Source organism: Lolium perenne, chromosome 7 (genome assembly GCF_019359855.2).
Source record: "Lolium perenne isolate Kyuss_39 chromosome 7, Kyuss_2.0, whole genome shotgun sequence".
Taxonomy (NCBI): domain Eukaryota; kingdom Viridiplantae; phylum Streptophyta; class Magnoliopsida; order Poales; family Poaceae; genus Lolium; species Lolium perenne.
The window spans coordinates 109066222-109136492 of record NC_067250.2 but is presented as its reverse complement, the minus strand read 5'-3'; the positions used below and the strand labels follow the sequence as shown (position 1 = coordinate 109136492).

General features: G+C 46.8%; 6 protein-coding genes across 18 annotated transcripts in view; 4 read left to right on the top strand and 2 right to left on the bottom strand.

The window, feature by feature from the left end:
• Positions 1–531, top strand: part of LOC127316225 (histidine-containing phosphotransfer protein 1) — a 12203-nt gene extending 11672 nt beyond the window's left edge. For all 3 annotated transcript variants that reach the window (XM_071823057.1, XM_071823056.1, XM_071823055.1), the window contains one exon: positions 144–531. In XM_071823057.1, the coding sequence (XP_071679158.1) occupies positions 144–176 (33 nt within the window). In that variant the 3' untranslated portion in view covers positions 177–531. The remainder of the gene's footprint in view (positions 1–143) is intronic.
• Positions 532–22092: 21561 nt separating this feature from the next.
• LOC127316242 (uncharacterized) lies at positions 22093–25957 on the top strand. Of its 11 annotated transcripts, none has more exons than XR_007860239.2 (8): positions 22101–22272; positions 22361–22431; positions 22513–22593; positions 23248–23569; positions 23675–23757; positions 23894–23959; positions 24173–24510; positions 25663–25957. XR_007860239.2 is itself a non-coding variant. In XM_071823554.1 (7 exons), exons 4-7 carry the CDS (start codon positions 23358–23360, stop codon positions 25780–25782), a joined length of 297 nt encoding a protein of 98 aa, XP_071679655.1. In that variant the 5' UTR covers positions 22093–22272; positions 22361–22431; positions 22513–22593; positions 23248–23357; the 3' UTR covers positions 25783–25957. The 11 variants fall into 11 exon arrangements, 2 of the variants coding, with proteins under 2 accessions (XP_071679655.1, XP_071679656.1); XR_007860242.2 differs by having other exon boundaries at positions 22102–22272; positions 23724–23757; XR_007860243.2 differs by lacking the exon at positions 23894–23959 and having other exon boundaries at positions 22103–22272; positions 23248–23369; positions 23463–23569.
• Positions 25958–28529: 2572 nt separating this feature from the next.
• On the top strand, positions 28530–31551 carry LOC127315765 (histidine-containing phosphotransfer protein 1-like). Its single transcript, XM_071824005.1, has 5 exons — positions 28530–28586; positions 28708–28832; positions 28930–28998; positions 30918–30990; positions 31519–31551. The coding sequence occupies exons 1-5, from the start codon at positions 28530–28532 to the stop codon at positions 31549–31551; spliced, it is 357 nt and encodes a 118-aa protein (XP_071680106.1).
• A 684-nt stretch (positions 31552–32235) lies between these two features.
• On the bottom strand, positions 32236–59331 carry LOC139833667 (uncharacterized). Its single transcript, XM_071824004.1, has 9 exons — positions 59152–59331; positions 56505–58122; positions 56149–56242; positions 54881–55244; positions 54697–54786; positions 54397–54453; positions 33232–33288; positions 32896–33141; positions 32236–32835 (listed from the first exon to the last, which is right to left on the bottom strand). The coding sequence occupies exons 1-9, from the start codon at positions 59329–59331 to the stop codon at positions 32236–32238; spliced, it is 3306 nt and encodes a 1101-aa protein (XP_071680105.1).
• A 4190-nt stretch (positions 59332–63521) lies between these two features.
• LOC127316251 (cytochrome c1-2, heme protein, mitochondrial) lies at positions 63522–67054 on the bottom strand. The gene is made up of 8 exons (XM_051346657.2): positions 66922–67054; positions 66147–66214; positions 65526–65728; positions 65080–65359; positions 64913–64984; positions 64142–64258; positions 63997–64062; positions 63522–63908 (listed from the first exon to the last, which is right to left on the bottom strand). The coding sequence occupies exons 2-8, from the start codon at positions 66204–66206 to the stop codon at positions 63792–63794; spliced, it is 915 nt and encodes a 304-aa protein (XP_051202617.1). The 5' UTR covers positions 66207–66214; positions 66922–67054; the 3' UTR covers positions 63522–63791.
• A 2666-nt stretch (positions 67055–69720) lies between these two features.
• Positions 69721–70271, top strand: part of LOC127316255 (manganese-dependent ADP-ribose/CDP-alcohol diphosphatase) — a 1439-nt gene continuing 888 nt past the window's right edge. Inside the window, exons 1-2 of the mRNA XM_051346659.2 lie at positions 69721–69858; positions 69948–70271. The exon at positions 69948–70271 is cut by the window's right edge and continues 888 nt beyond it. Coding sequence (XP_051202619.1) covers positions 70000–70271 — 272 coding nt within the window. The 5' untranslated portion in view covers positions 69721–69858; positions 69948–69999. The remainder of the gene's footprint in view (positions 69859–69947) is intronic.

The following is a 70271-nucleotide window of genomic DNA, read 5'->3' as shown; positions in this document are numbered from 1 at the left end:
TGTTGACTGAACTGTTTTGGGTACATGTGTTATCTAAATCCTAGCTTCATGTTGCAGTACAGTTTACTAGAAATTTTGACCTCAATTTCTCACAGCATTGATAGACTTGATGCAACTGTCTTGATATTTGTTTTCCAATGCAGATGGAGCAGCAGCAAGCTGAAGCAACAAAGTGAGAGCAACATGTTGTGACTGGCACTACTGCCTTTGAAGTCGGAGAACAACATTTGCTTCTTTGAGGTCGCCTAAAGCTGCTTATCGGCAAACTGGTCATTTAGCGTCGCCGATATCTGTGTTACTATCGGCAGTGTCATTTTTAATTCTCAGTGGTCAAATAAAAATCATCCGCCGTTGTTTTGCGGATCGTCAGTGGTTAATCTGGCTGCTCAGTTCTGGCAAGCCAGTTTCGGTCGTAGGAGTGCAGAAGCAGTGTAATGTTGACAGTCATGCGTCGTCGGTCAGTGTATCGGTTGTGGTTGTTTGTTGTGGAGAACATTGTGGTGTTATTCTAATTTCAAGTTATGTTGTGTTTGGGAAAATGTTATAGCTGTAGAATTCCTCAGCACAAGTTACTTTATATTCAGTCTCAGGTGATTTTCGTGCCAAGGGATTCTTCTAGAGTGTACAAATATCATGCTAGTTTTTTGCTAGCTGGTATATGGAAACAGTTCAATACCCTGATGCTTTTTATGCATGTAAGTGATGGACTTACTGGAAGGCCGAGATCAACTTCTGGAAGCTTTTTATGCTACCAGACTGAGGAAAATCATCATGACGGAAGCATCGCTCAAGAACAATCATCCAATAGCCGCCATAAGACTGCAACCACTGCAATCTGAGCACGGAACTGAATTGTGCCATAAGACTACAACCACTGCAATCTGAGCACGGAACTGAATTGTGTGAGTGCAGACATTTTCCCATTTTTCCATTTGGCTGCACACGTGATTTTTGGCTGCCTCTTCTGGCCACACAAGCAAAGCTATCGATACTCCTCATGTCACTTTCAATTCATACTGAGAGGCAAACGGAGCGTACTCTGCCACTAATTCAAGAAGCCTGTGTATATGCAATAAGGTAGCAAAGAAAGCTACAGAGGATACTCTATACACTAGTGTGGGTGCATTTCTTTGATAAAGGAGAAAAACACGTCATTGTTGGCCGTTGCAGAAATCGGGCGAAGCGGTGGCCACCCCATCAAGCCAACTGATCATAGCTTCACCAACACATACCTATCTTTTTCTTAGATTTTAATAATTTTATTGACTACTTAATTCACTAATTCATTGCCATAATCCAGCACATCCTAGTTTCTACCTACTTGTTCAGGAAGTATATATGGACTAAAAGGGTAAAAGATCGAGCATAAATAAGTACTGACTGCCACAAGTAAGAACGAATTGTAATGGGAGGGCAGCCGATGGAAGTTCAGAGGATGAGTGCGAGGCGCTCCTGCGACGCGGTGGGCGGCGGCGCCCGCCCCCCCTCGAAGTCGAGCCCCCCGCCGTCGCTCCTCTGCTCCCGGCCGTCTCCGGTTGGGGGTGGGCTGGGCGGTCGGTTCTGGGCGCTCACGCCGGCGGAGGACGACGCGGAGGCGGTGAGCGAGGCCAGCGACGAATTCCCCTCCTCCCCAGGTACGGTCACAGGTAAACCTTCCCCCTCTCCTTCCCTTGGTCTTTTTCTTCGGGCGGCGGAGGCGCTTGGGGGCTCCCTCCGGTCGGCCCGGCGGTCGGCGTTCGCGCCTGGCGGCCGTCCCTCTAGGTTCCCCTCCGGTGGTGGAGGAGGGGCTGGCTCCGTCCCTGGTAGGAGCAGCTCTAATCGCGGTTTCGCGCGCGCGGAGGCACGCCGGCGGAGGAGGTTCCCGGCGCAGGACTGGGTGTCCGTCCGGAGCCCGTCGCCGGAGCCTGGTTCGCCGGCGGCGGCCGTCCCTGGTGCTGGCGAGGCTGCTGCGCCGGTGTCGCCGCTGGCGGCGGGGCGGGGTAGCGCTCGGGAGGTTGGGGACGAGCCGTTCCCCCCGCTGCTGTCTGGGCTGGGCCTGGACGTTGGGCCGGCCTGCTCCTTGTCCCTCTCCTCCGAGGCCCAGGAGAGCCAGAAGGCTTTGGAACTGTGGGCTGAGAAGGTTGTGGCGTCCCAGGCCCACAGTCGGAGTGTGCAAGGCCCGGGGGTGGCCGAGCCACTTACCTGGCTCTGGATTCGTCGTGGCTGCTCGAGTCTGGAGTTAGGTTTCCCTGCATCTGCACAAGACGTGCGCCGCCACCACCGCGCCGCGCGCAAAGTCCGTCGATCTGCGCCACCGCCGTTGCTCTCGCGCTCGTTCGCGCAGGTGACCATGGAGCGGGCGACGGGCAGCGGTCCGGGTGCGGGTGGAGGCACGGGGGCCGGCGGCCAGCGGGGACAGGCCGGTAACAAGCGGCGCCTGGACGACCGCTCTCGTGCGGCGGCGGCGGGCGGCAGCAGGGGCCATCGGGAGCGGGTCGCGCGCAGCAGCAGCCGCTGCAGTCTGAGGCGGCGCTCCGGGAGCGTGCCCTGGTGGAGCAAGGGCGGCGTCGGCAGGGGCAGGGAGGCTCCCGTGCCGGCGCAGGTGACAGCAAAGTCCCACCCGCCTGGTGGGTGGCACGGGAAAAGAAGAGGGAGGCCCGGAGGGCTCTCGAGGCGGCGCCGCCGCTCGTTCCCCCTTCCATCCCGGAGCTCGGCAGGGGCCGGGCTTCGGAGACCGCGGCGGGCAAGCAGCCCGTGGTGCAGGAGCGTCCTGCGACGGGCTCGGGTCCGAGCCGTGCCGCTGCTGTGGAGGAGGTGCCGACCCCGGCGTCCAACATGGAATGCTTTAAGTGCGGAAGGATGGGGCACTTCCAAGCGAGTTGCACCTTCCCGCCGGTGTGTCTTCTCTGTGGGGTGGAGGGGCACAACTCGAACGCCTGTCTGTCCAAGGGTAAGCAGCCGGAGCTGCGCATCCTCGGTCAGGCGGTGCCCGGGGAGAGCTTCTTCTACCTGGACTTCGACGAAGATGAGGATGAGGATGAGGAGGTGACCAATGGGGCGGTCATCTCCTTCCGCCAGGTGGTGTTCTCGGCGAGTGACCTCAACCGGGAACTGCAGCACCTGGTGGAGGCTGACTGGGACTGGCAGGTCCAGGAGGTGGGCCGCAACGAGTTCGCGGTGTTGTTCCCTTCGCGCGAGTCGCTGCAGTTCAGCACCCGCAGTGGACGCCTCTTCCTGCCTCTCAGTGGGACGGTGGCGGACATCAGGCTCGCGGACGCTGACCCGGCCCCGGTGGAGCTCCTTCAGGAGGTGTGGGTCAAGCTCACCGGTGTCCCCAAGCGGATGCGCCGGGCCAGCCGCCTGTTGGCAGGGATGAGGATGTTGGGCTGGCCGATGGAGGTGGACGAGGTCTCGCTTCGATGCCGCCAGCCCGTTCGGATGCGCATTGCTTGTCGCAACCCGGACAAACTCCAGGGTTGAAAGGACACGGATGTCGCCTAGAGGGGGGGGGGGGTGAATAGGCGATTTAAAACTTTTACGAGATGGGCTTAACAAATGCGGAATAAAACTAGCGTTTACTTTGTCAAGCCCAAAGCCTATATACTATGGTTCACCTATGTGCACCAACAACTTATTCTAAGCAAGAGTTCACCTATGTGCACCAACAACTTATGCTAAGCAATACAAGCAAGTATGTGATAGCAAGATATATATAACTTCAAGCACGATGGCTATCACAAGGTAAAGTGCATAAGTAAAGAGCTCGGGTATAGAGATAACCGAGGCACGCGGGAGACGATGATTTATCCCGGAGTTCACACTCTTGCGAGTGCTAATCTCCGGTGGAGAGGTGCGGTTGCTTAGTGCTCCCGAACGCCACAAGAGGCTCACCTTGAGGTGTGGTTGCTCGATGCACACCAACGCCACAAAGGCCTCACCCCAAGATGCGGTACTCACACCACACACCGAACGCCACGAAGGCGCCTCACCTAAATCTCCGGTGACCCTCGCCACAAAGGCCTAGGTCACGGTTCCACTAAGGGATTTCCTTCGAGGCGGAAACCGGGCCTTACACAAAGATTGGGGCACACATCCACAACTTAATTGGAGGCTCCCAACAAACCGCCACAAAGGCCTAGAGTCCGTCTAGGGTTCCAAGAACCCAAGAGTAACAACCTTCTTGCTTTCACCACCACGAATCACCGTGGAGAACTCAAACCGATGCACCAAATGCAATGGCAAGAACACCACAAAGATGCTCAAGTCCTTCTCTCTCAAATTCCAACAAAGCTACAAAAGCTATTGGGGGAATAAGAGAGGAAGAACAAAGGAATTCACAAAGAACACCAAGATCAAGATCTAGAGAGTTCCACTCACAAAGAGATGGATTTAATTGGTAGAAATGTAGATCTAGATCTCCTCTCTCTTTTCCCTCAAATGGGGGCAAGAATCATGGAGGGATTGAGAGATGGAGCAAGCTTCTCTAGTTCAACAATGGAGGGGAGAGAGAGTGAGAGAAGCACAGCCCAAGGAGGAAGAAGGGGGGTATTTATACCCCCAAGAAAATCGAGCCGTTTGGGCAAAAACAGGGCGGATATTCCGGCCCAAGTTGGGGCCGGATTATCCGGGGCCGGATAATCCGGCCTCGGGACAAAACCTGGACAAAATCCGGCCAAAAATCCGGCCCCTATCCAGAGCTGCTTTTCTTCCGGTCCTTAGACGATTTCGGGGCCGGATATTTCCGAAATATCCGGCCCGGATAATCCGGCCCGGATATTTCCAAAATATCCGGCCTAAGAAAACTGCAGAAACACCAAAACTAAAACGGGCATAACTTTTGCATCCGGACTCCGATTTCGATGATCTTGGGCTCGTTGAAATCACAACAACGAGCTCTACAACAATATGCATAGAAACATCATAGTCCAGCAAAGGAGGATAGAAACAAATGAAGAAAGGTTTGACCTATCTCAAAAAGACATACCGGTAAAACCTCCAATCTTGAAAATGCAACAAGTTGCCCATGGAAAAACCATTCTCAATGAACTAGAGCTTGTCATGAGAATAAGCACAAGCTCTAAAACATCACATGGATAAGATCCAAATAAAACCAAGAAAGATGATGAACCAAACTCGAAACGCAACAAGTGATCTATGCGAAATCCGATTTCGATGAACTAGAGCTTGTCATGAGAATAAGCACAAGCTCTAAAACATCACATGGATAAGGTCCAAATAACAACCAAGAAAGATGATGAACCAAACTCGAAAACGCAACAAGTGATCTATGCGAAATCCGTTTTCGATGAACTAGAGCTTGTCATGAGAATAAGCACAAGCTCTAAAACATCACATGGATAAGGTCCAAATAACAACCAAGAAAGATGATGAACCAAACTCGAAAACGCAACAAGTGATCTATGCGAAATCCGTTTTCGATGAACTAGAGCTTGTCATGAGAATAAGCACAAGCTCTAAAACATCACATGGATAAGGTCCAAATAACAACCAAGAAAGATGATGCAAGGATGCAAAGGTTTGAGCTCTCTCCGAACGATACGATCGAGTTACTCACTCGAGAGCCCTCTTGATAGTACGGCAACTAAACTATAAACCGGTCTCCAACTACACTATGAGACCGGTGAGAAACAAACCCTATCAAGAGCAAACCTTATACTTGCGCATTCCACTTGAGCTCGATGACGACGATCTTGACCTCAACAAGATGGAACGCCTTTCTTGCTTGTGCTTGCTTGACGAAGTCTTGTGGATTGCTCCCCCATAATCCACCATGGGAGAGCTTCTTCTTCGGCATCTTCACATATCCATGATCACCATATGGATGGCAAGACTCAAGCAAAGGATCTCTTCGAGATGGCTCATCTTGAACTTGCACTTCATTTCTTCATTCTTCATCATGTTGATGTCTTGAAGTAGCTTGAGGGCTCACTTCATCTTCATCTTCAAGACATACTTGACACTTGATATCCTTCATCAATTTCTTCTTATTGCAACCTTGAAGCCAACATATGGTTCAAGAATTGCCTATGGACAACTCCTACAAATATAACTCAATGCAAACATTAGTCCATAGGGATTGTCATTAATTACCAAAACCACACATGGGGGCTCCAAGCACTTTCAATCTCCCCCATTTTGGTAATTGATGACAATCTCTTTGAGAGGGTTTATATAAGGAATTTAAGTAACAAATAAGTTGGATCTATAGAGCAAACTCCCCCATAATATATGCATGTGTGAATGATCTTGACTTTCATTGCATATATTGGCATTCAAAGCCTAGTGGAGTTTCCTCTAAAGATTCAACTATGCAAAGCAACAAGATGCAATGCAATGAAGGCACATGCTTAAGCACAAAGCAAAGACATAACCAAATTCCCTTAAACCCTCCAAACTTCTCCCCCATTGGCACCAATTGCCGAAATGGGTGAAAAATTTAGAAGGCTAATATAGTGAGAGTTCCTCCATAGCGTGTGCATTTCTCATAATTTGAGTGGAATCAAATGCACATATCCAATTACGAATATTCGGAAGGAATCACACCATAGATAGGATCAACAATTGCAAAAAGATAACAAAGTCAAGACGCTTCAACAAATGAAGCAAGCAACCAAATGAACCACAAAGAAGATATCAAAAAGAAAGATAGATATTATGATAAGATCAAGAAGATTGCTCTAAATAATATGAGGAAGCTCCCCAAGGTTTGTGCACAAAACTATACAATTTGTATTGGAGTATAAAGTGCACAAACATGGAATCATCACTCCCATAATATCATTCAAAAACAAAATATACCAAGTGAATCAAACTCTAATGATCACCACAAGATAGTGCTCTAAATCAAATGAGGAAGCTCCCCAAGGTACATGCATAAATTAAAATGTTGTCTTTGAATACAATATGCATAACATGGAATCCTCACTCCCTCATTACCATTTAAAACACAAACATTTGGAATAGATCATAGATAGAGAAATAAGCTTAACACTTGCAACAAACAAATAGTTGAGCAAAAAGTAAGAGGCACCATAATAAAAGGCTCAACCAAGAAGATATGTGAAAGGCATGATAAAGCATATTATAAGACTATTATATGGATGAGCAAAAAGCATCATCATAGTCTTCAATGAATTATATTTCTTAGCATGACCAATCAACATGCAACAAATAAAAAAGATATCAAATGGAGATGTATCATCTCTTATGTGTATAAGTTTCTCTAAGTGGACAATATCACAAAGATATTTATCCACAAAGAAACATGCACACACCAAATAGATACACAAGAAAAATAGCATGATATCCAAGACGAAGTCATGCAATATACCAATAAGATTTTTGCTTAATAGCATGGCCAAAGGCTCAATATTATCTTATTGTACATTCATGAACTTCAACCACAAACAACTAAAATACATCACAAATATCAACAAGGGATAGAAGATAGTTGGGATGCATTTGAGAAAGGCAACAAGTATCACAAACGGGGATACCAAAAGAAGTAACTAAATTTGCACTTTCATCTATATTGCACATGTGAGAGCCTTGAGGAATTGATATGCAACAAAATTGCTAGATAGGCATAGTTGGGATGGATGAATCATGAGCATGATTTAAAATACTTCCCAACACATGCACTCATCTCAAATTACTCACATTCACAATAAAGAGGTTTCATTAAGACTTTTGCAAGAAGCACAACATTTGCAAATCAAGAGATTCATGCCAAGATGCAACCATAAGGTTGGATACAAGAAAAGTATGCATGAGAAGATACTTGTTACCAAGATAGCATTGGTGTGGATGTAGTAGATATGTGTTCGTTGATCATCCTAGCTTGCCTCACGTTACCATTGAGTCACCACTTCTTTCCAAGAGTGAGACAAGCATTCAATGCATATCCATTGTACCTAACACAAAGGTAAGTACAAAATGGTCCCCAAACTAATTGGGTCCGAAGTAGTTAGACACACTACAACATATAGGACAAACTCCACAATTCTATGTGCATATAGATATGAAATTGAATTTCATGCACATCTTAGCCAAATTAGGATTTGATGGAGTTTACCCTATATATTGGATCAAAGAAAGTGACACATGCCATAAGATATACATATATTAAATATGCATGCACAATACTTTCAAGAACCAAAGGAAGATACAATTTGGACAAAACACCAAATAAACCAAGAGACAATGGTTGTCCAAATTATATCAAAGAATCAAATCAACACAAGATTGACTCCAAAGACTTATCTCATTATAAGAAGCTAATTAAACCTAAGCACAAAGGAATGAGATAACCAACTCCCAAGAGAGCAAGGTTCCAACAAATAAACCAAACCCTCGACACTTTTTATGATGGCACACAGTACCAAAAAGAAAATTTATGACTCCCAAAACCAAATTTTTGATAAAGATCAAGAGAAGTTTATATAACAAATATAGGAGAGCTCCCCAAGATTAGTGCATTATCTAGGATTTAGAATATGGATACAAAATGCACACAACTAGGATCATCACACTACCTATATCTACTAAAAAAAGCTAAGAAAGTTTGAATAGAAAAAAGAACACATGGGAGTCAAAGCACAACAAATTCATGGCAATAAATAAGGCAATTTAAACACAAGATCCATAAGATGCAAGGAAGACACATGGGAGTCAAAGCACAACAAATTCATGGCAATAAATAAGGCAATTTAAACACAAGAGCCAATGTAGATATGATCAATAAATATCTACCTCATAATTGATTACCAATTGTCCTAGGACAAGAGGTATTAGGAAATATTTCCGGTGGTAGTTTGTAAGTATACATAAGATCATATTTACAACGAACAAAGCATATGGTAAAAGATAAGAGTTAACCATCATGCAAAGATAGTTTCTTGATAGCTTCATTTAGTCATACCAACATGCAAGGCAATTAATAGTATTCATACCAACATGCGAAGCAATTAATAGTATTCATACCAACATGCAAAGCAATTAATAGTATGACTTGAAGCACATGGTTTTCCAAAAATGTATTGATGGACACGTTGTGAAAAACCATGCCAAGAAAAACTTTCACAAATAAGATCCACAAAGATATTAGCAATGAAGCCATTTAAGCAAATTGGAGCTTGTTTGAGCAAACATGCCACATAGGAGAGAGATAAATTACGGTATCAATTCTATGTGACACAACCTCAAATGTTCACATTTTCTAGGCTTGTAATATGCACAAAGCTTATTACTCCCCCATAATGTGATAAGGAATTTATTTTCACAAGAGGCAAATAAGATCCAAGTAGAGATATTAATGGACATTAGAATTTGAATTTCTCATGAAGATGACATACCACATAGAGACTAGATAATCTTGCAATATCAATTCTAAGTGGTATTCCTCATGTACACACATTGTTAGGATCATGAAATTCCCAAAGGAATGTCACTCCCCCAAAATGGGATTGTCCATTAATCGCTCATAAGAGCCATATAGGATACAACAAGATGCAAAGAGGCTCCAACACACACACAAATACATGGTGTGCAACCTAACATACATAGACTTGATTTCTCAAGAAAAACTAGTAGGATGCACAACATATACAAACATATGTTAGGAACAAAACTAACACATGCAAAGGGGCGAGTAACTTTCAATATAAAAGAGTTGAGCACATGTTACCGCAAGGAGGAACATTGGGTGTATGATAGAAGTAAGATAACCAAAAGACTTGGCTTGAGATAAGATAAGTGATGAAGATCCCTTAATTCTTCATGATGTAACCAAGTCTCCAATGCCCACCAACAAGCACCTATTGATCAAGTTTTGGATTGTTGGTCCCCAACTAAGTTGGGTCCTAAGAGGTTAGTCACAATAGGCTTGGCAACCCAAATGGTTCTTTTCTTGACACCACTTTGAGTACCAACATATTTGGCAAACACATTGCCACCCTCATCCTTACGAAGAGAATAAACATCATCAATGGAGATAGAGTTGGATGAGGTACCAATAGTGCAAAAAGAGGAGATGTGGCCCTTCTCACGGCATATGTAGCAAGTTCTTTTCCTCTCCTTCTTCTCACTAGATTTCTCCACAATGGGAGCATTGGCTTGATTCTTCTTGGGAAGTGGAATTTCTTCAACTTGAGGTTGAATATGAGTTTGAGCTTGAGGCCGCTTCCCTTTTTGCTTCTTCTTCAAAGGGCAAGATCTAACATGGTGCCCTTCAATTTTGCACTTGAAGCAAACGATCTTGGCCGGGTCTTTGACTTGTACTTTGCCCTTCTTCTTCTTGTTGTTCTTGGACTTGATCTTGTTGTTGGAGTTGAATCCAAGTCCACTCTTGTCATTGGGGATTGTTGCACACTTAACATCTTATCAAGTTTGCATTTCCCTTCATGACCCTTTACCAAGTCGTTCTTCAAAGAAGAGACTTGGGCCTTGAGCTCTTTGATTTCCTCTACATGGTTAGTAACAACACAAGTACTAGAGGAAGTAGAACCTTCATTGTTAGAGCAACAAGGCAATGAAGATAATTCATCACAAGATTTAGCAATATTATGAGTGGATGAATTACTAGGACTAGCACATGGCAATATAACATTTTGAGTAGTAGTGCTAGTACCCACATGAGGCTCACAAGGTGTTGCCTTAGATATTATAGCCTCATGAGCTAACTTTAGCCTATCATGAGAGGCTAGAAGATCCTCATAGGAGCTAGAAAGCTTTCCATGAATTTCTCCCAATTTCCCATAATTGCTAGTTAGCAAATCAAGTTGAGCCCTTAGCTCAACATTCTCCTTCAAGGTAGATGCTTCACAAGAAGTAGAGTTAGTAGCACAAGCATCATTATCAATAGCAATAGGAGAAGGCAAGTTGGCATGCACTTTTAGATAAGAAGCTTTAAGTTGCTCATGCGACTCGGTGAGTTTGGTGAGCGCACTCTCAATGACCCTTGAGCCCTTTTTGAGTTGCTCAAAATCCTCAAGGAGTTTAGCATTAACAAACACAAGCTTATCATTTTTTAGCTTTAGTTCATTTGCCATCTCAAGAGCTCTATCATGGTTTTCCTTTTCTCTAGACAATTCTAGAGCAAAGGTCTCCTCAAGAGCTTCCTTGATGGTTTGTTCTTCTTCAAGTTCATTCTTTAAAGATGCTACATCATCGGCATACTCTCGTTCAAGAGCACCCTTTTTATCAATGGTGTTCTCATGCATCCAAATAAGTTTTTGGCTCTCAATAGCGGTAGTCAAGATTTCAAAGAAGTGAGTGCTAGCAATTTTATCTTTGCAAATAATCTTGAATACACTCTTACCCTTATCGCGTAGAGAGACAACCCAATCCTCTTCTTCATAAACATCCTCATCCTTATCACCACGAGAAGTATGAGGTTCCATGGTAGGAGATACCGTGGAACCCTTGGCCATAAGGCACATATGAGAACCGTGAGATAAAGATGAGGAGTTACTTGAGGCTCCTTTCAAGATCTTGTCTTGACCAATAGAATCTTTGGTTTCCTCTACAATGTTAGTCACACAACAACTAGAGGAAATAGAAGCATTTTTATCATGGCCACAAGACAAAGCAAGCATATCATCATTAGATTTATTCAAGCAACTTACACATGATATGCAAGGACTATCAACACAAGCATGTAAATCATTTCTAGTGCTAGATGTGTTTGAGTCCGTAGATGAAACATTGCATTGAGATAGAGATGAAGAATCATCAATAGAAAGCTTAATATCAACATTGCAATTTTCATCACCACTCACCATATCATTACCTTGTGTCTTGACACACTTTGGTGAAGTGGATGAAGATGAGAACTCATCACGGCCGGAAGTGGAAGCAATGCAATCATCCTTAATAATATTGGACACATCATATTTATCTTGAATTTTTGTCCATAACTCATGAGCGCTCCCAAAAGGCATGATTGAAGAAGTAACTACATTGCTCACAACAATGGAAAACACATGAGAAGCAAGAGCATCGAGGCAAGAGTTTTTCTCCTCCTCAAGAGATAAATTTTGAGGATCCTTAGGAGAAGAAAAACCCATGCCAAGAAATCGCTCCATGTCCGGAGACATACGCCGCAAAATATTAAGCACATAAATTTTCCATAGATCATAATTTGTGCCATCAAATATAACCAAGTTATTGTGCGCTAATCCCCTAACCGACATCTTTACTCTCAAGGCGGTGAAGCCTAAGAATGAGAGACCTTGCTCGATACCAATTGAAAGGACACGGATGTCGCCTAGAGGGGGGTGAATAGGCGATTTAAAACTTTTACGAGATGGGCTTAACAAATGCGGAATAAAACTAGCGTTTACTTTGTCAAGCCCAAAGCCTATATACTATGGTTCACCTATGTGCACCAACAACTTATTCTAAGCAAGAGTTCACCTATGTGCACCAACAACTTATGCTAAGCAATACAAGCAAGTATGTGATAGCAAGATATATATAACTTCAAGCACGATGGCTATCACAAGGTAAAGTGCATAAGTAAAGAGCTCGGGTATAGAGATAACCGAGGCACGCGGAGACGATGATTTATCCCGGAGTTCACACTCTTGCGAGTGCTAATCTCCGGTGGAGAGGTGCGGTTGCTTAGTGCTCCCGAACGCCACAAGAGGCTCACCTTGAGGTGTGGTTGCTCGATGCACACCAACGCCACAAAGGCCTCACCCCAAGATGCGGTACTCACACCACACACCGAACGCCACGAAGGCGCCTCACCTAAATCTCCGGTGACCCTCGCCACAAAGGCCTAGGTCACGGTTCCACTAAGGGATTTCCTTCGAGGCGGAAACCGGGCCTTACACAAAGATTGGGGCACACATCCACAACTTAATTGGAGGCTCCCAACAAACCGCCACAAAGGCCTAGAGTCCGTCTAGGGTTCCAAGAACCCAAGAGTAACAACCTTCTTGCTTTCACCACCACGAATCACCGTGGAGAACTCAAACCGATGCACCAAATGCAATGGCAAGAACACCACAAAGATGCTCAAGTCCTTCTCTCTCAAATTCCAACAAAGCTACAAAAGCTATTGGGGGAATAAGAGAGGAAGAACAAAGGAATTCACAAAGAACACCAAGATCAAGATCTAGAGAGTTCCACTCACAAAGAGATGGATTTAATTGGTAGAAATGTAGATCTAGATCTCCTCTCTCTTTTCCCTCAAATGGGGGCAAGAATCATGGAGGGATTGAGAGATGGAGCAAGCTTCTCTAGTTCAACAATGGAGGGGAGAGAGTGAGAGAAGCACAGCCCAAGGAGGAAGAAGGGGGTATTTATACCCCCAAGAAAATCGAGCCGTTTGGGCAAAAACAGGTCGGATATTCCGGCCCAAGTTGGGGCCGGATTATCCGGGGGCCGGATAATCCGGCCTCAGGGACAAAACCTGGACAAAATCCGGCCAAAAATCCGGCCCCTATCCAGAGCTGCTTTTCTTCCGGTCCTTAGACGATTTCGGGGGGGCCGGATATTTCCGAAATATCCGGCCCGGATAATCCGGCCCGGATATTTCCAAAATATCCGGCCTAAGAAAACTGCAGAAACACCAAAACTAAAACGGGCATAACTTTTGCATCCGGACTCCGATTTCGATGATCTTGGGCTCGTTGAAATCACAACAATGAGCTCTACAACAATATGCATAGAAACATCATAGTCCAGCAAAGGAGGATAGAAACAAATGAAGAAAGGTTTGACCTATCTCAAAAAGACATACCGGTAAAACCTCCAATCTTGAAAATGCAACAAGTTGCCCATGGAAAAACCATTCTCAATGAACTAGAGCTTGTCATGAGAATAAGCACAAGCTCTAAAACATCACATGGATAAGATCCAAATAAAACCAAGAAAGATGATGAACCAAACTCGAAACGCAACAAGTGATCTATGCGAAATCCGTTTTCGATGAACTAGAGCTTGTCATGAGAATAAGCACAAGCTCTAAAACATCACATGGATAAGGTCCAAATAACAACCAAGAAAGATGATGAACCAAACTCGAAAACGCAACAAGTGATCTATGCGAAATCCGTATTCGATGAACTAGAGCTTGTCATGAGAATAAGCACAAGCTCTAAAACATCACATGGATAAGGTCCAAATAACAACCAAGAAAGATGATGAACCAAACTCGAAAACGCAACAAGTGATCTATGCGAAATCCGTTTTCGATGAACTAGAGCTTGTCATGAGAATAAGCACAAGCTCTAAAACATCACATGGATAAGGTCCAAATAACAACCAAGAAAGATGATGCAAGGATGCAAAGGTTTGAGCTCTCTCCGAACGATACGATCGAGTTACTCACTCGAGAGCCCTCTTGATAGTACGGCAACTAAACTATAAACCGGTCTCCAACTACACTATGAGACCGGTGAGAAACAAACCCTATCAAGAGCAAACCTTATACTTGCGCATTCCACTTGAGCTCGATGACGACGATCTTGACCTCAACAAGATGGAACGCCTTTCTTGCTTGTGCTTGCTTGACGAAGTCTTGTGGATTGCTCCCCCATAATCCACCATGGGAGAGCTTCTTCTTCGGCGCATCTTCACATATCCATGATCACCATATGGATGGCAAGACTCAAGCAAAGGATCTCTTCGAGATGGCTCATCTTGAACTTGCACTTCATTTCTTCATTCTTCATCATGTTGATGTCTTGAAGTAGCTTGAGGGCTCACTTCATCTTCATCTTCAAGACATACTTGACACTTGATATCCTTCATCAATTTCTTCTTATTGCAACCTTGAAGCCAACATATGGTTCAAGAATTGCCTATGGACAACTCCTACAAATATAACTCAATGCAAACATTAGTCCATAGGGATTGTCATTAATTACCAAAACCACACATGGGGGCTCCAAGCACTTTCAAGGGTGTGGTGCAAGTTTTCCACAAGAAGCAGGGATTCAGCATTGGCGTCCATGTTGAGCCCTTGGCCGGCCCGTCCGGGTCGGCTCCACCACGCTCTCCACCGCGGCCTCCTCACCCTCGGGATGAGGAAGAGGAGGATGACGATGACGTGGATGATCTCTCCCCCTCGCGAAAGGGTTCGGAGGAGCGGGATGACCGTGCTGTGGAGCACGAGGGTGGCAGTCCCACCGGCAGGGGGGTCCCGAGCGGCTCCCATGGCCAGGCCACCTCTCCGGGTGGCGCGCAGCGCGCCCGCGCCCAGCCGGGTACGCCCGGGGCCGACGTGGCTCCCGTGTTGCCCGCGGTGGAGGAGCCGTTGGGGGCGGGTTTGGACCAGTACGGCAGCAACCTGCGCTCCCCCTGGCCGGCCCCCCTTGCGGTTCTTGAGCAGGCGCGCGCGAGGCGGTTGGTGCCGGAGGAGCCGGTCGGGTCGGGTCCCACGCTGGTCCGGCCAGCCTCCCCACCTTTCGATTCCTCCACCCTCATCACCGCGGACTCGGAGGATACCACTCCATCGGGCTCTCCGTCCAAGGACTTGGGTGGGGCGGAGTCGCTCGTGTCGATTGGGGTCCTCGACAGCGACGAGCTGATGCGGGAGGCGTCGGAGCTGGATGAGGCGACGGTGGCCCAGTCAGACGGCCCAGGGGCTGGCGTTCCGAGGAGGAGGCGCACGAGGACGGTCCCGGCAGAGCCGGCGCGCAAGAGCGCGCGCCTCACTGGGCCGGGTGCGGCGACCCCGGTCTTGCAGAGGGCGCAGGAGAGGACGGCTTCTAGGAACCTCGACCCGTCAGGTAAGCTCGATGACTTTGCCATTCTTCCTAGGGTTTCCGATGCTCACCTTCTTCGGGTTACACACGATTCGGGTCTTGCGTTTTCTTGCGAGACACACTCGCCCCAGGAAGCCCTCGCCCTGATTAGGGCTAAGGAGGAGGCGCAAGCTGCGCTGGCCCTTGCTGTTTTCCGCAAGGAGGTGGAGGCGGCACGTTCTGTGCCTCCTGCCCCGACGTTGTCTGTTGTAGCTGGGACTACGACAGCGATGGATCGGGAGTCGGAGTCCACGCTGGTGGATATCCCCGTGTTGGCTGCGCCCCAGCCCAACTTGAGGCGCGGTAAGGCCGTGTTGGCTTCCCGCCGGGGGCGGAGGAAAGGTGCCTGTGCGTGATGCGCGCGGGCTTCTACAACATCCGTGGGTTCGGGCGGCCGGGACGACGAACGCAGATTAAGGATTTCATTTCCCGAGAGAGACTTGACTTTGTTGGTCTGCAGGAAACCATCAAGGCCTCTTTCACCCCCGCGGAGCTGCTTAGCTTGGATCCGCACGGCCGTTTTGCCTGGAATTCCACCCCCGCGCAGGGGCGCTCGGGAGGCATGCTCCTTGGGGTTAACGAGGACGCCTTTGAGGTCTTGGAGTGGCATGGGGGTGCTTTCTTCATCCGGGCAGATGTTCTGCAGCTGGACAACTCTTCCCGGTGGTCGATCTTCGTGGTGTATGGTCCTGCGGACCACCGAAGATCCGCTGACTTCTTGGAGGAGCTCTCGGCGGCGGTTAATGCCCGCCCCTTTCCGCTGGTGGTGGGAGGGGACTTCAACCTGATCAGGGGATCAGAGGATAAGAACAATGACAACATTGACTGGCCGCGGGTTCAGAGGTTCAATGATTGCATTGCTTCGCTTGCGCTTAGGGAGATCCGTCGGACGGGGGCGAGATACACGTGGACTAACAAACAGCTCTCCCCCGTGCGTTGCGTCCTTGATAGGGTGTTGGTGTCCCCGGAGTGGGAGGGGCTCTTCCCCTTAAGCTCCCTGGTTGCGGGTACCATCATTGGCTCGGACCACTCCCCTCTTGTCCTCAGCTCTGGGGAGGAGTTAGGCAAGAGGAGTTCTCGGTTTTTCTTCCAAAAGGGTTGGCTAGAGAAACCAGATTTCCACGCGCTGGTGGCCCATCGTTGGCAGGAGCTGGCGCGTGAGGCGGCGTGGTGTCAGGACCCGATTGAGACCTGGCACCGTATTGCCGCAGGCCTTAGGCAGTTTCTCAGAGGTTGGGGGGCCAACCTTGGGAAGGAGGAACGGGACCTCAAAGCTGACATCTTGGCGCAAATCCGGGATCTTGATGGGATCGCGGACCATGCGGGCCTGGATGACGATGGCTGGGCGCTGCGTTATCATCTTGAGGGTCAACTTCTTCACCTCTCCAGGGTGGAGGAAGAGTACTGGAGGCAGCGTAGTCGGGCCAATTGGCTCATCCAGGGGGATGCGAACACGGCCTTCTTCCACGCTTTCGCCAATGGCCGGCGAAGAAAGTGTGCGATTTCGAGCCTCGTCAGTGACTCTGGGATCATTACTGATGAGAGGGAGCTGCAGGCTCACATCTATGACTTCTACAGAGGTCTGATGGGGGCGCAGGCGGCGCCGAGTTTCCTGTCTCTTTCCCCCTCCATCTGGCACTCCATTCGGCGGGTGTCGGAGGGCGATAATGACAGCTTGATGCTCACCTTCTATGGGGAGGAGATGGACACGGTCTTGGCTAGCATGAAGACGGATACCGCTCCGGGGCCGGACGGGTTCCCTGTGTTCTTCTTCAAAGAGTTCTGGCAACTGGCTAAACCGCTTATTTTGGCAATCGCCAACGGTTTTGCTCTGGGGAGGGTTGACATTGCCAGACTTAATATGGGGGTCTTATCTCTCATTCCCAAGGTTCCTGGGGCGAACGATATTAGACAGTTCAGGCCGATAGCGCTTATCAACGTTATTTTCAAGTTTGTGGCCAAAGCGTACGCGATTAGGTTATCTCCAATTGCGCATAGGACGATTAGCCCGACCCAATCGGCCTTTATTCGGGGTCGCCATATCCATGAAGGGATCCTGGCTCTGCAGGAGATCATTCATGAGACCAAGTCCAAGAAACTTCGGGGAGTCTTCTTAAAACTGGACTTTGAAAAGGCGTACGATAGGGTGAGTTGGGCCTTTCTGCGGGAGGTGCTTCTCCGCAAAGGCTTTGAGCCCGGGTGGGTTCACAGAGCGATTGGTCTGGTCTCGGGGGGCCAGACTGCGATCACTGTCAACGGGGAAGTAGGGAACTTCTTCCGTAATGGGCGCGGGGTGCGTCAGGGGGACCCTCTGTCCCCCCTCCTCTTTGACTTTGTGGTGGAAGCTCTGGCTTCCATACTGGACAAAGCCAGAGAGGCGGGCCACATTTCTGGGTTGATCCCACATTTGATACCTGGGGGGGTGTCTCACTTGCAGTATGCGGATGACACCATCATCATGCTTCAGCCAGATGACCTGGCCATCGCCAACCTCAAGTACATTCTTCTCTGCTTCGAGAATATGTCGGGCCTCAGGATTAACTTCCACAAGAGTGAGGTCATGGTTTTAGGCGGGGATGAGACCGAGGGGACAAGGATTGCCAATATGCTTAACTGCAAAAGAGGCACCTTCCCTTTTACTTACCTAGGTTTACCGGTGAGTGACCGAGCCCTTCTAGCCTCGGATTGGGGTCCGTTGACTAACAAAGTGGCCAAGCGCGCAGATCCCTGGATGGGAAAGCTGATGTCCTCGGCGGCGAGGCTGACGCTTATCAACGCTTGCTTATCTAGCTTGCCACTGCACGCGATGGCGGTTTGCCTCTTGGGGGAGGGAGTTCATGGCCTGTTTGACAAGGCCAGGTCCCGTTTCTACTGGGAAGCAAATGGGGCTAAACGCAAATACCATTGGGTCAGATGGTCGGCCATGTGCAAGCCTAAATGCCTGGGGGGGCTAGGTATTGTGGATACGAGACTTATGAACATTTGCCTCATGGCCAAATGGATCTGGAGGCTGTACGCTGGGGAGCAAGGCCTCTGGGCGGAGATCCTTAGGGCTAAGTATCTAGGGGAGAGGGACCTCCTTGCAGATAAGCATCGGCCTGGATCTCAATTTTGGAATGCTATCCAAAAGATCAAGCATGTCTTCGGCATGGGGGCCCGGCATGCTATCCGCAATGGACGCGCCACTAGATTCTGGGTGGACTGGTGGCATGAGAAGGGCCCCCTCAAGGACCAGTTCCCGGGTCTCTTTGCCATTGCGTCGGAACCCCTTGCCTCGGTGGCCACGCTCTTCCTGGGAAACCAGTGCAGGCTCACGTTCCGCCGTGAGCTGGGCTTTGGGGAGCGAGTGGAGCTGGCCAACGTCGCCCGGCTGGTGGAGACCATCCACCTGTCGGAACCCCAGGATCGGATTTCGTGGTCCTTGGAGCCAAATGGGAAGTTCTCCGTGCGTTCGTTGTATAAGAGCTTATGCCAAGGCATTCCCCACAAACACTATGGGATAGTGTGGGAGATCAAGGTGCCACTCAAAGTCCGCATCTTTCTTTGGCAATTATCGAAACATCGACTCCCCTCCAACGACAATATCCGGAAACGTAAGGGTCCATCCAATGGTACTTGCGCCCTTTGCTTGGAGGTGGAGGATAACAACCACATCTTCTTTAGATGTCCTCTGGCGCGCTTCATGTGGAGTGCGGTCAGAGACCTTCTTGGTTGCTCTTGGAACCCATCGTGCTTTGCCGACATTTTTCGGTACATGCGCGTCCATGTTGGCCAGACTCGGAGAGTTCTTTGGTTGGCGTGCGCTGCCCTTCTTTGGTCTCTTTGGAACGTTAGAAACAAATTCACCATTGAGGGTAGTTTCCCTACTAACCCGGCTAACGGCTTGTACAAAATGACTGTTTACCTGCAGGCGTGGAAGCTTCTGGCTAGGAGAGGAGACTGGCATGCGGTGGAGCTGGTGATTGGCAGGATCCGAGCTCTTCATGCTTCTATCAGAGATAGTGTCTAGTTCCTTGTGCTCCCCTCTGGGGCCAAGTGGAGTCAGGTGGTGTCCGGTGTATCTAGGTGGCAGGCTTTGGCGTTGGGGCGTCGCCTCGCCATCTGGTGAACTTGGTCGCTCACCTTGTATCTTGTGCTGTCCAGGTCTTGTAACCTGTGCTTGTGGTTGTGTGGAGCATCCCTCCATCTTGTCGTGTCGCGTCTTGTTCGTGTGGGTGGATGATGTATGAATGCTGCCGTTGGGGTTTTATTAATTTAAAGCCGGGCTCTGCTCGAGCCTTATGTTTAAAAAACGAATTGTAATGTCCGTTGTCACTGGTGTTAAGTTAGTGCTGACCGGCCTAGGCCCAACTGTGATCCATCAGTGGTATTGAGAATAAGCAAGTGCGTGTGGGTGGGGCGTCTTCCTAGCCTATCCACGATACCCGCTGCCGTGCGTGAACTGGGCGAGCGAGGAAAAAGACCGTGCGTGGATTGGGCGGACCAGGAAATAAGCCATGCGTGGATTCGGCGGGCGAGGAAAAAAGCGGTTCGTCACGGTCCATCATCCGGCAGATGTACCTTTTCCTCCTCTCCCCAGGCTTCCTCCCTCCCAAACCCTATTTCTCTCCAGTCTCGCTATCCTAGTGGCCGGCGGCGGCGGCGAGCGGGCAGCAGGCTGCAGGGGATGGCGAGGGGTGGTGAGTGCATCCTCTCCCCTCTTCTATCCTCTCTCGTTCTGTCCTCTCTCCTGTCTCAGGGCGAGGAACGACAAGAAGCGGCGGCAGGGAACTGGCATGTTCTCCTCTCTTGCTCTGTCTTCTCTCTCCTCTCTTGTGCGGCGGCGGGAAATAGTGAACACTGCTGCCTGGAATGGGTTCCCTCAGCTCAGGATGTAAGTGGCCCGTCCGCTGGTCAATTCTGAGACGCCGCTTCGGCCACGTGCTGCTTTCACGGATTTTGTGGTCGCCAGTTAATTAGTTTCGCGGCTTCATGCGGATCAGTGGCGCCGCAAAAGCCGCGACGGATGAAGCTCTCTTCGCTCGCTGGTGCCAGCTGGTGCCAGCTCTCTTCGTTCCGCTGGAGTAGTAGTAAAAAAGAGAATTGGAGAGCACGAGCTGGGCACAGAGCCTAGGGACGGCACACGGCAGGAGTGCAGGACACTGAGGACGCCCGCATTTGTTAAGCTGCCGTACCTGCTCCATATCTTGGCCGGCGACACCAACATCGGCATATTGCACAAAGAGACGCAACACCGTCGTTGTCCGCGACGACGACGCCGTTGAATGCGCCGCCGCCCCCGGCGTACGATGACGTGCCGCCGCAGTGTACGACGACGTGCCGACAACGACGGCTTAGGGCGCGTTCGTTTGCGTCCGAAAATGCTCGCGCGCGTCCGTTTCGTGAAGCCGGTGGCGTACCGGGGCAGCGGCGGCTGCACAGGTTGGTCGTTCTCGGAGACGAGGACGCCGAGCTTCGCGATCTCGACGTCCATCCATCGTGGTCCGAGCGGAGGTGTGGGCGATGGAGAAACGACACCGGTGGACTTTTAATGCCAGCCGCGCGCGGGAAACGATGCCATTGAAGACGGCGCAGAAGCCCAGCCGCCGCCCGCCAGTGCGCGCGCAGAAGAGGCAGCCATGACATTTATGGCGAATGCTGCAGCGCAGATGCGGAAGCGCTGACCGCGGAAGCGATGGCCGCGGAAGCGATGCCCTCGATACAGGCTCGCTGCCAGACAGGCCCGGTGGAGACGCGATCGGACACTTTGCGTGTCGACGCAGCGTCCGTCACGACGCATTCCGGGCGCAAATATACGCCGGGTTTGTGTCGGCCCGGTCACGATGCGTCACCGCTGGATGTGGTACCAGACGTATTTTTCGGCCCGACGGACGCAAACGGTTTGCTCAGCCTCCGTTTACGTCGCGGGAGATGGCATCATGATGGCGATCGTTGAATTCAAATTTATATTTATTTTTTGTTAGCTAAGCTGATTGCTATGGGCTCGCAAGCCACAAGAAAATCGATCAACCAACTCACTCCAGCGAGCCTGAGACCGTGCTTGTATGTAGGATTGTAGCTCCGCTCGGTGCTTGCAGTTGTTGCAGGTTCTCACCGCTACAGGCAAGCGATGCCCTCACTGCGGCCCTCGACTGACGAAAGAGTAAACTGCGGTATTTGTAGTTTTGTACATTGCAGCGGCGTTAAGTGCGCCGTACAGTGCGCAGTCAGCCGGTGCCCGCTGGCGCCGCTGGCGTTGGTGGCTCGGCCACATGGGCCGCATAAGTTAAGCAGAGATCCGCGTGCGCCATTTGAACAGTTTTTCGCGGGCGGCATATGTGGTCCCGCTAAACGCCGCTGCCATTTACATCCTGACCCTCAGCTGTTCCCTCTCTTATTTGCCCCCCATGTCTTTGTTCTGACCCCTCTTTATATCTGAAGGAGCACGGGATGGTTACAGAAGACTGAGCCGGTGTCCAAGAAGAAGCCCAACAACAACATTCTTCAGGTTTGGTGATTACCCCCTAAAAAATCAGAGGTATAATTCTCCCGAGTTTATCCTTATTTGTTTCATTGTTTGTTCATAAGATTTGGTGAAGTTGAGCCTTCTTGTGGATGTATCCAAGGTCGTGGGGGTGATGGCCATCAAGATAGAGATACATGACGAGTACAACATCCTGGGCAAATCTCTCTTTCGGTAAACATCCTTTTTGTTCCTTGGTAAATTGCATGAGGTTTTATGTCGCCTTTATAATTATTTGTAAATGTTTTATTGTAGGTGGACAAGCGAAGATATTATGCAACTTTCGTTGTGATGGGCGAGGTGTACACGCATGTCTCGTAGCTGGTTGATGATGAGGTACTACTGTACTAATCTGAATAGGCTGTGGTGACGGATCTGGGATTGGTCAATGTGTGTTGAAATATCAGGGATTCAATGAACTCTGTTATTATATCATATTGATGATATGATCATGTATTAAATATATTGTATTTAGAAAGAATTGTCATTGTAGATCCTAGGCAGGTAGCATGTCATAATGCATTTGTTTCTGTCATTTTGAAATATGCATTGTTTAACTGACAAGTATTGTGATACATTGAGGAAGACCAAGACCTATGCTAATCATGTAACCAGAATAATTACTGATTCTTTCATAGGAGTACTACTTTTTGTATTTACTACATTAATGAGTCGCACAATAGGAGTTCAAATATAGCATTGTTCTAATAATGCACATGTATTTATATGTGGGTGTGTGCCAGATAGTTTTGGCTTCAGGTTTGCAAAAAAGTTCGAAGGTGAATATGTAATAAGACTTACATTGTGGTCAATATGGTTGCTGAACCTGGATTGCAGAGACAAGCTCAAATTTTGTTTAGTAGTTTTTCCCCCATATTTCTAGACTGTTAAATTTGCAATGGTAGCCTCTTCTGGGCGTGCTTATGCATCATGGCATTTGTCAGTATAAATTTTTGATTATGAACTACTCTTTCCCCGCTCCTTCCTCAGCTCCGCCACGGCTCGACTTCTAAGGGATTGCTAGCTGGGTCCTAGCCATGTTAGCAACTTGGTAGGGGACGGTCTTGGTGGCTGGTTGCTCCCTGAGAAGACGGTTAAACATGGAAGGGAAGGTTGATCTATCAATGATTTTCGTTGTTCACTGAGTACTGAATTTGGAGGGATTGCACCTTTGAGCGGATACTTTGTTGTTATGTTGTGACCAGTAGGGATTGCATTTGCATGGTTCAGGAGAGCTCTCGTGGCCGGTTCGGGGATTTGCTAGCAATCATGTTGGCTGGGATCACATGGCGCTTGATATCCTCGAGGAAGTGTAAGTCCCTCACCATTTTCCCCCACCGTATGAATACTAAATTGACAAATCTGAATTTTTATTTCGATGTGATACTGAACTTGTCATTTTTGCTGTCTTGGATAGATTTATGGAACATTTATCTTCATAATTTCACATGTTTGTGTCTTCTCAGGAGCTTCAAAGCATTGCCACACTCAGAATTTGAGGTATGTATTATGAACACTAATAGAGAAGTCGAGCAATTGACTTTTGCTCTATAGTGTCAAAGTACTGAAATTCTTGTTTTCATGGTTTACTTATGAAAGAAAGCTTCCACAATCCATTGAAATTCTTTTTTTCAAGGTTTAAATTATGGAAGACATTTAACCAGCTATAAAAGTACAAAACCACAGGAGTTACATATTCATAGTATGTACTCTATTTCTCTGACATCATAGCTAGGAATATTCAGTAAAGGCTTACTGTTTTCCGATTTAATAATGCACGCTGACATAAATTTCCTGACAATAACCTTATGCATATTTGTTGCCTGTCAGTTCCATTTTAGAGACGGATGGTTTTGTAATTGTCGATTGAGGTGGTGGTAGTGCTACAAGATCTGATTCTGTTTGTTCTTTTTAGGAGTGGCCAATTCTGTCGAGAACTTACAATCTTCAAGCAAGCCATACAGTGAAAAGAAATACTGGAGCACATTGGTTCCTTCTCAAGAAAAAATCTATTTCACCCAAGACCATAAAACATGTTGTGCTAAAACAATTGATCTTGAACAGGGAGTAGACAGGGTCAGGCTGCATCGTTTTTTGGTAAAGGGCATTTCTCTTGAGGGTAGTAGGTAGGATTTTCGAAGATAGATTTCCCTTTATATGGAATTCTTTAAAGCATTGCAAGTTCTTGGAAACAATCCATTTATATGGATTCAGTGATGGATGCCACTCAAATTTGTCATCCAAGGCATTCAGGTAATTTATTTCTTAGCTCTTCAAAGGCTTGGATCTCCTCAAGTGTCCAAGCTGCTTGTTGTTGTTTTTTGTTACAAAATGAGATGTGCTTTTGAAAATTGCGAGCTACCCTAATATTGTGTTAGTTAATCTATGTGCATACCGATAAATGAAAGAATACATGTCCTATTTGTATTCGTTTTATCTAGATGACCTCAGTTAAGTTGATGATAACACTATTATACTCCAGTCGTTGAACTATACTTGCAAGCTGCAACCATAACTGGCTTGATAATAGTGGCCAATATAACTATTCTTGCCTTCGTACTCAGCTTGTACCGTCTTAGTCCATCCAAATGGGGATAACCCTTTTTTCTGTAACCAAATGCCCATGTGCAGCTACGAAAAGAAAAAAATCCAATTTGGTGGAAGCACCACAAAAGCCCAATGATATCAAAACTGCCTATGACAGGTAGCTTGCAAATTGAAGAACTGTATAAACAATCATATTTATTACAATTTAAACCCCCCAAAACAAAATAGTAGATATCATGGAGAGAGATGGTCCTACTTACCAGAAAGTTACTTTGGGCTGATGGGAGGTGAAATATCCCACATACCATACAGCTCCTATATTTACAGAAGTAACTAATGTTCTTATGTGCTGAATTTGGGTCCAGCATAGAGCTATAACCATGCTAGGTTCAGGCTCACTCAACCTTCAGCGGAAAATACTGACTTATTTGCTTTGAGTTGGTATAGAGTTTGTGTACGCATAGTTTCTGATTTCCGTTGTGCTGCAGACTCAGCTTTTTGAACTTCATGTTGAACTTAAATTTAGAGAGAAATGAGACTACACATAAATATGTATACGATTCCCCTTTCCAACATACTTTAGCACTAACTCTGACAATATATACTTACCTTGTTCACCGTTACAATCAATTAAGCGTCGATATTGCAAAAATATAGCAGACAAATTACTGTATCTGGTTTATTCTATATTTATCCGCTTGCAGTTTCAGTAGTAGTTTGTTAACAGTTTTGCAATCATGTATTTCTTGGTGGAAAAATTAGAAGCCTACTAGCTAAATCAGTATTGATGCTTTGAATTTATCTCGTCATGCCAATCAAACATACTAGCTAAACCTGGTGATTCTTTAATTCTTGCAGGCCAGCCTTGAAGGCTTGCTTGGCTTTGTTGCCCCGAACTCAATTAATTGTCGCTCGCCTCCAGCTACTTTAGCCGGGCGTGACCAGGCTGTTCTAGCTCAGGCGTGGTGCTTCCCGTAATACAATGTATTGAACAAGTTTACGACTCTTTGTCAGTATAATTGCTCAAGCTCTTCGCGGAGTTTGTATTTTTTCTCTCTGTATTTTCTTTTTTGTTACTATTTTCAACATATGCTGGAAAATGCTACAAAATGTTCGTAATACATTATGGCTTGTGCTCCATATTTTCATTGTACTCGTTTATGTTCAAGAGATTATTTTTTGAGTTTTGCGTAGTAAGCAAATCAATGGCTCAAAATTCAGCATCTAGGTGCTATAATCAATCGCTTTTCTACATGCTAGGTTAAACATAAATACAAGCTCAACAGCCAATCGTTGGAGAGTCCATGTGACAGGTCACTATTATCATTAGGTCTTGGAATTTGATCGCAAAGCACCGGCGAGGAGGCGCCCCATGGGGCGCCCCAACCACTAGTGTGTCATTAACCGGCTAAACTATTGACTACACACCGTCCGCTCATTTAATCTCTTGTCTTTTTAGCCAAGGTTGCAAGCTATGATGTTGGCTCATTGATTTGCTTCAGATAAATCCAATAATCGTCTCCTCTCTTTGCACAATTGGACAAGATTATTAACTAGGTACATGCGTATGTTTGCCAAGCTTCAAATACTCGTCGAATACTGCTGGCATCTTGTCTCTAGTAATAAAGCAGTAGTAGAATTTGCACACATGTATTTGTGCACTTCAAAGAAAATTCAAAAATTCCTTATGTCATTCGTGACAATATAGGCAGGGGTCACCTCATTTCGAAAAAAAATCATAACAATATAGATAGTCAAGTTAATTGGGAACAAACGTTAGTTTACATGTGCATGCAATACCCTGCGTCCATTAATGACAGTAGACACGTATTTTGTACTCACCTCATTTTGGACATATCACATATGCATGGCAGGTGCCATTTGAAATGAATAGATACATTGCACCATTTATCCTTGCGCTTTCAATGAGTAGACCGTAAAAGCCTCCAAGAAAACAAAAAGGGAAATATGAAGGGTGATCCATATAGCTATCCCAACCATCAAATAAATTAAATGATAATAAACCACTAATCCCAATATCAACTGATTTTGTTTCTAATGATAAATTAAAGAGATCGTTTCCTTAAGTCACTATGGAAGAAAGGTTTATCTTTAGTCCCATTCACTTCTCACTTTGCAGGATCATATAATTTATGATTGGTTCAAAATCATATCTAATTTCGTGTGAGGTGAACATTTGTGTCTGTAGCTCTTATTTGGTCACCATGATGTCTACCATGATATGTCCATAATGATAATTGAACCATGAGACTTTACCTACTATAAAGAAACAAATGTCCATATTTTGTGTATTGTTTATAAATAATAATAGAAAATGTGATATTGATGAATTTAAATGTGTGGATTGAATTAAAAGTGCTCTCAGCGGTAGTTGATATTGTATGGACATTTCGATTTGTTGCTCATGTTATACGGATATTGTCGTATTTCTAATAGGAACCAATTACAACCCGCAGCAATCTAGCTACCATGTTCTTAATTGAACATTTTCCCCACTCACATGTTGGCTAGTTACAGTAATTAAGAAAACATCACAAGATTGTCGTGTCGGGACAAGACACACCACTAGGATCGTATCGCCGCCATCTGATCGGCACCCCATCCTGATTTTCTGTAGGATAAAATAAGCCCATAATCTGAGTTCGGACCTGAATTAGTTGCGTGAAAAAAACAAATCATGTTTGGTTGTGCACGTTACTCTATCTGCCTCATTCTCTAATACTGGTGGTGTTGGAACATGACATGGTAGTCACTTTATCTATACTAGTATTACATATATTTTTGTGTCATATACAGCATTTTTTATCTCATTATATGAACTGATTTCGAAATGTTATAGCAGAGTCATAAAAAATAGTAATATCTAACCATTCACGATATTTAGCACATGCATATGTTTCATTTGTATGCTACTAATCATGTTGGCACACTTTGAGAGAGATGGAGTATATATTCTTCAGATCCAACTGCATAATAAAACTACCTCTTAGCTGTGAACAAGTGAATAAATCTACTACACAAGAGGTGTCCTCCAATGAAAGTATAACTTGGTAGAGACAATAAAATTAAGTACTCCAAGTGAAAATAAAAGGTATCAAATAAAACTGTCCCCACTGCTATTTAAGTATCAATCATATTAAGTAGAAACTTCTAGTGATTTATAAACATTAGAGTGGTTTAAGGCTTAAAATTCATGGCACGGAACTCTTCCTATGCCATGCCAATCAAACTACATAAGACTTATTGATCTCACAAATATAAGCAATTAGAAATTTAGAACTTACATTTCTGAAATGAGAACTGTTTTCCATTGTTATTGCGCAAAAGTATATTCTAGATTTAGATAGGCAAATAAAAGGTATCCAATGAAACAATGCCTTCATTTGACCAGTCAAATAGACTAAAGGCCTAAATGATCTAACAATAATTGAAAATTAAATCTAAGCTTGGCATTTCTCAATGAAAAAGGGTTGTGTTATGAAAAAAAAAAAATGAATGTGAGCAATAAATAGCAGGAAGAGGATAGCTGTCCACTTTCAACCTGCGGTGTGTGTGTAAGTTGGGTGGCTTGGGAGTCCAATTCCCCTCTATAAATACCACACCCGGTTAGTCCCAATCACCATACATTCCTACTGTTCCAGCATCGCCCCTCCTCTCCTCACTTAGTTCCTCCTCGCTAGCTCGAGTCCTTGCTTAAGGAATCCATGGCGGCCGCGATGAAGCTCGACACCCTTGGTTATGAAGCCAGGATGTTCGGCACGGTGAGCGCTTTACTATTTTATTGCCATCTATGCAGAGTTTTAGTTTCTCCTTAGGTGATGGGAAACTTGATTGTGTTGGAGAATTTGATGTTTTGGCTTTGCGTTTATTTTTCTAGGTTAGGGTTTGTTGGACGAGCAGTTCCAGCAGCAGCTTCTGCTCCCGGACGGGAGCAAACAGAACTTCGTTGCCGAGATCGTCACCCTCTTCTCCCAGGAAGGCGAGCGGATCATTGGCGAGCTCGCCAAGTAGCTGTAAGTGTGCTTTCCATGTTGGCTCGCTTGACATGTTTTGTGTAATCACCTGTTTGGTTCTTTGCTTGAGGATCGGTTGTTGTGTGTGCAGGGACAAGCCATGCGTGAACTTCAACGAGGTGGCTGCTTATGTGCATAAGCTTGAGGGCAGCGGTGCATGGTGAGGCTCTTTTATTTGTATTTTATGGCATGTACTAGCATATGTGTTTCTGCAATAGCGTAGGAGTGATGGTTGTTGTCAGTGGCGCAAATCGGGTATTATATCCCCATATATATATTCTTTTCTTGACCATGCATGCATCCTCATAGATTCGAAGGAGGTATAGTCTTTGTAAGGTGTAAGGTCATCTTGGGGGAGACTTATCATCGTTTTGATCATCATAGTGTTTTATGAAGTAGATCCGGCAAACTCTATCCATTTCACATACTATTGCATTACAACTGGCACTTCTGATCCATATGGGGAGGGATGAGGTCGGTTTGTCGCTTGTAGTGATTAATCATGTACATCTCTGTTCCATACACATCAGTGGCATCTTCCACGTAATTTGGGGAGAAGTTGAGATCCATTTTGACTTTGTACTGTTGATCCAACAAATTATTTGTCCTCTTACTATTTTATGATTTAAATATAACCAGTCATTTTGTCATTGTACTGTTTTATGATTCAGATCTGACAAACGTTTGGCTATTGTAGGTTCGGCAAACTGTCTTGCCGTTTTAGGATTTTATCGTTTAGATCTGGCAAACCATTTTGTCATTTTACCATTTCATGATTTAGATACGACAAATCCTTTTTGTTGTACTATTTTAATTACTTATCCGACAATCCATTTGGTTGTTGTAGATATGAAGAAACCGTTTGGCTGTTATATTATTCAATGGTTGAGATCCTACAAACCATTCAGCCATTGTGCTGGTTTATGATTTATATCTGACATATATGAGCTGCTTCACACATATTGGATAACTCAAGGAGTAACACTCTAGATTCTCCCATCTCAAGTGTTTCTTCCAATTATTTTTTGGAGTGGTTCACATTGGATCTTCCATTGTAGTATAGTTTTAAATTAGATAGGGTAATTTTGCATGTTTCACCTTTGTTTCTCACAAAAATAAGAAATAGTTTTTGGGTTTTAGGGGTTCATTGTGCTGGTATAGGTTCCCAAACCATGGTTTTTGTATTTTCATGCTGAAGATTTGCTCGAGTTAAATGATAAATATTTATGGTAATAAAAATATTAGGGAGGCTAATTTATTATGCTTAGAAAATAATACTATTGTGCACAAAGCATCATATATTTTCTAATCAATGTAGATTTCCTTATGTTTGTGCTATTCGTGTGACTTTTTCATTCATTAAAGAAAATTTGGTGGTACAAACCTGATTGTATAGTATTTCATGGTGCAGTGTTCGTGAGAGTAAAGAATACCTGCATTCACTTCCATGAGTTTTGTCAGGTGAAGAGCGGGGATGGGTTAGTATCTTGTATCACTATGCCATAGTATTGTATTTTCTATCCTCATCTAATTGATTTTTTTATAATGAATGGTGCCTAGTTTTATCTACTCATCTAGTGTAATGGCCTTAATATTAATTTTCCAGAGTATTTATTGATTCAATTGTATCTTCATTGCTTTTATAAACTATTCCGCTGCACATGTTTGGAAACACCTGGGTCTTCTTTACTGAATTATAATAGCATTTAAGTCTTTAAAAGAGAAACTAAGTTTTTCCATCTTCTCTGAATATTGCGCAGCTATCCAGTAAATAAACCTATAACTGGTTTATGTTGTAATCTTCCAATTTGATGTTACTACCAGAACAGAGTTGTTTTTAGTTATAGTTAACCCCCAACTCTGTTAGATTGTATGTTTTGTTAGGAAGTATGTCTAGGAGGACATTCATAAGGCTTCCCTTCCCAAACTTTTAAGATAATCCTGCCCGTGGAAAATTTTATTATTATGGAGTAAATTTCTGGTAGCCATTTGCATTTTTCAGTAATTATGAATATGCTCCTTTCGTGAGCTGCTAATGGAAAGGAGCTTCACAACTTACTGAACTATTTTCCTTGCCAGGTGCCTGAAGACACTAGATACTATGAGGGTTGTTTTCTATGATCTGTGTGGGAAGTTTAAGGCTATGCTTCAGGTATTTACCTTTTTTTCTAAATCTCGTGTCGAACTCTCAGTAGTATTGCACTAAAATGGAGTAGCCATCTTCAAAGGAAAAAATATTCAAAAGTGTTTCCTATATGAAAAATTATTAAACTAGACAAAAGACAAGATGTAATCAAATGGATTCAGTTAGTTTGATGCATAACAACAAACGAAAATCATGTTCATGAAATGAATACAGTTAGTTTGCCTAACTAGCATAAAATTAATAGTAACATTTGGGGAAGATAAAAAAGATTGGACACGTCATCTTCATTTATTGTTACGTAAGTCTCTGATCCATTTGCAGTGCTGAATTGTGACTTAGTATCTAGAGCAGTATTTAGGACTACTGAAAATCTGAGTTGAAAGCCTTTGTTGACTGAACTGTTTTGGGTATATGTGGTACCTGGATCCTAGCTTCATGTTGCACGAAAAGGTCACTAGAATTTTTGGCCTCTCAATTTCTCACAGCATTGATAGACTTCAAGCAACTGACTTGATATTTTGTTTTCCAATGCAGTTGGAGCAGCAACAAGCTGAAGCAACAACGTGAGAGTCGCATATTCTGATGGCACTGCTGCCTTTGATGTCGTAGAACATGCTCAACGTAGCTTTTATCTTGGAGTCGTTTGCTTCCGTGAGGTCGTCTGTTGCTGCCTAGCGTCAAGCTGGTCATTTCGCGTAGCCGATCGGCAGTGTCATTTTTAGTTCTCAGTGGTCAAAAAATAAAAATCATTCGCCGTCATTTTGCGGACCGTCAGTGGTTAATCTGGCTGCTCAGTCCTTGACTAGCCAGTTCCTAGGTTGTAGGCCGGAGTGCAGAAACGGTGTAATCTAGACACAGTCATGCCTCGTCGGTCAGTGTATCGGCTGTGGCTGTATGGTGTGGAGAACATTGTGATGATATTCTAATTTCAAGTTATGTTTGGTGTTGGGGAGGTGTGCGTACCATGATATAGCTGTAAAATTGTGTGATTTTACATTATTTAAGAGGCGATTCTTCCAGAGGCCACAAAGTGTGTTCAACAGCTTCGTCAGCATCAGGGTTGGGAAAGGGTTGACGATTCTAGTTTTGGAGGGATCGATGGATAGCAGTGTAAGACGTAATTTGGGAACTGCTCAACACCCAATAGGGTGTGGCTATCTCATATATATATGGGGTACACAAAGGTGTACAATACAATACACAACATATACAGAAGCTACGTATAATACAGTCTAACACCCTCCCTCAATCTTAATTGTGGCTAGAAGAACTAAGCAAGTTAAGATTGCGCCGGCAACCGTCAAACAAGGGCTGAGGTAGCGGCTTTGTGAAGATGTCAGCAAGTTGATCCTTCGAGGAGATGAACTTGATACAAAGTAGCTTCTGAGCAACACGTTCCCTCACAAAATGGTAGTCAATTTCGATGTGTTTTGTTCGGGCATGAAAGACTGGATTAGATGGCAAATATGTAGCACCGATATTATCACACCAAAGAATAGGAGATGTGCACTGAGAAATCCGCAACTCTCTCAACAATGACTGAACCCATATAAGCTCTGTTGTGGCATCTGCAACCGCCTTATACTCAGCTTCAGTACTACTGCGAGACACTGTAGCTTGTTTACGAGCACGCCAGGCGATCAGGTTAGAACCAAGAAACACTGCATATCCCTCCGTGGATCGCCTATCATCAGGACTACCAGCCCAATCAGCATCAGAGAACGCGGAGAGGACACAGGATGCAGTAGGACGCACAGCCATGCCATAAACGGAAGTGTGACGCACGTACCGAAGAATGTGTTTCACAGCAGACCAATGGGAATCAGTTGGAGCATGGAGGAACTGGCACACCTGATTAACGGCATAGGAGATATCAGGGCGAGTGATAGTCAAGTACTAAAGACCACCAACCAGACTCCGATATTCAGTAGCATCCTCAGTAGATAGAGGATCACCATCAAAGGCAGACAGGTGATCAGAGGCAGACATAGCAGCAGTAACTGAAGAACTGACAAGAATAATGTCATCGACATATACCAAGAGATACGTAGTCACTTCAGGCCGCTGAAGCAAGAAGAGTGACGTATCAGCAGTAGAGGGAACAAAACCAAGAGCCCGAAGAACAGCTGCAAGGCGTGCATGCCAAGCACGAGGAGCCTGCTTCAACCCATATATAGCCTTGACAAGTCGACATAAATGATGAGGGAGAGCGGGATCAACAAAACCTGGAGGTTGCCTCATGTATACCTCTTCCTCAAGAACACCATGGAGAAAGGCATTCTGAACATCAAGCTGAAGCAAGGACTAGCCACAAGTGACAGCAAGAGAGAGCAGAATGCGAATAGTCGCTGGTTTGACCACCGAACTGAATGTATCCTCATAATCCAGACCATACCGTTGCTTAAACCCCTTGGCAACAAGACGCGCCTTGTATCACTCAATAGTGCCATCAGCATGTGTAAGGGTATTTTACCCTTATCCATTATTTTGGTATCTATGACACCGTGCTAGAGTATTTGGACTAATACATGTCTACAAGATGACTTTCAGGTATTAGCCAAAGAGGTATGATGGTGTAGCAATGGAACAAAAGGCAACGGGAGACCCCCCCAATTCGACGAAAAATCAGCAAGCTTTTCAGTGCCCGGCCGGTCACAGATCCGGTCGGACCGGCCCTGGCACCGGACAGCCCGGTCACCAGCCCGGTTTCGAACCGGCTGCTCCGGTCCATGGCCCGGTCTGACCGGGCACCAGACCGAGCGGCCCGGTCAGCAACCGGACTCTGTGCCTGTGACATCCGGACGCCATCCAGTAAGCTCAGAAGCCTGCCCGGTCAAGACCCGGTCCCAGCTCCGGTTGGAAACCGGCCGGTCCGGTCTGAGGCCCGGTCTGACCGGGCTGTGGACCGGCCTGTCCGGCGCCAAATCCGGTCAACCGGGTTTCTCGAAGAATCTGCTGATGTGGCAAGTGACCAACGGCCGTATTTCGAAGAACACTATAAATAGGTCTTCTCCTACCTCTGAACAGTCAGGCACTACACTACAAGCTGTTCTTGAGCTCTCTCTCTCTTACTCCATTGCTAGAAACACCAAAAGCCTCATATCTCCCTCCTCCTCCACCCAAACTCAAATCCCTCCGGGGAATCATTAGAGGAGGACCCGATCTACCGTTCTACCAAGCCAAATCTCATTCCCCCTTGTATTCATTGAGAAGCTTGCTTCCTAGGGTTCCTTGGAAACCCTAGGTAGGCAAGAGGAGTCCGGAAGCATCCGGGCTGTGGATTTGCTCCGGGCAAGATTGTGAAGGTTTGGAGGCTACCTCAAAGTCTACCACAAGTGAGTGAGCTATTCCTTCGTGGGATAGGCTCCGGAGAATAGGGTGAGCCTTCGTGGCGTGGGGAATCCTTCGTGGGACCTCCACTCCTCCAAACGTGACGTACCTTGTTGCAAAGCAAGGGAACACGGGAATACATCCTCGTCTCCGCGTGCTATCGGTTATCTCTAACCGAACTCCTTACTTGTGATTTAATCGCTCGTGAGAGCCTTCGTGGTCGAGTTAGTTGTATCCTCATATAGGTTGCTTCACCTAGTTTGCATTAGGCTCATCTTTATATTCCGCAAAGCCTAATATTGCAAAGAAAGAATTAAAATTTGTAGAAACCTATTCACCCCCCCTCTAGGTTTACCATCTCTATACTTTCAATTGGTATCAGAGCCAGGACTCTTATTAAGGGCTTCACCGCCTTAAGAGTGAGATGGATAAACTCTTCGAGGGTCTAGATGACGACTCTAACCTTTCGGTTAAAGAGATGAAATCTAGATTCTTGGCATATGATGCCGAGAAGAAGAAAAGGGAGGATGAGCTACAAAACCAAATGACAGAAATGACTGCCATGCTTAAGAACCTAGCTGCGGGTGGAACTTCTAGTGGGGCTTCGGCCTCTAAGGAAACCTACCATGATGTTAACCATGACTATCCCAGAAACACTTCACCCATGCCTCATATAAACCATAGTGGGACCGTTCCCCATTACGATGGAACTCACTTTCCACATTGGAAATCTGCTATGGAATCTCATATTCGCAATGGCAGGTGTGGAGCTATGGGAGCTCATTGTTCATGGACATCGGGAGCCACAAGATCCTACTCGGTTGACCTCCACCGAGTTCTACAACCGTCAACTCAATGCATCCGCACGTGACAAGATTAGAAGTGGCATCAACCGCAAGCTTCTTGATCAAGTCGATGACATTGTCTCCGCTAAAGAGTTGTGGGATCGGATCGTAGTACTCCAAGAGGGAACCGATTTGATCCAATCAGCTCTCTATGAGACCGCAAAGCAAGAGGCCTACCAGTTCATGATTCGAGATGGAGAATCCGTATTCGATGCCTATGCTAGGCTTGGTGCTCTGAAAGTAAGGGTCAAGGGACTTGGTGCTGAGAAGTACAATGACGGATTCGAGATGAACGAAGCCTTCATAAAATCCAAGGTCATTGCTATGATTGCCGTCAAACAAGAAGACACCAACCTTGGACTCAACTTGCAAATCATGACCAAGAGTGCCGATCTCAACTCCGATGATCTAGTCTCCTATGTGGCCGCCAATGAAAGCATGGCCAAAGCCGGAAAGAGGCTCAAGGCAATGAACCGTGTTGATGAAGCCTCACACAACCATGAAGCGTCACACAACCTTGCTCTCAAAGCTAGAGCCGACCATGAAAGCAACGAAGACTATGAAATTGAAGAAGATGAAGAGATGACTTCAACTAGTGACATTGCTACCGACTTTGCTTTCTTTGCCAAGAAGTACAAGGTCAAGTTCCCAATGCTCCTCAATGACAAGAAGAAGAAGAGAACTTGCTACAATTGTGATGAAGATAACCACTTTGCAAATGAGTGCCCTTATGAGAAAAGGGTAGACAAGCCAAAGTTCATCAAAGGGGTCAAGCCAAGATTGAAGCCGAACCCAATCAACGATCGGTACAAGAAGAACAAGGGAAGAGCTTTTGTTGGGGCCGAGTACTTGTCCGATGAAGAAGAGGAAGATGAGGAGAAGGAGGCCGGAGTGGCCGGTTTGGCTTACTCTAAGCCCGGGTCACTCTTCACATATGACTACTCCAAAGATTACTCCACGGAGAATGATGTTGGCTCTTCCTTCATGGCAAGGACAAATCAAGATGATGACTCCGATGACTCTCCCTCCTCTCCAATCATTGGCTCTTGTCTTATGGCAAGGGAAACCAAGGTAATGGAACCTCCACCTTCCCTATCTAGTGTTCTTGATGATGAAAACGAAGATCAAGAAGAATTAATTATGCTTAAGGAACTCTATGATGTTAGATGCACCCTTCGTGGTGAAGCTCTTGTCAAGTTTGATTTCTTGATGGACTCACTCAAAGAAAAGGATGAGTCCATTGAGGAATTAGAATATCAATTGAATGAGAAGGAACGGAGATTCAATCTCCTAAGACAAGAGCTAAACACCGAAAGGTGCATATCTCAAGGCCTTAAGCAACAAATTGAAACTTATGAACTTGATAAAGTTAAGGACCTAGAAACTATTGATAGGGCTCAATTATTGACCCAAGAGCTCAATGCCTCAAAGGAGGAACTTGAAGTTGCTCATGCTTCTCTCACTAGGGATCTTGACCACCTTGAAAGAGCTAACAAGCTTGTCAAGGATGAGCTCAAGAAACTTGGAGAGAATCATGATCTACTTCAAGAATCCTACAAAAGGGCTCTTGGATCAATGAAGGATCCCATTGATGTTGAAAAGCTTGCTTGTTCCTCCATTTCCTTTACTAGTGAGCATGCTAAACTTGTTGAGGAACATATTCGTTTACAAGAGGAACTTTCTTTGCATGTTGAGACCAATGCATATCTTGAGTCCTTGGTGACCAAATATGGTCTTGACTATCATCCTAATGAATCTTCTTGTGAGCAAGCATCTATTCTTGAGGAAAATGTTAGGCTAACAAAGGAACTTGCAAAGTTCACCACCGCCAAGAACAAGATGGGATTGGATGACCTCTTGAGTAAGCAAAGGTCAAACAATCAAAAGTATGGACTTGGATATGTCCCCAAGTCCCACAAGAAGAACAACTACAAGAAGGAGAAACCCGCTCAAGATAAGAACAAGAAGGTCACTAACAATGGCAAAGCCTCAAAGGGCAAAGCCACTAGTGGTGACCGCACGGGGCCAAACGATCACTATGCATTATTTGTTGATTATTATGGTGATGTCTATGCTAACTATGTTGGCCCTCCTAATGGCTATGCTTATAGAGAGTACTCAATTTGGGTACCAAAAGATATTGTTGCCATTGCAAAGGAACCCATTAATCGATGGGTTCCTAAATCCTCTACTTGATTTTGTAGGGGTATTCCTCCGGTGGTCCAAAATGGGTGTTTGATAGTGGATGCACCAATCATATGACCGGAGGAAAAGGTGTGCTTGATCAATTCATTGAAGATATCAACAAGAAGTCAAGCATTACCTTTGGTGACAACTCAAAGGGAAAGGTACTTGGGTATGGCAAGGTAGCAATCTCTAAGGACTTGTGCCTTGAGATGGTTATGCTTGTTGAACACCTTGGCTATAACTTACTTTCTATATATCATCTTGCCGATGCCGGTTACAATTCATATTTCACTAAATATTATGTGCAAGTCTTTAGGAGTGACAATCTCAAATTGGTCCTTGTTGGATATGTGGAGAACAACCTTTACGTGGTTGACCTCTCGAAAGAGAGCCCCTCCTTCTCCACATGTCTAATGGCGGCCAAGCATGACGAAGGATGGTTGTGGCATCGCCGCCTTGGTCATGTTAACATGAGGAATCTTAAACAACTCCTAAAGGGTGAGCATATTGTGGGACTAACCGGCGTTTCTTTTGAGAAAGATCGTGTTTGTAGTGCATGTGTAGCCGGAAAGCAACTCAAGAAGAAGCATCCCATCAAGAGTATTGTTACCACATCTAGGCCTTTGGAGCTCCTTCATTTGGACCTCTTTGGGCCATCACATTATGATACTCTTGGTGGGAGCAAGTATGGACTTGTCATTGTTGATGATTACTCAAGATACTCTTGGGTCTTTCTCCTTAAGTCTAAGGACGAGACCCATAGAGAGTTCATCACCTTCGCCAAGAAAGCTCAACGTATGTATGAATCCGAGATCAAGGCGATTAGGACCGACAATGGCACCGAGTTCAAGAACTACACTATGCAAGAGTTTGTGGATGATGAGGGCATCAAGCATGAGTTTTCGGCGCCATACACCCCTCAACAAAACGGTGTTGTTGAAAGGAAGAATCGGACTATCATTGAGATGGCAAGAACCATGTTGAGTGAATTCAACTCACCCCACAACTTTTGGGGAGAAGCCATCTCTACGGCCGTCCACTACTCCAACCGGCTCTTCCTCCGTCCCCTCCACAACAAAACTCCATACGAGCTCCTTACCGGTAACAAGCCTAATGTCATGTATATTCGTGTCTTTGGATGCAAATGCCTTGTTAAGAACAACAAAGGAAAGCTCGGTAAATTTGAAACTAGAACCATAGAGGGTATATTTGTTGGATATGCGGAGAACTCTCATGCCTATAGATACTACAACCGGTCCTCCGGGACTATTGAAGTATCTTGTGACGTGGTGTTCTTGGAGGATAATGGCTCCCAAGTGGAGCAAGTTGTTCCATGTGTTGCAGGTAATGATGATGATCCATCTAGTGCCATCAAGCATATGGGCATTGGACACATCCGGCCCATGGAGGTTCATAATGATGATCAAGATGATGGAGTAGATGTCTCAAGCACGCCACAAGTGGAGCCTAGCTCAACTCAAGCCGAACCATCAAGTGCAACTCAAGAACCATCCTCTACTCAAGATGAGTCTCAATCCGAAGAACAAGAAGAAGATCCTCATTCCATGGAGCAAGATCATGATGACGATCAAGAAACATCCTCAACTCATGATCAAGCTCAAGTGGTCCCTCATGATCAAGTACTAGCAAGAGATGAATTCATTGATCATGAAGGAACCGTTCGGAAGATCAAGGCCGCTACAAGGGCAAGTGACATGAAAGTGGATCAAGTCCTTGGTAGCATCTCAAGAGGAGTGGTAACTCGTAGACACCATGCATTACTTATCACTTATTGTCAACATCATGCTTTTGTGTCTAGTTTTGAACCACTTAAGGTACATGAAGCCTTGGTCGATCCGGATTGGGTAATTGCCATGCAAGAAGAATTGGAGTGTTTCACTCGTAATGAAGTATGGTCTCTAGTTGAGAGACCCAAGGATCATCGCATCAATGTCATTGGGACCAAATGGGTATTCAAGAACAAGCAAGATGAGAATGGCATTGTTATACGAAACAAAGCAAGGTTAGTGGCGCAAGGGTTTGCCCAAATAGAAGGTATGGATTTTGAGGATACCTTTGCGCCGGTAGCCCGTCTTGAAGCTATTCGTCTTTTGCTTGCATTTGCATCTTTCCACAATTTCAAATTATATCATGTAGGATAACGTTGCACAGAAAACAAAAATTTTCCTACGGCGAACACGCAATCCAAGCCAAGATGCAATCTAGAAGACGGTAGCAACGAGGGGGTATCGAGTCTCACCCTTGAAGAGATTCCAAAGCCTACAAGATGAGGCTCTTGTTGCTGCGGTAGACGATCACTTGCCGCTTGCAAAAGCGCGTAGAAGATCTTGATCACGATCGGTTCCGGTGCCACGAACGGGCAGCACCTCCGTACTCGGTCACACGTTCGGTTGTTGATGAAGACGACGTCCACCTCCCCGTTCCAGCGGGCAGCGGAAGTAGTAGCTCCTCTTGAATCCGACAGCACGACGGCGTGGTGTCGGTGGCGGTGAAGAAGTCCGGCGGAGCTTCGCTAAGCTACGCGGGAGATATGGAGGAGAAGGGGGCGGCTAGGGTTTGGGAGGGGGTGGCCGGCCACTCAAGGGGGGCGGCCAGCTTGTGATCTTGGGGTGGCCGGCCCCCTCCCTTGGCCCCTCATTATATAGGTGGATCCCCAAGTGTTGGTGTCCAAGTCTTCGAATAAGACCCGAACCAAAAACCTTCCATAAGAGGGGAAACCTAGCCCAACTAGGACTCCCACCAAAAGGTGGGATTTCCACCTCCCATGTGGGGGGTGGCCGGCCCCCTATGGAGGAGTCCACTTGGGACTCCTCCCCATCTAGGGCTGGCCGGCCATGGAGGTGGAGTCCCATGTGGACTCCACCTTCCTTGGTGGTTTCTTCCGGACTTTTCTAGAACCTTCTAGAACCTTCCATAGAACCTTCCGCGACATTTTATTTCACATAAAATGACATCCTATATATGAATCTTATTCTCCGGACCATTCCGGAACTCCTCGTGATGTCCGGGATTTCATCCGGGACTCCGAACAAATATTCGAACTCCATTCCATATTCAAGTACTACCATTTCAACATCCAACTTTAAGTGTGTCACCCTACGGTTCGAGAACTATGCGGACATGGTTGAGTACTCACTCCGACCAATAACCAATAGCGGGATCTGGAGATCCATAATGGCTCCCACATATTCAACGATGACTTTAGTGATCGAATGAACCATTCACATATATTACCAATTCCCTTTGTCTCGCGATATTTTACTTGTCCGAGGTTTGATCTTCGGTATCACTCTATACCTTGTTCAACCTCGTCTCGACAAGTACTCTTTACTCGTACCGTGGTATGTGGTCTCTTATGAACTCATTCATATGCTTGCAAGACATTAGACGACATTCCACCGAGAGGGCCCAGAGTATATCTATCCGTCATCGGGATGGACAAATCCCACTGTTGATCCATATGCCTCAACTCATACTTTCCGGATACTTAATCCCACCTTTATAGCCACCCATTTACGCAGTGGTGTTTGGTGTAATCAAAGTACCTTTCCGGTATAAGTGATTTACATGATCTCATGGTCATAAGGACTAGGTAACTATGTATCGAAAGCTTATAGCAAATAACTTAATGACGAGATCTTATGCTACGCTTAATTGGGTGTGTCCATTACATCATTCACACAATGACATAACCTTGTTATTAATAACATCCAATGTTCATGATTATGAAACTAATCATCCATTAATCAACAAGCTAGTTTAAGAGGCATACTAGGGACTTCTTGTTTGTCTACATATCACACATGTACTAATGTTTCGGTTAATACAATTCTAGCATGATATATAAACATTTATCATAAACATAAAGATATAAATAATAACCACTTTATTATTGCCTCTAGGGCATATCTCCTTCATCTCCCACTTGCACTAGAGTCAATAATCTAGATTACATTGTAATATACCTAACACCCATGGCATTCTTGTTGGTCATGCTTTGCCCTAGGGAGAGCTTTAGTCAACGGATCTGCTACATTCAGATCAGTGTGTACTTTGCAAATCTTTACTTCTCCATCTTCGATGTACTCGCGAATCGAGTGGTAACGCAGCTTGATATGCTTCAGCCTCTTGTGTGACCTTGGCTCTTGTGCATTGGCGATGGCACCCATGTTATCACAGTAAATGATTAATGGGTCCAATGCACTAGGAACCACACCGAGCTCTACAATGAACCTCTTCATCCATACCGCTTCTGATGAAGCCTCTGAAGCTGCTATGTACTCTGATTCTGTTGAAGACTTTGCCACCGTGCACTGCTTCGAGCTTGCCCAGCTTATCGCAAGACCATTCAATATAAACACGTACCCTGCATTGTGACTTAGAGTCATCGGGATCGGTGTTCCAACTTGCATCGGTGTAACCGTTTACAACGAGCTCTTGGTCACCTCCATAACAAAGAAACATATCCTTAGTTCTTTTCAAGTACTTCAGGATATTCTTGACCGCTGTCCAGTGTTCCATTCCTGGATCACTTTGATATCTGCTAGTCAAACTAACAGCATGTGCTATATCCGGTCTAGTACATAGCATGGCATACATGATAGATCCTACTGCCGAGGCATAGGGGATATTACTCATCCTTTCTCTTTCTTCTGCCGTAGCCGGTCCTTGAGTCTTACTCAATACCTTGCCTGGTAACATAGGTAAGAACCCTTTCTTACTTTTGTCCATTCTAAACTTCTTTAGAATCTTGTCTAGATATGTACTCTGTGATAGCCCTATTAGGCGTCTTGATCTATCTCTATAAATCTTGATGCCTAATATATATGATGCTTCACCAAGGTCTTTCATTGAAAAACTATTATTCAAATAACCTTTAATACTGCTTAATAGTTCTATATCATTCCCGATCAATAATATGTCATCTACATATAATATCAGGAATGCTACAGAGCTCCCACTCACTTTCTTGTAAATACAGGCCTCTCCATGACACTGTATAAACCCGAAGTCTTTGATCACCTTATCAAAACGTCGGTTCCAACTTCTTGATGCTTGCTTCAGTCCATAGATTGAACGCTGAAGTTTGCATACTTTGTTAGCATTTTTAGGATCGACAAAACCTTTGGGTTGTACCATATACAACTCTTCCTCAATGTCTCCATTAAGGAACGCCGTTTTGACATCCATCTACCAAATCTCATAATCGAAAAATGCAGCTATTGCTAACAAAATCCTCACAGATTTTAGCTTCGCTACAGGTGAGAAAGTCTCATCGTAGTCAACTCCTTGAATTTGTCGAAAACCCTTTGCGACAAGTCGAGATTTATAGACAGTAATATTACCATCAACATCTGTTTTTCTCTTGAAGATCCATTTATTCTCGACAGCCTTTCGGCTATCAGGTAAGTCTACCAAAGTCCATACTTTGTTATCATACATGGATCCCATTTCGGATTTCATGGCTTCTTGCCATTTGTTGGAATCTGGGCTCATCATCGCTTCTTCATACATCGCAGGGTCCTCATCATTGTTATCCACAATCATGACATTTAGACAAGGATCATACCAATCAGGAGTGGCACGTTCCCTTGTCGATCTGCGAGGTTCAGTAGTTTCCTCGTTCGAAGTTTCATGATCATTATCATTAGCTTCCTCTGTTGCCGGTGTAGGCGGTACAGTGTATAACTTCCGCATCGCGCTACTCTGATCAACGAGTATAGATTCATCAATCTCATCGAGTTCTACTTTTCTTCCAGTCACTTCTTTAGTGAGAAATTCTTTCTCAAGAAAGGTTCCGTTCTTAGCAACAAAGATTTTGCCTTCGGATCTGTGATAGAAAGTGTACCCTATAGTTTCCTTAGGGTATCCTATGAAGACGCATTTCTCCGCTTTGGGTTCTAGCTTGTCCGGTTGTAACTTCTTTACATAGGCTTCGCAACCCCAAACTTTCAGAACGATGACTTCGGTTTCTTGTTAAACCATAATTCATACGGTGTCGTTTCTACGGATTTTGATGGTGCTCTATTTAAAGTGAATGCGGCTGTCTCTAATGCATAACTCCAAAATGATAACGGCAAATCAGTAAGAGACATCATACTACGAACCATATCTAAGAGAGTTCGATTACGACGTTCGGACACACCGTTTCGTTGAGGTGTTCCCGGCGGTGTCAATTGTGAAAGTATTCCGCATTTCTTTAAATGCATGCCAAACTCATAACTCAGATATTCACCTCCACGATCAGATCGTAGAAATTTAATCTTCTTGTTACGTTGATTTTCTACTTCACTTTGAAATTCCTTAAACTTCTCGAAAGTTTCGGATTTATGTTTCATGAAATAGATATACCCATATCTACTCAGATCATCTGTGAAGGTTAGAACATAACGATAACCACCGCGCGATGCTACGCTCATCGGTCCACACACATTGGTATGTATGATTTCCAATAAGTCAGTAGCTCGCTCCATCATACCAGAAAATGGAGTCTTTGTCATTTTTCCCATTAGACATGCTTCGCATCTATCAAGTGACTCAAAGTCAAGTGATTCAAGTAATCCATCAGTATGGAGTTTCTTCATGCGTTTCACTCCAATATGACCAAGACGACAGTGCCACATATAAGTAGAATTATCATTAAGTTTAATTCGTTTAGCATCAATGTTATGTATATGCGTATCACTACTATCGAGATCTAACAGAAATAAGCCATTCTTTTGTGGTGCTCGACCATAAAAGATATTATTCATAAAAATAGAACAACCATTATTCTCAGACTTGAATGAATAACCGTCTTGCATTAAACAAGATCCAGATATAATGTTCATGCTCAACGCAGGTACATAATAGCAATTATTTAGGCTTAAAACTAATCCCGAAGGTAGATGTAGAGGAAGTGTGCCGACTGCGATCACATTGACCTTGGATCCGTTTCCAACGCGCATCGTCACTTCATCTTTCAGCAGTTGTCGTTTATTCTTTAGTTCCTGTTTCGAGTTACAAATATGAGCAACCGAACCAGTATCAAATACCCAGGTACTAGAACGAGAACCGTTGAAATGAACATCTATAACATGTATATCAGATATACCTTCTTTCTTCTTCTTGACAAGGCCGCTCTTCGGATCAGCCGGATACTTGGAGCAATTACGCTTCAGGTGTCCCTTCTCCTTGCAGTAATAGCACTCAAGATCGGGCTTAGGGCCGTTCTTAGGTTTCATAGGAGGCGTGGCAGCTTTCTTGCCACCCTTCTTGAATTTTCCCTTAGACTTGCCCTGTTTCTTGAAACTCGGTGGTCTTGTTGACCATCAACACTTGGTGCTCTTTCTTGATCTCAATCTCAGCAGCTTTTAGCATGCCAAAGAGTTCAGGTAACTCCTTGTTCATGTTCTGCATATTGTAGTTCATCACAAAGTTCTTGTAACTTGGTGGCAGTGATTGAAGGACACGATTAATCCCCGATCTGTTAGGAATCACTATTCCCAAGTCATCGAGTTTCTTCGCATGCCCGGTCATGGCGAGCATGTGCTCACTAACGGAGCTGCCTTCTTCCATCATACAGTGAAGAAATGTTTCGATGCTTCATAGCATTCCACGGCCGCATGAGTCTCGAATATAGCTTTCAGCTCATTCATCAACTCATGAGGATCATGGTGCTCAAAACGTTTTTGAAGATCGGATTCCGCATCGCACAGATGGCACACTGAACTTGAGAGTACCGAGTTTTCCGAGTTGCGTAAACAGCTTTTACTTCATCGGTTTCATCTTCTGCAGGAGGGTCACCTAGCGGTGCATCAAGCACAAATTGCAGATTTCCGCCAGAGAGGAAGATCCTCACATGACGGAACCAGTCGGTGAAGTTGCTACCGTTGCTCTTAAGTTTCTCTTTCTCTAGGAACGGATTAAAATTGATTGGGGACGCCATCTCTACAACATATATTTGCAATAGTTTAGACTAAGTTTATGACAAATTGAGTTCAAATTTTAATTCAACATAATTAAAAACCTAAGTGAACTCCCACTCAAAAACAATATCCCTCGCATTGTCTTAGTGATCACACGAACCAAATCCACCGCACCTAAACCCGATCATCACGAGAAAAGGTGTGATTTCAATGGCGAACACTCAAAGTGTTCATCATATCAACCATATGATTCATGCTCTACCTTTCGGTATCACGTGTTCCGAGACCATGTCTGTACATGCTAGGCTCGTCAAGGCCACCTTAGTATCCGCATGTGCAAAACTGTCTTGCACCCGTTGTATGTACTTATTGAATCTATCACACCCGATCATCACGAGATGCTTCGAAACGACAAGACTTGGTAACGGTGCTACTAAGGATGAACACTTTATTATCTTGAGATTTTAGTGAGGGATCATCTTATAATGCTACCGTCGCGATCTAAGCAAAATAAGATGCATAAAAGGATTAACATCACATGCGCTCATATGTGATATGATATGGCCCTTTTGTCTTTGCGCCTTTGATCTTCATCTCCAAAGCACGGACATGATCTCCATCATCTTCGGGCATGATCTCCATCATCGTCGGCGTAGCGTCAAGGTCAATGGCGCCGTCTTCATGATTGTTCTCCATGTAGCAACTATTACAACTACTTTGAAATACTACTCAACATGAAATTTAAAGACAACCATAAGGCTCTGCCGGTTGCCACAATACAATAATGATCATCTCATACATATTCATCATCATATTATGGCCATATCACATCACCAAACCCTGCAAAAACAAGTTAGACGTCTCTAATTTGGTTTGCATATTTTACGTGGTTTAGGGTTTTCGAGAGAGATCTAATCTACCTACGAACATGAACCACAACGTTGATACTAATGTTTTCAATAGAAGAGTAAATTGAATCTTCACTATAGTAGGAGAGACAGACACCCGCAAAGCCTCTTATGCAATACAAGTTGCATGTCGAACGAGGAACAAGTCTCATGAACGCGGTCATGTAAAGTTAGTCCGAGCCGCTTCATCCCACTATGCCACAAAGATGCAAAGTACTCAAACTAAAGATAACAAGAGCATCAACGCCCACAAACCATTGTGTTCTACTCGTGCAACCATCTATGCATAGACACGGCTCTGATACCACTGTAGGATAACGTTGCACAGAAAACAAAAATTTTCCTACGGCGAACACGCAATCCAAGCCAAGATGCAATCTAGAAGACGGTAGCAACGAGGGGGTATCGAGTCTCACCCTTGAAGAGATTCCAAAGCCTACAAGATGAGGCTCTTGTTGCTGCGGTAGACGATCACTTGCCGCTTGCAAAAGCGCGTAGAAGATCTTGATCACGATCGGTTCCGGCGCCACGAACGGGCAGCACCTCCGTACTCGGTCACACGTTCGGTTGTTGATGAAGACGACGTCCACCTCCCCGTTCCAGCGGGCAGCGGAAGTAGTAGCTCCTCTTGAATCCGACAGCACGACGGCGTGGTGTCGGTGGCGGTGAAGAAGTCCGGCGGAGCTTCGCTAAGCTACGCGGGAGATATGGAGGAGAAGGGGGCGGCTAGGGTTTGGGAGGGAGTGGCCGGCCACTCAAGGGGGGCGGCCAGCTTGTGATCTTGGGGTGGCCGGCCCCCTCCCTTGGCCCCTCATTATATAGGTGGATCCCCAAGTGTTGGTGTCCAAGTCTTCGAATAAGACCCGAACCAAAAACCTTCCATAAGAGGGGAAACCTAGCCCAACTAGGACTCCCACCAAAAGGTGGGATTTCCACCTCCCATGTGGGGGGTGGCCGGCCCCCTATGGAGAAGTCCACTTGGGACTCCTCCCCATCTAGGGCTGGCCGGCCATGGAGGTGGAGTCCCATGTGGACTCCACCTTCCTTGGTGGTTTCTTCCGGACTTTTCTAGAACCTTCTAGAACCTTCCATAGAACCTTCCGCGACATTTTATTTCACATAAAATGACATCCTATATATGAATCTTATTCTCCGGACCATTCCGGAACTCCTCGTGATGTCCGGGATTTCATCCGGGACTCCGAACAAATATTCAAACTCCATTCCATATTCAAGTACTACCATTTCAACATCCAACTTTAAGTGTGTCACCCTACGGTTCGAGAACTATGCGGACATGGTTGAGTACTCACTCCGACCAATAACCAATAGCGGGATCTGGAGATCCATAATGGCTCCCACATATTCAACGATGACTTTAGTGATCGAATGAACCATTCACATATATTACCAATTCCCTTTGTCTCGCGATATTTTACTTGTCCGAGGTTTGATCTTCGGTATCACTCTATACCTTGTTCAACCTCGTCTCCTGACAAGTACTCTTTACTCGTACCGTGGTATGTGGTCTCTTATGAACTCATTCATATGCTTGCAAGACATTAGACGACATTCCACCGAGAGGGCCCAGAGTATATCTATCCGTCATCGGGATGGACAAATCCCACTGTTGATCCATATGCCTCAACTCATACTTTCCGGATACTTAATCCCACCTTTATAGCCACCCATTTACGCAGTGGTGTTTGGTGTAATCAAAGTACCTTTCCGGTATAAGTGATTTACATGATCTCATGGTCATAAGGACTAGGTAACTATGTATCGAAAGCTTATAGCAAATAACTTAATGACGAGATCTTATGCTACGCTTAATTGGGTGTGTCCATTACATCATTCACACAATGACATAACCTTGTTATTAATAACATCCAATGTTCATGATTATGAAACTAATCATCCATTAATCAACAAGCTAGTTTAAGAGGCATACTAGGGACTTCTTGTTTGTCTACATATCACACATGTACTAATGTTTCGGTTAATACAATTCTAGCATGATATATAAACATTTATCATAAACATAAAGATATAAATAATAACCACTTTATTATTGCCTCTAGGGCATATCTCCTTCATATCAAATGGATGTGAAAAGTGCATTTTTGAATGGTCCCCTAAAAGAAACCGCATATGTGGCTCAACCCCCGGGTTTCGAAGACCCATGCCGACCCAACCACGTGTATTTACTCCATAAGGCACTCTACGGTCTCAAGCAAGCTCCACGTGCTTGGTATGAGTTCCTTAGGGATTTCTTACTACATGATGGGTTTTGCATGGGTACGGTCGATTCCACCCTTTTCACCAAGCGGGTTAAAGGGGGTGGCCTCTTTATATGTCAAATATATGTTGATGATATTATTTTTGGTGGAACTAACCCCAATCATAACAAAGCTTTTGAGCTATTGATGACTAGGAAATTTGAGATGTCCATGATGGGAGAGTTGAAGTTCTTTCTAGGCTTCCAAGTGAGGCAACTTGCAAAAGGCACCTTCATCTCTCAAGAAAAGTATGTGAAGGACATGCTCAAGAAATTCAACATGACCAATGCAAGTCCAATGAAGACACCCATGCCCGTAAAGGGGCAACTTGGTTCATGTGACGGTGAGAAGGATGTGGACATAAAGGTATACCGCTCCATGATAGGATCCTTGCTCTACCTTTGTGCCTCTAGGCCGGATATCATGCTAAGTGTAGGGATGTGTGCTCGTTTTCAATCCGCTCCCAAGGAGAGCCATTTAGTGGCGGTCAAACGGATACTAAGATACCTTGTTCTCACTCCTACTCTCGGGCTATGGTATCCAAAGGGGTCAACCTTTGAACTCATTGGCTATTCGGATTCCGATTGGGCCGGTGATAAGGTTGATCGGAAGTCTACCTCCGGGGCTTGCCAATTTATTGGCCGGTCATTGGTGAGTTGGTCATCCAAGAAACAAAACTCCACCGCCCTATCCACCGCCGAAGCCGAATACATATCCGCGGCATCTTGTTGCACTCAATTGTTATGGATGAAGCAAACCTTGAAAGACTATGGTGTGTCTCTTGGTACGGTGCCTCTTCTTTGTGACAATGAAAGTGCAATAAAGATCGCCAACAACCCGGTTCAACATTGTCGCACCAAACATATTGACATTCGCCATCACTTCCTACGTGATCATGTTGCCAATAAGGATATTGATCTCACTCATGTGGGAACAACCTACCAATTGGCGGATATTTTCACTAAGCCTTTGGATGAAGCCCGCTTTGTTAACTTGAGAGGAGAACTTGGTATTCTTGATCCTAAAAACTTGGATTGATTAACTTCTTGCACTATATTCTTGCATTTATCTTGCTATCTAGCTTAGAGGCATAGCACATATGGGGATAGTCATTCTACCATATCTTGGTATGATGCATACCTATGTGTGCAACATAAATAGACCCAATGTCATTATATGGACCCAAGCATGTCTCTTCGAGGTCTCATGACATTTGCGCTTTCACATAGGGGGAGTAATCCCCCGCCCCTCATTGAGCCTTCATTACAACTTGATTTGACTATATAAGGCCAAATGATCTTATTGCAAAAACTATTTCAAAATGCTCTTATGATTCTTGATATACTTTGAATCATGCCCATTGTAGCTATTTGTATCTTGTTTGCATTTTCACTCCAATGGGTATGCCTAGAGAACTTTGTGTTTTCCAACCCCATGTCTATGCTCATCTCATCATCATCATCTATCTATCTATATGTACATGTCATCATTTGAGCACTCACACACATTTACACAAAGAATAGGGGCAAAACGAGGCAAAATGACACATTTTTGGGAAAATTGACTCTGGCCGGTCACTGGCCCGGTCGGACCGGCCTGTGCGCCGGATCGTCCGATCATCGTCTTGCCGACCGGGCACCCGACCGGCCGTGCGGGCTGTTATGTTTTGGAGAGGATACCCCTTGGGGATCTTCTTCCTCATTATCCCCCACCTCTCAAACCTCCATGGCCGCCGCCTCCACCATCTCCACCACGTCCTAGGCACTTCCCACCACTAGATTCTCCCCAAACTTCACACAACCATAGATCGGGATCTCTCAAGCATCTTCACCAAAGGATTTGGTCTCCCTCAAGCTATTTTGGGAGATCTTGGGGATTTGGTCCTTAAGCCTTCTTCACGAGTTCTTCTTGCTCACTTGGGCAAAGAGGACGATGTCTTCGGGTAAATCTTTCTCCCTATCCCTCTCCCTCTTGCTTTCCCCTCACATTGTCAATTTTTGAGGAAAGTTGAGAAAAGTTAGGGTTAGGGTTAGGGTTAGTAAGTCCTCATGCCACCTAGAGTGTCACACCCCTCCTATGCACATTGTTCACTCTCCTGGTATAATCTATGTTCAAGTTTGTGAGTTTTTGCATGATTTTGTGTCGAATTTCTGGGCAAACATCACAACTCAGCATGACCCGGTCTACAGCCCGGTCAACCGGCCTCTCGACCGGCTGGTCCGGCGCAGCGCCCGGTCAACCGGATGGCCAACCGGCTCGTCCGGTCTGTCGTCCGGTCGGACCGGCCCCTGCGCCGGCTCGCCCAGCTTTTTCGCATGATCTCGTCGAAACACTTGAATATAGGCTATGCTTTTGGCTTCCACACATATGCTGATGACATGTACACTTACCTCTTTGCTATCCTCGCCCTATTTTGCTGATTCACAGGTGATGAATGGACTGATGCGGACCATGGCACTGTTGCCAAGCGAGGGAGGCGCTCAGGGGTTCCACCACGGCGCTCTACTGGTCGTGCTCCTCAGACTACGGGTGGCAGCTCAACTGGAGGCCGAACCAAGACATCTGCCAATAAGAGGAAAGATAAACATGCAAAGCACAGATGGTGATGAGGTACCGCGTAGTTCCATGTTGGTGATGTACATATTGGGGCATGGAGAAGACTCAGAGAGTCCAACCCCTATCGCTTTGAGGAACCCACTTACACAGGGGGAGATCAATTTTTCTGGACCAACACACAGCAAGTCATGTGGGATGACTTCTATAACTCCCGCGAGCACATGAAGAAAGGCACCATTGTTATGCCCAAGGCCATCAAGGATGTCATTGGAATGTATGAAGCCACCAAGTTTCGCTTTGTGGTTGCGACCTTGAGGCGGATGGGGTTGTATGATCTTATGTGCTTGACACCTACTGATGGGTGCTATTGTCCAACCTTGGTGAGACAGTTTCACCGCATGCCTTTTTCCATGATGATGCAGCTCGGACTATGACTTGGATGACTGGCAAACAGAAATACACTTGCAACTATCTTGATTTCTGTGAAGCTTTGGGGTTTGGTGGAGGACGTGCTTCTGGTTTCAAGATATATTCTCAGCAGAAGTTCAACCGTGGGGACATTGCCGTTTGCTATCCGCCGGAACCCACACCTGGACCTCCCACCATCTCTGGGATGTACTACTCCTACCTCTTACTTGCCAAGCTATTCCGTGAGACTCTCATCAGCAAGTCCGGCGATACAAGTGAATGCCGTGCATATCATCTGAACTTGATGTACTACTGTCACCCTGAGCACCGGCAACTTATTGATGGCTGTGATCTCATCTACTGTGAGTTACGGCGCTGTGTTCACGAGAGGTTGACTCCTAATCTTGCCCAGTACGTTCAGCTGCTCATCAACAAGGTTGTGCCCGCACCTTTCAATACTCAAGGTGAGCGGGTCAGGATGGAAGCTTTCAAGGTACCTGCCCAAGGTGATAGCCCGGATGTTCCTGAAATGATGCCTTCTGAGCGCCGGTCCAAGGCACGCCATGACCATGCTAGCTCCAGCTCCTCTAGTCGCCCACAGCATGGTGTCTCACGGTTCTTCTCTAGCTTATGGCAGATGTGCAAAAATACAAATGATGTTGCACATCAAAGTATTTCTTTGAACCAAGAGACCAGGAGGCGCCAAAATGAGTTCATGGCTGCTAGGAATGCACCTATCCCTCCTCCTGGCCCTGAGTTGGAGCCTGTCCACGCACCAAACTGGGAGATGCCTCTTCTTTCTGATGAGATGTTCCAGAACTTTGATCCTTCCCTGTACTTTGGTGGTCCTCCTCCTGGATCTGCTCGTGCACCTCCTGCTGATGCTGATGATGAAGAGGATGAAGGTGATAAGGATGATGATGAAGAGGATGACGATGAAGAGGATGACGATGGGGATGGTGATGGCGACTCTCCATCCGCGGGGCACCAGTTCTATTGATGGGACGCTAGCATCTCTCCTCTTTTCTTCGCCTTTTTGGTGTTCCGATGCCAAAGGGGGAGAAGAGAGTAGAGTCTAGAATCACGGGGTTCTTTGCTTGTCACAAGCCATGGGAGTTGCTTTATTTGGATTTTATATGGCTTGTGCGTATTTGCTTTGATTTCTCAAGAACCATTTGCTACTTTGAATAATTCATGTATGGATATGTATGGACGACTATTATGTGTGCTACTCTATGTTAGGATAATCATGCTTTATGCTTATATATGTTGATATACTTGTCCATACCATGCTTGTTTCCTAAAGATATTGGGGGAGCTTCTCATATTCCACAAATGGTGCACTTTGCATTCAAACGCAAATTCTCCAAGTGCACACATTATGGGGGAGCTGTCGTAATATCTTATATGGAATCAAGGTTTAGAGCTTATCATAATATCTATATGTAACTCTAGCTCGGTTTGTCATCGTATACCAAAAAGGGGGAGATTGTAAGGGTATTTTACCCTTATCCATTATTTTGGTATCTATGACACCGTGCTAGAGTATTTGGACTAATACATGTCTACAAGATGACTTTCAGGTATTAGCCAAAGAGGTATGATGGTGTAGCAATGGAACAAAAGGCAACGGGAGACCCCCCCAATTCGACGAAAAATCAGCAAGCTTTTCAGTGCCCGGCCGGTCACAGATCCGGTCGGACCGGCCCTGGCACCGGACAGCCCGGTCACCAACCGGACCCAGAACCGGTGCCATCCGGGCAAGTTCCAGTAAAGAAGGCAAGCCCTCCGGTCTGCGTCCGGTCACCAGCCCGGTTTCGAACCGGCTGCTCCGGTCCACGGCCCGGTCTGACCGGGCACCAGACCGAGCGGCCCGGTCAGCAACCGGACTCTGTGCCTGTGACATCCGGACGCCATCCAGTAAGCTCAGAAGCCTGCCCGGTCAAGACCCGGTCCCAGCTCCGGTTGGAAACCGGCCGGTCCGGTCTGAGGCCCGGTCTGACCGGGCTGTGGACCGGCCTGTCCGGCGCCAAATCCGGTCGACCGGGTTTCTCGAAGAATCTGCTGATGTGGCAAGTGACCAACGGCCGTATTTCGAAGAACACTATAAATAGGTCTTCTCCTACCTCTGAACAGTCAGGCACTACACTACAAGCTGTTCTTGAGCTCTCTCTCTCTTACTCCATTGCTAGAAACACCAAAAGCCTCAGATCTCCCTCCTCCTCCACCCAAACTCAAATCCCTCCGGGGAATCATTAGAGGAGGACCCGATCTACCGTTCTACCAAGCCAAATCTCATTCCCCCTTGTATTCATTGAGAAGCTTGCTTCCTAGGGTTCCTTGGAAACCCTAGGTAGGCAAGAGGAGTCCGGAAGCATCCGGGCTGTGGATTTGCTCCGGGCAAGATTGTGAAGGTTTGGAGGCTACCTCAAAGTCTACCACAAGTGAGTGAGCTATTCCTTCGTGGGATAGGCTCCGGAGAATAGGGTGAGCCTTCGTGGCGCGGGGAATCCTTCGTGGGACCTCCACTCCTCCAAACGTGACGTACCTTGTTGCAAAGCAAGGGAACACGGGAATACATCCTCGTCTCCGCGTGCTATCGGTTATCTCTAACCGAACTCCTTACTTGTGATTTAACTGCCTGTGAGAGCCTTCGTGCTCGAGTTAGTTGTATCCTCATATAGGTTGCTTCACCTAGTTTGCATTAGGCTCATCTTTATATTCCGCAAAGCCTAATATTGCAAAGAAAGAATTAAAATTTGTAGAAACCTATTCACCCCCCCCTCTAGGTTTACAAGAAGAGTGACGTATCAGCAGTAGAGGGAACAAAACCAAGAGCCCGAAGAACAGCTGCAAGGCGTGCATGCCAAGCACGAGGAGCCTGCTTCAACCCATATATAGCCTTGACAAGTCGACATAAATGATGAGGGAGAGCGGGATCAACAAAACCTGGAGGTTGCCTCATGTATACCTCTTCCTCAAGAACACCATGGAGAAAGGCATTCTGAACATCAAGCTGAAGCAAGGACTAGCCACAAGTGACAGCAAGAGAGAGCAGAATGCGAATAGTCGCTGGTTTGACCACCGAACTGAATGTATCCTCATAATCCAGACCATACCGTTGCTTAAACCCCTTGGCAACAAGACGCGCCTTGTATCACTCAATAGTGCCATCAGCATGCTTCTTGACTTTAAACACCCACTTCGAGTCAATAACATTAACACCAGAATGAGACGGAACCAGCTGCCAAGTGTCATTTTTATGCAGTGCCTGAATCTCCAACTCCATAGCAGCACGCCAGTGTGGAATACCCAGAGCAGCCTGAAAATGGCGAGGTTCAGCGGTAGGGTCAAGAGTAGACTGAGCCACACATGCAGCTATCCATGCCACAGTTCCATCAGTGCGCTGACGAGGCCGGACAATGCCAATTTTGCTTCGCGTGTGAGGACGCGACAATGGCGGAGCAGCAGGTGGTGAGGTAGACACCACAGGGGCAGTCGACGTGATGGTGGAAGCACCAGGCAGTGGAGAGGAAGCAAAGGACCCAGGGGAAACCGGCAATGACGAGGCGGGGGACGCACACGGCGATGACGAGGCAGGTGACGCACAGGGCATCATAGCAGAGGACGCCGGCCCAGACGACACCAGCCCAGGCGATGACGAGGCGGACGGAGGCGAGGAAGGCGACGCACGGGGCGGAGAAGCAGTCGGAGCTGCATGGCTCATGCAGGAGCCGTGATCGACGTCCGGCGACGAGAAATCGGCATGCGGGGAAACAGGGACATCCAGCAGTTGCACACGTGCGCCTCGACCAGTACCTGCACCATGGTTAGACAACAAGCTCAGAGTATATGCAATATCAACAAATTGGTCAGGAAAGGCGGAGAGGACTGTGACAGTGGTGGGGAGGAAGTATCAGTGGTGGGAAGTGCAGAAAACGGAAACACATTCTCATCGAACACGACATCCCTAGAAAAGTAGACACGGTTAGATGGAACATGAATGCATTTGTACCCTTTGTGAAGGGAACTATACCCAAGAAAGACGCACTTCTTAGACCGAAACTCCAGCTTACGACTATTATACGGATGCAAGTGAGGCCAACAAGCACAACCAAACACCTTGAACAAGGTGTAGTCCGGAATCTCATTCAGCAGGAGTTCAAGAGGGGATTTCATGTGAAGGAGTCGTGTAGGAAGCCGGTTTATGAGAAAACAGGTTGTGGAAAAAAGCATCACTCCAAAACTGAAACGGTAAAGATGCATGGGCTAAAAGTGTGAGGCCAGTCTCAACTAGATGGCGATGTTTACGTTCAGCGGTACCATTCTGCTGATGTGTATGAGGAAAGGAGACACGGTGAGTGATCCCAAGCTTCTGAAAGAACTCATTAAGGTGATGATACTCACCACCCCAATCGGATTGCACATGTATAATTTTATGCTTGAGAAGACGTTCGACATGAGCTTAAAAGCGAATAAACACATCAAACACATCAGACTTGCGCTTAATAAGATAAAGCCAGGTAAAGCGACTATAAGCATCAATAAAACTGACATAGTATAAATGACCACTAACAGAGGTTTGGGCAGGGCCCCATACATCTGAAAAAATAAGCTCAAGTGGAGTTTTGACTACACGAGTGGACTCAGAAAACGGAAGTTGATGACTCTTGCCCTGCTGACAGGCATCACACACTGTTTCTACTTTATTACTAGACCCAACGGGAAGCTCATGGCGATGGAGAACATGGCGAACGACAAGAGTGGCAGGGTGACCCAGACGAGCGTGCCAATGTGATGGAGAGACACGAACACCGCTGAACACCTGGGAGACAGGCGGAGCAAGCTCATAGATATCATGGCAGCATCAACCTCTAAGAAGAACATCCCTCGTGGCCCGGTCCTTAATAAAAAAATAAAGCCGGTGAAACTCAACAAAAACATCATTATCACGAGTAAGTTGTGGAACAGACAACAAGCTACGAGTGACAGAAGGTACACGAAGAACGTTGAGAAGACACAAGTGTTTGGAGTTGGAAGTAAGAAGAGATGCCTGACCAACATGTGGTATGTGCATACCTGCACCGTTGGCGGTGCGGACATGATCGTGCCCCTGGTAGGGCTCATGGGCATTGAGCTTCGCCATCTCGCTCGTCAGATGGTTAGTAGCCCCAGTATCCATGTACCATGGAGCATCAACCGAGTAGGACTGAGTATGTCCGTGAGTAGCAAGAGCAGCCTGCTTATCATTCCCTTTGCCATTGTTGCCAAGACCAAGAAATTCCGCCTTGAACCGTCGATGACACTTAGAGGCGACGTGGCCATCAATGCCACATAGCTGACAGGCGGTGAACGCACCACATGTGGCACAGCAGGCACGGGGCCGGCCGTTCAGGCTGGTGATGACAGGGCGGGAGCCTGGTGGAGGCGCGGCAGCGTCCCCAGGCGCGGGCGCCGACTTGGGCAGGTACGGCTTGGAGGGCTTTCCCCCACGAGTCGCCGCGTTGGCAGCGGCATAAGAGGGACTCGAGCGGCGGCTCACTATGCGCTGCTCCGTGGCCAGCATACGAGCATAGAGCTCCCGTGGCTGAATAGGGATGGTGCGACCTGTAATATTTTCAACAAGAGAATCATAATCATCATCAAGGCCATTGAACACATAGGATATGAATTCCTCGGGACACAAGGGTTGTCCAATAGATGCCAGAGTGTCAGCCAACACGGAGATCTTGTTGAAGTAGAGAGTAACTGTGAGGTCATTCTTCTTCAATTCACCGAGCTGAGTACGGATGGCCATGGAACGAGCAATAGACTGCGTAGAGTAGCTAGTGTCAAGCGCAGCCCAAGCCTCACGCGATGTAGTGGCAAAGAGCACCAGCCCAGAGACACTCTCGGTCAAGGAAGACTGAATCCCAGAGAGAATGGCTCGATCCTGCGCCACCCACTGATGATAGGCCGGGTGATACGACGGAGGGCATGGTAGAGAGCCATCGATGAAGCCCTCGAGATGACGACTCTGAAGCAGAGGAAGCACCTGGGCGCGCCATGCCAGGTAATTGTCCGGTGACAGCTTTACCGGGATCGGGTGAGCAATGTAGAACGGCGCCACACCGCCCGCAGGTGCGCCGGCAATGGCATAGGGTGGACCAGGCGGAACAGCACCAGTAGCAGCGGCGGGAGCCGGGGTAAGCCCTAGAAACGGCGCACCACCATACACATAGGGATCAGGTCCGAACCCACCGTGTGAGGTCGATTTCTCGAACGAGGGTGACAGCGTCGACGAGGAGCCGGCATGCAGGAGTCCTTGATAGAGGGCCAGGGCATTGAAGTGCTCCGGGGTAGGGTTGAAGTAGAATCCGGGCGGAGCCGCAGCCGCGATCTTCGACGGTGGAGGCGCGTTCGGTGTGGGCAGTGGAGCCGTAGACGGCGAAGGAGCTGCCATGGTCGGGGGAGCGAGCGACGTGGGCGCCGGCACCGTGGAGACGAGCGGCGGCGAGGTGAAGCCCGACACAGGAGCGATCTGTCCCGAGAACATCGCGCCCGCGGTGAGAGTGGATAGCAGGGCGAACGGAGACATCGCAACATCGGGGGCGGTGCCGCCGTTCAGGAGACGGGCGAGCACTGGCGGGAGAGCAGGGACCTGCATGGGCAGCAGCACAGGGGCGGCGGCGGCAGGCAAGACAGGAGCCGGCGGCGGCTAGGGCAGCAGAAGACGACATCGTAACCTAGATTGATACCATGTAAGACGTAATTTGGGAACTGCTCAACACCCAATAGGGTGTGACTATCTCATATATATATGGGGTACACAAAGGTGTACAATACAATACACAACATATACAAAAGCTATGTATAATACAGTCTAACAAGCAGGCAGGGCTGCCATGGACATCGCGGTGGATCTTTGCAAGTCTGACATGACTAGGCACAGGAATGGTAGAACAGTGGAGGCTGGCGATCAGCGGCTCTAAGAGCATCTCCAGCCGCGTCCCCCAAAGCGTCCCCCAAACCGCGCCGGATTGAGCGTTTGGGGGACGTGTTTTGTTCGTGCCGCCTTTGGGGGACGTCGCTCCCCAGTCGCGTCCCCCAAACACCGCCCCCAATCAAGAATTCAAATTTTGCATTCAAAAGAGATCGTTCCCGCCGAATCGTCGCGATCAGAGCAGCGGCGATCAAAGTACTAGGCGCGCGATCATATTACAGACCATATAGTGCATGCTAAATTAGAAGAAGGGGTTGGTCGATGGCGATGTATCCTGAGTCGACGCAGGCCCGTCGATCACGATGACCTCGTCGTGATCTGCCTGGTGTTGTGCATGCTCCGTCTCCTCCGCCGCCGTCGCGTAGGCCGACGATGGTGTAGCAGTCGAAGACGCGGCAGCCGGCTCTTGCGCCGCAGTTGCTGCCGCTGCCGCTTCCTGGGCCGCCGCGTCGGCCGCAGCATCGGCCGCCGCCATTTTGGCTTCGATGTCGTCGAGGATCTGGCCTTTGAAGAAGTTGTGCGTCGCCCGCGTCCGGGGAGACATTCCCTCTATCGACGCTCTCAGCAGGGACATGTCGTCCCTGCGTTTCTTGAGCTCCAACTTCTCCTCTTGCCTCTTGAGCAGCTCCGCCCACCTTTCGTCGTTCTTTTTGGCGCGGGAGAGAAAGGTCGAGGAGACGTCCGCGAGATCGACGCCTGCGTCTTCTCACACGACGCGGCGTCGGCCAAGGCGGCCTTGGCAGCCTTGTTGCCAGTAGGACGCCCTGCCGACATTGCTGACGCCTCGTCCAGATCAATGGTGTCCTTCCCCTTGGACAGCGACAGGCGCGTCAACCGCCATTTCTCATTCCCTTTGAGCTTGGTATAGCAATGCATCAGCGCGAACGACTTATACCCATCGGAGTTCCTCGCGTAAACCTCCATGGCCCTATCAAACTAGCCAAAGGAAGCGGAATCATTTCATCGAACACAATGTAGGCGCTACAGATTATGGAAGAAAGAGTCGTACCATTTGGGAGAGGTCGGCGCCGCTCTCGGCTCTGGTCAGTAATTCCTGATGGTATCCATGGAAGGAGTTCACCGACGCCTGGATGATGGCCCATCGCGTCGAAATTGCCTTTTGGCTCCTCTTCATTGTCACTTTGTTGTAGTCGCTCTTCATGAGCTTGCGCTCATCGAACTCGGCCTTGATTCTCGCCCAATACTTCCCGTGTTTTTGGTTGGCGCCGATGATGGAGTCATGGCTCACCGTCGCCCACGACTCGCACAGACAAAGATCCTCCAAAGCCGTCCACTTGGGGCCTCGTGTACCCGACGCCTTCTTCTTCTTCTTTTTCTTCTTCACGCCGTCCGCGTCGACCTCCACGAGATCATCGTCACCGGCACCCTCCTCCTCTTCTTCCTCGCCGCCCTCTTCGTCCTCGTCATCGTCCTCGTCCTCCACCCCCTCTCCTTCATCGTCCTCCTCGTCCTCACCCCCACCCTCTTCCTCAGCACCCTCAGCACCGGCGCCGTCGAATTCGAGCGGCCCCCTGCGGCCAGTGAAAGGGTCGCCGTCTGCACCGGGTCCTGGCTCGCGCTGCTCGTACACCGGGGAGTAGAGGTTGTTGGGGTTGAAGCCGCCATGCGGCAGCGCATCATGGTAGTGCGGCGACAAGTTAGGCGTCATGCACCCGGGAGTGCCGGAGGGGCCGTCGTTGTAGAAGGCGGATGACGACGGAGAGAAGACTCCCGGAACGTACACCGGCACGTTCGTACTATATGGGCTCGCGTTGGTGGCGGCGAGACACCCGGCCATTAAGTGCTGGTGCTGGCGCGCCGCCAGAGCCTTCTTCTCCTGCTCCGCCTCCCTCCGTCCTTTCCGCTCCGCCGTCGACATCTTCTGGCGCAGACAGTCTTGATGCCATTGATCATCGGTCCATCCTTCCGGCTTCTTCTTCGGGGCCGGCGCCTTCCGCGGCTTCGCGAACGGCGCTTTAGCCCCTTTCGTCGCATTGCTCGGCGGCTTCTTGGCCGCTTTCTTGGCCATCTTCTTGGGGGCTACCGGCGGCGTCATGGAATGGGGAGAAGGTAGCGGCGGCGGGTGGACGGTGGGAGGGAGAAACAAATCAGCGGGGAAAGGAGAAATGAATCGGCGGCGGGATATGTGTTGGGAGGCCAGAAATACGCGGCGGATAGGCGCGATATGGCGGGAGGGGCGGGATTTGGCGGGAGTGGGAGACGATTTTTCACTGAGCCGCTGACGCGCCGGGCCCGTGTCGGTTCGCCTCGCTTTTCGGTGTGTCCGGCGTCCCCGGTGCGTCCCCTGTGGGACGGGGACGGGCTCGGGGCGCCGGACACCATATCGGGCCGCGCCGGATAAAAATGGGTTTTGGAGGACGCGGCTGGAAAGATTTTTTGGTCCGGCGTGCCCCAAATTCTTTTGGGGACGCTTTAGGAAACGCGGCTGGAAATGCTCTAAGACTTTAAGAAGGCGCTATGTGAAACTAGGGTCAAGCAGTGCGTTCAACTATGGCAAGGCTGCTGGCCCTGGGACAGGTCAGTGCGCCAGGCCAATACACTGCCAAATGGATATATCAGATGTTGTCGCGGAGAAGATCTGGCGAAGCCATGCACCTTTAAAGTGCAAAAGTTTCATGTGGCTTGCAGCTCAACATCGGTTGTGGACTTCAGAGCATCTCCAGCCGCGTCCCCCAAACTGTCCCCCAAAGCGCACCGGATTGAGCGTTTGGGGGACGTGTTTTATTCGTGCCGCCTTTGGGGGACGTCGCTCCTCAGCCGCGTCCCCCAAACGCCGCCCACAAACATTTAAAATACTTTTTGTTGATTTTTTTTATTTCAATTTCCACAAACTAATACATAATTTGGAACGTGGTTTACACGAAAACACAGTTAGGCACATGGTTTTCCACAAACTAATACATAGTTTGAACCGTCGTGGACACAAATATTAAATTTTGCAAAGAAACTAAACCTAACTAGGCCGTGCATCGAAGGTTTCCTATGTTCACTGCTAAGAAAGAACACTCGAGGGCACACCCAGTCACCTAAACTGGAAAATCCAGCGGGAGGATGGTGCCCTTGTTGGTTCTACCGAGGAGGCGAACATCCAGAAACCTCCGTGCACGTGTTCGCTGCGAAGAAAGAACACTCAGTCGTCCTCCTCGTCGGTGTTGTCGCCGTGGTAGTCCCGGCGGCACCGCGTCTCGTCGAAGACCCTGGCGCTCATGTCCCTGTCGCCGAAGTAGGAGAACAGGAGGATGAAGCTGGCTTGGAGGCTGTGGTGCCGCGCGAACTTCTCCCAGCCGATGTTGAGGTACATCTTGCCGCGCGCGTCGTAGATCACGTCGACGATCCACCGGTAGTAGCCGCACGCAGCCTCCCGCAGATGCATCGTGCGCGGGCGATCGTCGCCGGCGACGTAGTCGGCGAAGGAGTCCGGCAGCCTCTGGATGCTGCGCGGGTCGCCCTTGAGGACGAGGACGAACTCGAACCGCACGTCCGGCTCCACGTCCATCTCCGACGATGATGAAGCCGGCGGCGTGGAAGGCGACGGCAAGCGTTCAGCTCTGCCGCGGCCACGACCACGACCACGGCCGCGAGGTCAGCCTCTGCCTCTACCGGACATAGCGTCGAGTCTTGTTGAGATGGTGGCGGCTAGGGTTTGGGAGAGAGGCGTTAGGGTTTGTGTGTGAGAGGGACGATGAGAGGCGGCCCTTTTATAGGCCGGAGGGAGGCGGGGGAGCGGTGGCGCGCATTAACGTCGGCACGCAGAGCTAGGCGCGACGGGACGCGTCGCTGCGGGAACTGCACCGTCGCTGCGTCGCTGCGGGAACTGCACCGTCGCTGCGTCACTGCGGGAACTGCACCGCCAATAACTTCCGTCGCGAGGTAGGCGACGGTTAGGTTAAAAAATTATTGTGCCGCTGACGAGTCGGCCCCGCCACTCCCCGCCTCGCTTTTCGTTGTGTCCGGCGTCCCCGGTGCGTCCCCTGTGGGACGGGGATGGGCTCGGGGCGCCGGACACCGTATGGGGGCGCGCCGGACAAAATGGGCTTTGGGGGACGCGGCTGGAACGGTTTTTTTGTCCGGCGCGCCCCAACTCGCTTTGGGGGACGCTTTGGGGGACGCGGCTGGAGATGCTCTCAGACCCCCCGTTTTAGAGCGTCCCCCAAAGGGATTTGGGGACGCCGGCCAAAAAAACGTCCCAGTCGCATGCCTCAAAGGCCGTTTCGCTCCGGACGTCCCTCAAATATTGTCCGACGTCCCTAGCTCATCTCATGTGTATATAGGCTCCATCGGGGACGCCGGACACGATTTTTATACTTGCTTTTTGTTTGAAGGTCGCGTTTGGGTGACGTGGCTAGGAAAGAGACCTCCTCCAAACGAAAATTTCGTCCGGACGTCCCCCAAACGAAAATTCGGCGCTATTGCCGGACATTGTTTGGGGGATGGGACTGGAGATGCTCTTAGGCATGTATTGCAAGATCAGAGGGCATGTTATGCAGGACGAAGATACAACATAGCACATAGGAAAAGTCCGGTTTGAACCTAGGTGCATGTGAACCCTAGTTGGAAATGTATTTTCGAAATGTGAAAAAATTCTAAAATAAAAATATCCGGGTACGTACACATAGGAAAAGTCCGGTTTGAACCGGTGCACATACTGCTGCATTGCTCGTTTGCAAGGTCTAGGCGTCTAGCACACATGTTTCCAGGCCTGCATCGCAAACGCCTTGGAGGCTGCGGCAAAATGACAGGAGGGTTTTTGACACCTTGTAACCCTGATCTGCTGGTTGTTCTGGAAGAAACACATGGGCCTTCGGCAATGTTAGGCTACAATTTCCAGTGCAAGTGTTGGCATCTAGGGTTTTGGAGTCCAAACTATGGAAGATAGATAGGAGGTGTGTAGGTGATCTAGCTCATATCGTGAGAGAATAGCCTTCACATCAAGGACATGATCTTGTAAATATTATTCTAACTTCTATAAAATTATGGAACACCAAGCTCTAAAAGAAACAACCAGACTGTCGGAGCAAAATTTTAACAGGCCAGTGATAATTTTAAAAGCGGAATGAATAGATGGATGGGCAAAAGAATTGTAAGATGCCTAGTTCCAGAATATAATAAAGGATTTATGATCTTCATCATCTCATCTGTTAGAAGTATGCTGGTACCACTCAGGTATCAACAGACAAAAAATATTTCAAAATAACTGCTCCCTTGGAGAAATGCTTTCGCAGCAGAGGAAGAAAACAGAAGAAATTCTACGCAGGGGATATTGGGAGACAACCCAAGTGGCAAAATGTACAACAGAAAGTCATTATTTCGATCGCTTCTGCTTAAAGACTCGACGTTGTAATAAAAAGAAGAAATAATGGTCATCAGTTGACGACATCCAGGACCAGCTTGCGGGACTTGAGGACCGACCACCTCATGCGACGGTAGTATGCGGCTTGGAGAAGTGCAAGTGACAGAAGGAATATCCATTTGACGCCCATCTGCAAAAGTTGGTATAAGGCGCATCAGAATAGTGGCCAGCTACAATTGTGTATTTACATTTAAAGACGCGAGTGGTATGGTAGTTACCAGTTTCCTCTCTTCCATTTCAGGCTCAGCTGCCCACGACAAGAACGACACAACATCCTTGCCCATCTGCGATCGAAATATAGTGTTAGCCCAACAAGTCAACAACTTACACATGAAGAGCTCAACAAAGGATAAAAGGACATGCCTGGGCTTCAGTTGCAGGGGTACCATCTTCATACTCAACAGCTCCATCCATAAGCATCTTAGGCATGGCTATGGCACCACCAGGGAAGTAGGGATTGTAATGCAGACCCTCACGGATCTAGAGTTTGATTATTCCAAGTCAGTTTCATAATAATGCTAAAAAATACAAAGGGGAAAAATACAAAAAAATACTCCAGTAAACAGCATGAATATTGCAAGAACAATTAAAGTTGGCCGCCTCTCGCTAGATGATGCACAAGAAAAGCTTTTCTCAATAAGTGTATAAAGTACTGCGGCAATTTTTAGAATATTCAGCAGAAACAATCAACGCTGGCACTCGGCAGGGCAGGTAAGTCATTTCAGACTAGCCAAAAATCCTGATTTTGGGATCACACAATGAATTCGTGCGCTAAGGTTCGGAAGTCAGAACAATAATAATTGACCAGAATGAAAAGCTGAACTGATCCTAGATTAACAGAATAATATGTCACTAAACAAACAGCATACACAAAAACAGTTAAGATATCACAATCAGAAGTACATCACTTTCAAGTTCCAGCAGGATTACTCTTTCACAGAACAGTACAAAATTGGATGCTACTATCATGTACATGTACAAGTGTTGGTGTGAGCTATGTCCATATAATTGGATACCATGTACAAGTGTTGCGGTGGGCCTTAGCAACTTGTTAATGGTACTGAGAGAAAATGCAGCAGAAACTACAAGGCTAAGCTACCTGATAGAAACAGAACACAGAGAATAAAGGTTTACCTGAACACCAGCAGGTGGGTCATGGTAACCAGTAAGAAGAGCAAACACGTAGTTCTGGCCATTGTGCCTTGCCTGAGCATATATGAATCATCATCAGTAAGATACAAGCTGGAGAACAAAGATTACACCATCGTAATGCAAAGAAATGAGAAATGCGTTATAATTACCTTTGTGATAAGACTGAGGTCCGGAGGATATGCTCCACCATTTGCAAATCGGGCAGCCTGTTCATTTGGATAAGGCTGCGGGAAGCGATCACTCAGCTTACCAGGACGTGTGAACATTTCACCCTCATCATTAGGACCATCAACCACTTCAATTTCAGCAGCCATTGCCTTGGTTTCCTCCTCAGTATAGGCCACCCCAACCAAATCACGGTATGAAATCAATGACATGGAGTGGCAAGATGCACACACTTGCTGGTAAACTTGGTGTCCACGCCGGATTCTGCTCAGATATTTTTCCAATATAAGGCCATAGTTCAAAATGAATGACACACCCTTTTTTATTATCTTACGGGGAAAGTACGAACTCAAAATGAATGAGGGCACTATTATCTTAGTGCAAAAAAAAAAAATGATGTCTAGAAAAGAAGGAAAAATGGATGACTTACGATGCGTGATCGTAAGAGCTAAGAATGCCCTCATGCGGCCAGGGGTAGTCTGCCGCTGCCAAACCATGCTCAGCTTCATCAGCAGATGCTATCGTACCAAAACTTAAGAGACCGGAAGCACCAACTCCAAGAAGAGCCAATGCTCTTAGTCCAGCAGAAGACTCTTCATTCTTTGCCCGGAACGAGGAGAGCACAGATGAGCCCTAGAAAAAATGATTACAATGTTAAAAAGAATAGTCATCACATAAAAACAGTATTAATTAGTTGATGGCTTGATTCTATCAAAAGCACGGTACTACGGACTACCATTCTTCTTTACACTATTTGAAAAGGTAATCCTGGCAAATATGAACCCTCATATCAACCAAACATGCAGCCCTGGTACCAACTGATTTCTCTATCAGAAAAAAAACAATGCTGACTGTAACAGACCAAGCATGTCAACTAAGATATCTTTCTAGCATATCATTTGCAAAAACACATTCGGTAAACTTGATGGAACAGTGATGCTATAACTTCAGTACAGTTATGGAATCTAAAGCAAATAATAGCATGACTGAATACAGGACTAGTTTTTCAATAGATTGCATACAGAAGCAGGAGTTCCAAGGCAGCACTTACAGACGACTGGCTATGAAGAGTTTTCCTCAGAAGCTGGCTGAGGCCCCTCCCGGCAGCCATTCAGGACTCTGCATCGAAGATTACAAGCAGTGTTATAGAACAAAGGTGGACTGGTATGGTAAAATCACAAACCGCAGAGAATCAAAGATGCAAAACTTGCTGGTGACAAACTGAAAAATTGCAATCATGTTTACATTAAGCCATCCTATTTGAGTGAACTGGAACGAAAATCATTGTATAAAGAATGATGAAAAGGATTTGTTGCGAAATGTTCTATTTTTCACAACGCCAACCTCAAATCCCAACACAAAATTCAGGGCATTACTACAGAAGACGAAGAACTAACAGGCGTAAACAGATATATTAGAGCAGGCACTGGATGAGAGACGGCAGTACAGTATTATGATCTCCATACCGAATGAAATGGAAAATAGACAAGACAGTAACGACCCTAAATGGATCAGATTCACCGAAGCGTGGCGGGTGGGCGGTTACATCTTACGATTCGCTGGCAACAAGCACCATCTCCCGGGAGATCTAGCCCGAGACGCGCGATCGGTAACGGTACGATCCCCACGGCGCGACGGCACAAATGGACCGGATTCGAAGAAGAAAGCCCCCGATCTATCTACCCTCGCGATTACCGCCCACCCCCGAGACCCCGGACCGGGTCGCCGGCGCGCAACCGCGCGACGACCGGAGCAGATCAGCAGATCGAATAGATTCTAGATTTCAGAAAGGGGGGGTCGAGAACCGAAGGGTGCAGCGTAGTTACCTATGGGTAGCGGACGGATTCGGCGAGGCGGTGCTCCGGCGAGCGGCGGCGCGGCGGGTGGGGGAAGGGAGGGAGGTGGATGGAGGCGCAGGCTTTGTGGCGATGTGAGGGACGCGATGACTGAGGAGGCTTTTGGGGAAGTGTAAGGACGCGTGGGCTTGCCGCAGCCGAGTATTTTGAATGGGCCCTGCGACACTCGTGTTCAGCCCGATTGAAACCGAACCATTCTCGGAAGGAAAAGGAGTTAATAGAAGCCCATTTCCCTTAAAAAAAAACTTAAAACAAGCCCATTGCGCTTAGGATACATAACAGCCCGTGCATTTCTCTTCAGATTTTTTCTCTTGGAAAAAAGTTTTTTTATTTGCTACTAAAGGTTGTTGCTTTAGCAAAGATATAAAAAAATATGAAGAGTTGTTCATGTTGTTCCTAATAAAAGCTTTGTTGATATTATATTTTCCTTGGAAAAAAACAAGGGGTTGAAACCCACCTAAATTGCATGAACCATACTAATTAGGTATTCCTAGAGAAGAAGTACGCCCTACCCCATGAAACAAAATTACATGTCGCAATAAACTAGAAAAGAGAAAACAAGCATTGTACCCATCATGTGTGCAGACAAGAACTAAATGTGTGCTTCGTCGTATATGGTTATCTAGAAGACCCTCAATATTTTTTCCCTTCTATGGATCGAAATAGTTATGGAACAACATGGTTAGGTCAGGGGCTGATCTAGCACCCTACAGCCCGGGCATCTGCCCAAGCTTTCTAGCCCCATCCCTGCTTGAGTTATGTGACTTCTTACTATTTATCTGAAAAATCGGTATTTTAGACATATTTGCCCAAGCTTCGATATGTTTATGGTTCCTCCGCTGGGTCAGGTAGAGGTCTCCCTTTATCTCTAATTGTATGGAGGCTTCTTCCATATTGGGCCTCCCATTGACTTTCTCTTTTATTGTTTCTTCTCCCTTGACTTATTGCTATGACAAGTGGCATATCTTTTGGTTGATCTAGCTTGGCCTTGTCAAGTTATCATGTAGGATTATATGGGACCTTAATACAATCACTTATGCCCACAATAGAATTCGTCCAAAATGATGATTATGTAGGTTTGCACAACGGTTTCCATCTCTTGATGAGTATTACCACACAAGATAAGACCATACAGTACTCCACACATGTCCCTCAAAATAGAGTTCATTTTGAACTTCCATAAGGCTCAAAATGTTGCAGAGAAAAATAGGTTTGGGATAGAGTAAGCAAGAGAGAAGGCATGAGAGAAGCCAAAGTATGTGCAAAGTTAGTCAATTCAAAACTAAAGATAAATAGATGTTCCTAATGCATTATGTGTTGACACCTTTACATGTATTTATTCTTAGGACCCTTCGGGCTCTACTATGGTTACCATGTGTGTGTACGTGCCTACGTACGTGTGTGTGTGTGTGATCATCGTCGTGCGAGCAAAGGGAACAAGTTGCACCAATCTTGAAGCAAGTCATGGTGAACCTTCGTCAAAGAGGAAATCTGTATCGATGGCTTAGCGGCAACTGTTGACTTTGAAAGAGATACCACACTATGGTTGGGGTAACACTTGATGATGAAGTTGTTGTCTATGAAGCTATTCTAGGAGCTATACTCATGCACTTTACACACCAAAGATCATCCAAATTTGTGTGAAATTTATGTATGTTTTGAACTTCCACAACACCGCCATTAGACCATGAATTGACGCATGATGGATATGTAATGACATGCTAGATTTGTCGTCGCTGCACTTTTTTGTGTGGTTCCGAATGTGAAGGTGACGGTGTGAAAACTCACGTCATGCTTAAGGACCATGCCGCCCTTAGAAAAATTAATGGTGGATCCTAATGTGGTAGCTAGACTTGGCACCTCCCAAGTACATGCGAATTGGACTACCATCTGTGTGTGCTCGTCATCAGATGAGCAACAAGTGGCGGCGCCAATCTTGAAGCAAGTCGTGTTGGACCTTAGTCGAAGAGGAAATCGGTAGCGGTAGTTCAACGAGAATCAACAACTTTGAAGGCTGTGGTGATGACTTCAATGGATGATGAAGTTGTTGCCAGAGGACTTCATTGTAAGAGTGTTGGGTATGCACTTTGCATACATGACCCAAAATTGTTCATTTTTGTGTGAAATTCGTTCATGTTTGAGCATCCCGAACACCACCAATCCACCATGGATCTTTTATTTCACTTGTCTTTGTTTGTTTTCCTTAAGTGAAAATCATGAAATGATATCTGCTTAAGCAGAAGTGTCAAATTTTGAACTCAACGGTTGGCACCCTTCTTCTTTTTTGGAACTTCTTCATCAATTTAGCCAATGTTTCATTGATTTTGGTTTATTGTGCAACACCACTGAGAACACACATTGAAGAATCTTTCTTGACTGCAAAAATAAGAAATAAAAGCTTTACTTAGGACATTCAACTACCTGAAACCAACTTAAAAACTATTCTTAACTCTTTAAATGTTGTGAAATAGACATGAACCTGAAGACATTAGACGTTCTTAAGACTTATCGTACACGAGCTGTCGTGATGTTGAAATTTGCACGTTAGTAGGCTCAACAACTCTTTTTATGTGCCTGCCGGGCTTGAATCCTATTTTGTTTACCGCTAAAAAAGAACCATATCGTACATGGGAGCATGAATGAAAATATCCATGAGCCACCTAAAATCCTGTTGGATCCGGGAATGCGGTTGGTGAGTAGCTCTCAGAAATTAACTGGCGATATGATTCCCTGGGTGGGATCGTTCCACGTGTCGAGCGGACCACCGTCCACTTGCTCGTGCCACGTGATGATATCCATCCATCGGCTCCGTCTTCCGCGTCCGGTGCTCCGGAGAACAGAGGACGCGAGGTCGCCAGCAAGGAGGACGACGAGCTGCAGCTACTGCCGGCGGCAACTGTCACGCCGGTGAGCTGCTCATTCCTGATGTGCCAACTCGATCACTCGAAGCAAAAGCAGTTCGTACCTAAATCGTCTTCATGTTTCTTGCATTGCAGGGCAGCAATTGGTTGATTCCGTCGTGTTCGACGGCGCCGGCCAGCCGCATCAATGCTAGCTCACCCGGGAGGGGTCGGGGTGATCCGGGCGTCGGCGGCCAGGGAGCCCCTCTTCTCGTTCGGCGTCATCGCGGACGTCCAGTACGCCGACATCCCGGACGGCCGCTCCTTCCTCGGCGTGCCTCGGTACTACCGCCACAGCATCACCGTGCTCCAGCGGGCGGTCCGGAGCTGGAACGGCCACAAGGCCGGCGTCAAGTTCTGCGTCAACTTCGGGGACATCGTCGACGGCTTCTGCCCCAAGGACAGGTCGCTGTCCGCCGT

Bases quoted from the DNA above. Each gene is read 5' to 3' on its own strand.
- LOC127315765 (XM_071824005.1), top strand. From the start codon at position 28,530: ATGGCGGCCGCGATGAAGCTCGACACCCTTGGTTATGAAGCCAGGATG. The intron at 28,833-28,929 runs GTAGCTGTAAGT...TTGTGTGTGCAG, and splicing joins ATCATTGGCGAGCTCGCCAA to GGACAAGCCATGCGTGAACT. The intron at 28,999-30,917 runs GTGAGGCTCTTT...TTTCCTTGCCAG, and splicing joins CTTGAGGGCAGCGGTGCATG to GTGCCTGAAGACACTAGATA.
- LOC139833667 (XM_071824004.1), bottom strand. From the start codon at position 59,331: ATGGAGGTTTACGCGAGGAACTCCGATGGGTATAAGTCGTTCGCGCTG. The intron at 58,123-59,151 runs GCTGCCAAGGCC...CTGCTGCCCTAG, and splicing joins GGCGTCCTACTGGCAACAAG to CCGCCGCCGGCTCCTGTCTT. The intron at 55,245-56,148 runs GTTGGGTCTAGT...ACCATGGTGCAG, and splicing joins TCCATCGCCATGAGCTTCCC to GTACTGGTCGAGGCGCACGT.
- LOC127316251 (XM_051346657.2), bottom strand. From the start codon at position 66,206: ATGGCTGCCGGGAGGGGCCTCAGCCAGCTTCTGAGGAAAACTCTTCAT. The intron at 65,360-65,525 runs GTAAGTCATCCA...ATATCTGAGCAG, and splicing joins AGCTCTTACGATCACGCATC to AATCCGGCGTGGACACCAAG. The intron at 63,909-63,996 runs GTAACTACCATA...CAACTTTTGCAG, and splicing joins AAATGGAAGAGAGGAAACTG to ATGGGCGTCAAATGGATATT.
- LOC127316242 (XM_071823554.1), top strand. The intron at 23,570-23,674 runs GTAAGTCCCTCA...TGTCTTGGATAG, and splicing joins CTTGATATCCTCGAGGAAGT to ATTTATGGAACATTTATCTT. The intron at 23,758-25,662 runs GTATGTATTATG...TAATTCTTGCAG, and splicing joins TGCCACACTCAGAATTTGAG to GCCAGCCTTGAAGGCTTGCT.